This window comes from Coccinella septempunctata, chromosome 5 (assembly GCF_907165205.1).
Source record: "Coccinella septempunctata chromosome 5, icCocSept1.1, whole genome shotgun sequence".
In the NCBI taxonomy this organism is placed as follows: domain Eukaryota; kingdom Metazoa; phylum Arthropoda; class Insecta; order Coleoptera; family Coccinellidae; genus Coccinella; species Coccinella septempunctata.
The window spans coordinates 15,297,038-15,369,126 of record NC_058193.1 but is presented as its reverse complement, the minus strand read 5'-3'; the positions used below and the strand labels follow the sequence as shown (position 1 = coordinate 15,369,126).

General features: G+C 35.6%; 3 protein-coding genes across 3 annotated transcripts; 2 read left to right on the top strand and 1 right to left on the bottom strand.

The window, feature by feature from the left end:
* Positions 1-38,490: 38,490 nt before the first annotated feature.
* On the top strand, positions 38,491-42,762 carry LOC123314388. The gene is made up of 2 exons (XM_044899666.1): positions 38,491-38,689; positions 40,993-42,762. Exon 2 carries the CDS (start codon positions 41,237-41,239, stop codon positions 42,449-42,451), a length of 1,215 nt encoding a protein of 404 aa, XP_044755601.1. The 5' UTR covers positions 38,491-38,689; positions 40,993-41,236; the 3' UTR covers positions 42,452-42,762.
* Positions 42,763-44,557: 1,795 nt separating this feature from the next.
* Positions 44,558-47,401, bottom strand: LOC123314390. The gene is made up of 3 exons (XM_044899667.1): positions 47,298-47,401; positions 47,204-47,244; positions 44,558-45,047 (listed from the first exon to the last, which is right to left on the bottom strand). The coding sequence occupies exons 1-3, from the start codon at positions 47,323-47,325 to the stop codon at positions 44,739-44,741; spliced, it is 378 nt and encodes a 125-aa protein (XP_044755602.1). The 5' UTR covers positions 47,326-47,401; the 3' UTR covers positions 44,558-44,738.
* A 9,905-nt stretch (positions 47,402-57,306) lies between these two features.
* Positions 57,307-61,482, top strand: LOC123314033 (uncharacterized protein K02A2.6-like). The gene has a single exon (XM_044899146.1). It carries the CDS (start codon positions 57,307-57,309, stop codon positions 61,480-61,482), a length of 4,176 nt encoding a protein of 1,391 aa, XP_044755081.1.
* Positions 61,483-72,089: the final 10,607 nt, after the last annotated feature.

Below are 72,089 nucleotides of genomic sequence, written 5' to 3'. Positions count from 1 at the left end.
CACTCGTTGATCGATATATCAACGCAAAACAAAATAAAACTATAGAGTATCATTGGTCTTCCCTTGGTAGAACCAAAGATATTACACACCAAGATAGAGCATAGTGAGAGAGAAAACGTCCTCGAAATAAGATAGCTATATGTTTATATTCTGATCAAAACCAAAACAATAAACCACATACAGCGATTGGTTGAAAAGACTCGTGTTTTCCGAAGTTATCCGAAGTGATGATCAAAACCAAAACAATAAACCACATACATCGATTGGTTGAAAGAATCGTGTTTTCCGAAGCTATCCGAATGATGCTGAATTGTCAAGCAGCGTTGGCAATATTTTTGGAAAAGTATATAATCCCAGGTTTTCGCTTCCGTTCGAGAGGAAATATGACATAATTATTTCAATGTAAAATGTATCGGCTATTGAATAAATGATAATACTGACAATACTAATGCTTGATGAATTCAGGATATGTTCTAAGCCAAGTTACATAATGAAATTATGTTCATAAATTTAATATAAAAAAATAAGGAGATGACGAAGAAAGAAGTTTGGCAACGTTGTTTATTCAACAACCCACTTCGAATGGCCACATGTTTACATATTCTCGAATCTTGAATGATACAAACGTTATTGTTGGACGATTTACGTGAAAACGGTGTTAGACAATAACTAGAAACTGCAAAAATGGTGAATCGCTGTGTGGTGTGCAAAAAAATCAGCAGTAAAAGCAATGGAAATCCATGCACCGGTAAGTAAACAACAACAAACGATATTTTTCCATAGGCGTAACTTGGGATACCTAGCTTTTTTCATTAGTCTCGTACCAATTTCGTATTGTTTAATTCATCACTAAAGAATTTTTCCTCTCATTAGAATGCCTATTGATAGTGCTCGACAGAAATTATGGATGGACCAGTTAAAACTGAAAATTTCAGAATCTTCCAAATGGGTATATGTTTGCTCTGACCATTTCTGTGACGAAGATTTCATCCTTAAATTTGGAAAAAAATGTTTGAAAACGGAAGCTATTCCATCCAGGATTTCATTGCCTGATCCTTGGTGAGTGTTCTGAATATTTTGAATGTATGGAGTGAAATCAATCATTTAAATAATGTTACTATAATAAATCAAGGGATTACACAATTCTTATTGAAGAATCCTAATTTTTTATATTTTATTTCAGTTCAAGTAACACATTAGCGGCTTCAGACGAAAGGTATATGACCCAGGACCCATCAGATGTTGGTAAAGTTGGGGAGTCCTCAAAATTGATTGGTTCTGAATTATCAGAAACTTCAGATTTGTCTGCTACCGCAAGTGCTTCAGATTTATCTGCCACATTGACTGCTTCCGATTTATCTGCTACAGACATGTCTGTTGCTTTGGCCGCTTCAGATTTATCAGGCAAAGTGGATTCCTTAGAAGTATTTGATACTGAAAAATTTGCAGCACCACATACAAAAACGTGAGTGTATTGAATATTATTTTGAATGCATCAGGTGAAAACAATCATTTGAAAAGTGTTTGTCTTGCGATCATTTCCAACCATAATTTATGTTGATATGTTTTCATTTCAGTTCATGTTGCACATCGACTGCTTCAGATGGAAGGAGTGTGACTCTCAGATATTGGTAGAGTAGAGGAATTTCCAAAACTGAGTGGTCTGAACTATCTAAAACTTCAACAGCTTCAGATTTGTCTGCTACATGCAATGATTGCACCAGTCTGTTGATACCCCTCATCAAAGAAACTACGTGTATTTCCTTTATTTTCAAATTTGATAGTATCTGTCCATTGTCATGTTGTCACACTTTCAGAATCCTATTGTTTCGTTTATATATTCTATTTTCCAGATCTATATGTACTAAAAATGATGGATAATTTTTATCTTGTAATAGTGTGGTACTCACCACATTTTCAATTGTGCAAAATGGTTGAAAACAAAATAATACTTGATTCAAGTTCAGCAATGAATTCAGTAATCTAATAAAAGAATTATGCTTCCTAATTAGTCCCTCTTATTATAAATGTTGCATATAAATGTTGAGCTACAGGATTATTGTGATATGTTTTTATAAAGGAATTTTTTGTCAGTATTAAGTTTTCAATCATTTAATAAGAACATTCAATCATTTAAATTTTAAGTATAATTTTGATAGACGCATTAACTATTTTGAGAATTGTCTGAGTCTTGTTATTAATTTATGTCATTGTACTGTAATGTTTTTCTAGATGAAGTTGTATAATAATAATTAAGAATTGTTCTCATAAGATTTTGTTCATTTTTTCTATAGGAATATTTCTTCTATTCCTGTTCGACTACAAAAGCAAATTTTAATGAATTATTGCAATTAATTTCTAAATAAAATGTAGAAAACGAAATTTAAGGCTATATCACATATTATTTTCTACTGAAATACTAGCTATCAACATGAACGAATCTGTATTTTTGGAATTATTGAAAAAATAAATTTTTCCTCACATCAGTGGTTTACCATTTTTTTTTTGAAATCTAAATTTATCAAAAAATTTCCCTTGACACAGTAAGCGAACGGCCTAGTGCAAAACCTGAAATAACTTGATGTATGGGCAATGTTATGGATCATACTAAACAAATATTTATTTTTTGGAAGAAACCAATCTTAGTCAGGAAGTTTTTTCACGGAATATGAAGTTTGGATAGTCGACAATCATATGTGTGAATATTTCGTTTTGACTCTCGTTAAAACTTCGGAGATATATCGGCAAAACTTCGTGCTTCAGATTGGTAACCCGAATTGATATCCCAGGGTTGAATAGGAGCGGTCTGCAAGCAGTAAAAGAAATTTTTTTACGGAATATCATAACCATTTGGGCGAAAATTTCTTCTAAAACTTCGGAGTTATATCGAAAACAATTCGTGCCTCAGGTCATTTCAGTTCAATTTAACGAGAAATTATATCGAACAATTTTATTTTCCAAACGAATTGATGTAATTATCAAATTCATATACACCCATCATTACTATTCTTCACACCGCTATAATAAAAGATATTACATATTATTATTCACAACTTTTCAACTACGCCACTGGTTTCTGTTTACTATTGCCGCGTTTGTTTGTAAACATTCAGTGTTTACTTTGCGGACAAAACATTCCATGCATTCAGTATAGGGATGCTCCATCTTGGTGTGTAATATCTTTGGGTAGAACAAGGATAGAACGAAGCAAATGACATGGTGGCGCCGCCACGAAACTGATCCCATATCCCCAATTTTCTGAAATGTTGATGCTTGCAAAAAGTGACAAGTGCAGACACCAGTGTTTTAGACATCTTAGAAAAAAGTTCCTGATTATATAGGACAGTAATTACCTATCTCAATTGAATCTGCAGACATCCTGATATTGTGAAGGTTTGGTTTCATTCGCGTTCATTGTTTTTCACTGAATTTACAGCGGATACATCATAACGTTTATCTTCTGTTTGTTTCTTGAGTTCAGTTACAAAAATTATAGGTACATAATCATAATATGTGAACACCCCACACGAATACAGCCTATAGTCACTAATCTCATGAAGCCCACACACTATACGACTGACTGCATGACGTGCCCTCAAAAGGAGAATATGAGGACCCTGGTATCAAAGTCGGCAATCTCCACTTTTGGTAGAAATTGAGTTAAATACATAATATTTTTCAATTTTTCGCGCTACATCTGAACATATGGTTCGCCTGTGTCAAGAAAGGCTATATTCCATTAAAAAACCACTTTGAAAATTCGTCTGAGAATCAAACTTGGCAATCTCCAAGACTCGCTTAGAATCAAAGCCGGCAATGACCGTTCTGGCCAATCAGCACATGTGTGTCGTGACGTTCGTAATACATTTGAATTCCGAGCGTCAATTCCGTTCGTTTTTGCAAACCTTCAAAAGTGTACTTAGAAAAGGAAGAACCCTTCACATGTTTGAACCAGTCATCATAAAAAGTGGTCTGAAACAAGTCAATATGTTGAAAGTTAAAGATGTTGACAAACTTCTTGCAACACACTTTGGGGCTACGTGGAGATCAATTGAAGAACTGGATTTTTATGCAAAAATCTTTTCTAATGGAACTCTCGAGGAAGGGCAAGCAGGCCAGAAAGAAGAAAACGCATTGCCAGACATGGAAGAATCAGCAGCAGAAGGAGAAACCTGTAAATTTATCGGAGAAATACCCTCTGTATATGTATAATAAATATGTTATGTTAATAAAAATATTTTTGATTACATGTTTTCTTGGAATTATTTCAATATTGTTATTATTCTATTCGTGAATCTTTTTCAAAACACTTGATATTCAGATCCCAACTGATTTCAGTAGAAACTTTGGTATCAAATCCGGCAAAATCCAATAGTCAGTATCAAACACGGCATTCTCTATTAATTTTTTCTCATTTTTTCGAAAACGAAATAGAAATTAGGCATAATAACTTCATTATTCAATGGAGTTTAGTATTTTATTCCGTTAGAAACTACGCACGCAGTTAAATATGAAACAATATGGACGTAGCCGTTTTTTGCGCTTTACTCAAATAGGAACACGGTGGAGATTGCCGCCTTCGATATTAGGGTCCTCATATAAGACCGAGGGGTGAACCGGTCGTGAATTGTGGTGTACAGATTGTAGGAATTGTTTTGAATTGCCAGGAATTGTCATGAATTTAATTGAATTGCCAGGAATTGTCATGAATTGTCGTGAATTGCCAGGAATTGTTGAGAATTGTCGTGAATTGTCAGGAATTGTTGTGAATTGTCATAAATTTTCGCGAATTGTTTGGAATTGTTATGAATTGCAAAGCATTCTTTAAAATTATTTTGCATCCGCTGACATGTAATTTTTAATTGTGTAACTTTCTAGTCTTAGAAATGAGTAGCATCTATTCATTTATATGGGCATACCTAGTATACAGGGTCATTCTTTGTTAATCCCACCCAAAATCATACGAAAAACTACAGAAGATATTTTCACGCAATTCATTTTCAGTGGGTTATCCGAGATGTTGAAATCTGGAATATGTGAAATATACAGAATTAATGCGACAAAATTCAGGATGTGATGGCTCGTATGAAATTAAGATGGGTCTTTCTGTAACAAAATTTCATCAGCCCACCCCTTTGCGACATATCACTCCTAGAAGGTGGTGACCGAAATTAACTTTTTATTTTTTTCTGAAATTCCAGTAAAGCTAGAAACTTGGAATCCTGTATTTTTCGTGCACTCGCTTATGACTAAGCACGGGTAATTTTCAATATTCCTGTTACGGGTGTGAAATTAGCAACCCTACTTAATTTCATATCAAAACTTCTTTTCCCAAAAACAATAGCCAAAGAGAAAAACCATATTTAAAAATTTTTTCAATAAATTGAGTGGAAAACAGTAAAGAAGCAAAATGTGGAAGGTTTATAATAAATGCTAGAAATGATCGCCTCCAACCAAAATACACGAATGTAGTCTATGTGTTATGGAATACTGGTATTTTAGAAGAAAAATATAATCTGAATTTTAGTCACCACCTTTTGAGGGTGATATCTCGGAAAGGGATCGGCTGAGGAAATTTCATACAAGCATTATCCTCCTGATTTTTGTCGCATGAATTTTTAACACCCAATAAATTTCACATTTTTGGATCCGGCATCGAATTTTGATGGGATTACGATCATCACCTCACTTATATTTCGAAGTTTTCCAGGGACATTTGTGCTCTTGGAAAAATATTCTCTATTCGGGACGATCACAAAGATGATCAGAGCTACTTGCCCTTCCACGCTGGAAGAATGAAATTTTCAGTACCTATTATTGAAGTTATGTTGTACATCTTTCACTTCAGGTATTGACGGAAGAATTCTACAGGATATCCACAAAAACAATTTTATATAAAAACGTCGTTAAAAACTTAAAATGGGAACCCAAATTGAATTATGATTTTTACAATGAATAAAGAAGTTTACGGCATGCAGACAATTATTGAATTCTGAAAAAGTACAGGATTCGGACCCGCGACCCTCTTGATTAGCGGTCAAGTTCTCTTACCAACCGAGCTACCAGAGTTCACGGCCTCGTTCTGCGTTGACGGACCTATTCTGAACCAGAAACCATTTGTTAGTCTCCTTGCGAACGTTTCAATGCGTCGTCGATATTTAACGACATCTGCAGGGAATCAAGAGGGCCGCTAGTTCGAATCCTGTCCGGAGGTGTACTTTTTAAGAATTCAATAATTGCCTGCCTGCCGTTAACTTCTTTATTTATTATAACTCACAGTCATCAATTCCACTTCTTAATTTAAATTTCGTCTTAAGATTTTTACTCCTGAAAAACATCAAAAAATATCACATCAACTATATGCCTATAATTCATCGACAATTTACGACAATTAACAACATATCCTGTCAATTCACGACCATTCTCAACAATTCCTGGCAGTTCACTTCTCCAGCTGTTGTTGAAATCGATTGAAAACATGTCAATGTTGTTTCATTATATTCGCCAATCAAGCGTTGATTTTCCGATCTAGCTTCGTGAAACCCTCGGTGAAACCGGACCTTAGTCTGAATAAGTATAGTATGATGTGAAAAAACTTCGATATTGCATATTTGAGACTTACTCTGATATATGAATTGCCATGAATTGTATTGAATTGTGTTGAATTGCTATGAATTGTTTTGAATTTTCATGAATTGTCCGAGAATTGTCAGGAATTGCCATGAATTTTCTTGAATTGCGTGAATTGTTGGAATTGTCTGAATTGTTTTATATGGTATCATAGGAATTGCGTGAATTGTCTGAATTGTGGTGTACAACATTTTCATGACCGGTTCACCCCTCGTATAAGACCAATAACGCAATATACGAGGATATATTGAAAAATTATTAGCCTACTATAGAACCAAACAAAATTTCGATGTCAAAATATTTTAATACTCAACATATCCTCCTTTTAATTAGATACATTTATTACAGCTAACCTGCAACGTCTCTAGACCTAGATAACATGTTTCTTCTTGCTTTGCAAACCAGACCTCCACAGTTTTTATTACGTCCTCGTTGGAAGAAAATTTACGACCTTTTAAACTTTTTTTCAATTGAGAAGAGATATGATAGTCAGATGGAGCCAAATCTGGTGAATAAAGGGGGTGTTTTAGTAATTCAAACTCTAAATCACTAACTTTTTCCGTGGTAACATGAGATTTGTATGCAGGGGGCGTTGTCCTGCAATAACGAAACACCTTTGGATAGCTTTCCGCGTCTTTTGTCTTTAATTTTTTTCCCGTAGAATGGTCAGTAATGTCGAATAGTAAACTCCAGTTATTGTTATACACTTTTCCAAAAAATCAATCATGATTACTCCATGGTAATCTCAAAAACCTGAAGCAAGAACTTTTCCAGCACGAAACTTCTCAGATCTTGGAGAACCAGAGTGTCGCCATTCCAACGGTTGTTGCGTTGTTTCTGGATCGTAAAAATGTATCCAAGTCTCATCCATAGTAACAATTCGGTTTAAGAAGTCTAAATCGTTTTCAAATCGAGCACAGATCGAATGCGATGCTTCTACCCTTGCACGCTTTTGGTCAACATTCAAACATTTGCGGATCTATTTTGCAGCAATTTTTCTCATGTCCAAATTGACGTGAACTGTATGATGAACGCGTTCGTATGAAATATTCAGTGCTCAGATATCCGTTTTAGCCTAATTCGACGGTATAATAAAATCATGTCCTGAACTGCATAGATATTTTCGGGGACTGACACAGAAACTGGCCTGCTTACCTCTTAACCATTTTAAGGTTCTTGATGATGGCTCGATAATCCAATTTTTCGATTTTCACAATTTCGGTGGATATCTTCTTTCTCTTAATTTATTTCGTAACTCTGGTCTACTTTTTTGACCTCAAACTTCATACTGACACTACTAATGAGTGATTGTTCGTTGCTATGGTAACGCAATATTTTTTTATGCATGGAACTGGTCTAGGCTATCTAGATATCAATACATCCTCGTACACTACCAGTCAAACGCCTGTAGCCGTACGTACAGAACTGCAAATCCTTGCCTGATGATAGCGCACACTATAAGTTCAGAAACTGCAGGCGGAAAGTCGATTCACACAGTTTCCACCATTCTTCGTCGAAAACTTTACACAATCTGTCGTCAGTTAATTGTCTGTACGGCGTCCACACACCTTCAGTGCGCGCCAACTGCAGTTCAAGATCCTCAGATTAAATGATATTGCATTTCGAATAATCATTTGATTCGTGCCATTAACTGGGGCACGATTCTCGAACTTAATGGATATATGAAGAAAGGGCTAATACCGAAATCACGCGAATAGATTATTCACATACTTGTTTTCGTATGGTACTCAAATGTATAATTCTTTACTACCATACCAGTAAGTATAAATCCACTGAAAGCATATACTTTCTATTAAAGGAATACAATATGGTAACTCAGACGCACTACAATATATGCACATTTTGGTATTCAAAATCCTAAAACGAATATTCTAGAAATTACTGTAGCAACATGTAATATTCTCATCAACAAATGCAAAATTTATTGTTGGTTTCAACTGTACAGAGAATTTCCTCAACCTTAATAAATTACACTTCGTACAACTGATTCAATATATTGTGCATCAAGCCACATAAGGAATGGATATTTGGTGCATTCTATTCCTCTCTTTTTAATTGATGAAATAGAAAGTTTTGTATATTGTGATTTTCCTAAATTCTAAGATAAAAGAAGTTCTAAGTACTGTTACTGCACTACATTTCACTTTAGGAATCTCTATCAAGGCATATATCAAAATGATTTCAAAATGAAGTTGTATGAAAATTCTCGAAATTCAACTTGCTAGGTTGCTTTGGAAGGAGCAGATTCGTTATTTGGACATTGTAGGTGACATATCCAGTTAAATATCTAGTTCGTAACTAATTTGTTATTTACAAAAACCTGACCATTCTATATGGACAAGATACATAAGTCCTTAAATAATGACTCATTGTGAAAAATAGTGAAAACTGACACCTTCACAAGAAAGTGGTAAACTAAGGTTGGCTTAAAGGACCCACTATGATAACTTCACTAACGTCTAGTTTCATAATAAAATTCGAACGTCCAGTTTCATAATCAAATTTGAAATCACTAAGCTGAGCTTCCTTTACTGTAATTTTTAGTAGGATTAAAGGAAGCTTTAAAATTAAAGCGACTTTAGGTTTGAATATGAAATCGGTCGTTTGAGCTTAAAGCTTCCTTTAGTGTCATTTTTAGTAGGGTTGAAGGAAGCTTTAAAATTGAAGCGACTTGAGGTTTGATTATTTTTAGATAGAAAAAGATATCTTCTCCCGCAGAACACCATAATGTTCTACGTCCCTCGATATAAACAACCAACTGTCTACTTACTACTAATGAAGAAACGACTGGATTCTTTCTTAGGAAAATATAAGATTATTTCAGATTGTCAGTTCGGTTTCAGAGCAAATGGGTCAACCACAGCCGTCTATAGAGAAAGCCTGGAACACAATCTGACAACGCAGCAGATTGGCCAACTTGGTGGGCCGACTTTAGTTTAGTACGTAGCGCTGTATGCTTGCGTTTCCGAATCCTATAAACGTTATTAAATGGTTATTGAAATGTTTTTTGATGGAAAACTTGATAGAATATAGTATGATGCTCTACTTATTCAATAAATTCAATTCATAGCGGAGATAATATAATAGTTTGCACAAGAATTGAATTCGGAAAATATTCCTGAAATGATTTTCAAATCAAATGAAAGGATTTTCATTTTATTATAGGCAAATGATGGATTGGGACAACACTAAAATTTTAATGACAGAACCAGCCCAGGTGACCAGTAACATATCTGTTATGTTTTCTCGGGAGATCGAATGGGGAACTTTGTTATGTATTATTTTTCTGTAACCATTACGTGTCTGATACGATATTTGGGATGTACCTGTGCTGTATTTAAATTATATCCACATTTTGTAAATTTCATGTACCCGCTCCAAGATATCCACGTAACATATTTGTAACATTGTTCTTTATTTGCCATGTATCATTTTGAGATCATCGACAGAGCATGACACCATAAGCGTTTCAACTACCGTCGAGGGCGCTGTAAAACGTAAACAAATATGGAGGATTGTGAGAAATGCTATTGATACTGCTGTCGTTTCGATATTTATTTATTATCATTTAGACGTTTTGTCAGTTGAATAGTGGATTACTGAAAGTGAAGTGCAGATATTGAACGTTTGATAAGTTATTTGTGTGTCATAGTGATTTTCCAGTGAAATGGTGAATTACTGAAAAGAAAGTGCTGTGGATATCGAACTGTAGGTCAATAAATCATTTCTCGTATTTTCAAAGCAGTCCTATAAAACATAATAGGCTATGGTTTTATTATATCCAGCATATAAAGATTATATTTGAATAAATAATGCCTGTTTGATGTAAATTTCGATATAGGTTATTTTCTGACGTGTTGCATGTACCTCATTTGTAGAAATAAATGAATAAATCACATACCTATATTGAAAATTTTTTCTTCAGAAAGATATGAAATATGCATATAGTATTCTTATCTTTTTCATAACGCATAACATGGACAAAATTCTTCTAAAAACTTTTTGACCTAAGCCAAAAGATTAACGAACTGTTGATTATTCTTTTTATGGAATGCAGGAAAGTGCAAAGACCAGAAAAGCATGTCCTAATCTTTCTTTGGAGAACAATAATCATGAACCCAGCAGTTTGCATGATGTAATTTATTCTTTCTAGTTTTATTAACGTGTGCACTTATTTGGTAATCTGAAATTTATGAAAATATATTGTTTTTGAACATTAGTTCATTCGTTCACATACCTCACCGAACTGATGTGAGATTTTTTTGAATTTTATTTTCAAGAATGATTGATAAACACACACTATTTGAAAAATCAAAATTCGAGTTCATTATTATTGCAATAGTTTATATTAATTTCCATAATTTTTCATCTTTTTGTTGAAAGCGTTTTTAATAACAAATGAAACATAATAAACATAACACATGAAGGTAATATATATAGATCTCCCATGAAACAAATATTTGCATGATCCATGTTTGAACTATTTATGCTCCTTTCAGAAAGGAGATGTGTTCCTTGTTTGAGGCGGACATAGGAGCATAGCTGCTACATAAGAGTTCTGTATTTGTACTCTTAGTGTGATATATCTGTTATAAAACAAGGAGCGCGGGATACATTTCTGCTTCATAACTGTTATGAGATATGGTCACCTGGGAGACCATTTTAAACGAAAAATTAAAGAGTCTACGTGTATTCTATTAGATCAAGATAATAATTTGGCAAATTGTTCGGTAGGAATAGATCATATTTGGATCAATTTACTAAAGAAGGAACTGTCATCCGGTAATTTCAAAATTAAATGAAACAACGTTTCTGTGCAGTCTCTGTTTCTGTGTGTTGACAATTAATGTCAGACAAAAAGCGACAATTCAGAAGATTTTCAAAAGTAGATTTTTTCGTCTGATGAAGGAGTATGATATAGACTCCGAAACGTTACAAAGAATTATAATTTCAACGTTATTTATTTTGAGTTCATTGTCAGGCAACAATTTTTTCTAGTTAATTTGCTCCTGACAAATTAGTGCAAGAATTTACGCAGGAGCAAATCGTTGATTTCATTTTTAATTGATTTTGTTTCAGAGATTGGGAGTGAAAACCCTAAAAAGTTTATGAAGAAATGATATTTGTTTTTCAATTTATAGTTCAGCAAGAACCACGGGAGTGTAGGGGTTTCTCTTGCCATAAAATTGTGTGAACGAAGATATAAAACCGATCATGAAATACTTGAAGGAGCTAGTGAACGGGACATGTATATATAGGAATGTGAACATATTGCAGAAATGAATCGATATATTGGGTTGAACAAGTTCAATTGCACATTTTTCACAATCAACTCAATAAACTATCAACAATCAACTGAACAAAATATACTCAAACATAACATCATTTTTAAATACAATACAACATACTCAAACATAACATATTCTATTCTTAAGCATAACATTATATTCTCAAACATGAAATAATTATTAATTAGATCATCAAAATCTTATTTATCGGAATTTGAAAAAGCCTCGATTTCATCATTGTTCCTACTTAAAATTGTATTCCTTCTAGACTGTGGATCTGTTCTTTTTTTATAAACTGGTTTTGAAAGATAAGCTTGACAATTTGGAAACATTTTTGGAACCGCGTTTTCTGTTAATTTTGGACATCTTAATGATATGAGTTTGAATGAACCATCCGGCTGTAAATGCTTATCATGTCTGATTATATCGGACTCTTCAGAATGTTTTTCACAAACCCCACTATGAACGGTGGGAACGAAATTTTTTCGAGGGATATATTTGAGCCATAAAAGCTTTCTTTCTTCATTTTTGGGGAAACCAAAGCAACTCACATAACCGTCTTTCCGGGTTAAGAAATAATTACTTTTACAAGAAGGTACACAACATTTCTTGACCATGATTGAAAATGGCTTCTTCACGGAAGTTCATAAGGCTATGTGCTTACGGTTAAAAAGGTAATCCAATACAAAATGCACTATAACACTACTTACACTCTTCACTATAATGTATCACAAAAAGAAAAAACTGAAAAGCCACAAGATTTCACACTACTTGTTTCAAAAACTTCACGCCGACGCGGTGATTCACCAACTAAACTTACGAATTATAAGAGTCATGCTTATCAAGGACATGATAGAGTCGGCCCTACTGCGACGTTGCATTTTAATCGTGAACCAGGCTCTCCTTAAAGACGGCTATGGGTCAACGGAGGATGCTATTTTGTCATTAACAGAAGAGATCATATCTTCATTTAACTACTCAGAACCAAGCCTATGTGTTTTCATGGATCTGTCGAAGGCGTTCGATAGTGTCATGACCTGTTGTTGGAGTCGCTTGAGGATGTTGGAATAAGGGGCACTTGCTTTAGCTTCTTCGAGAGCTATCTGAAGGGAAGAGGGCAAATTTTGAGAGTTGGAGATGCTTGCAGTGCCATGAGGGAGGTTGAGTATGGGGTCCCAACGGGTGTGAATGCAGCAACGGTTTCCAGCAACGGTTTTTTCATTTTCGCTTTTACTATACAGAATGTAAAAATACCCGTTGTTCGGGGTTTTTTGATAAAAATGGGTTATTTAGAACATTATAAACACAGTCTATAGGGTGAAATAATAAATTATGCATCGAAAACTACCCCCACCAACCCCCCGAAATTGGACTATCTTGATACACAGTTTTTCTATGGAAATGGGTTGTAACCAACATACTGAACACGATCTGTAGGGTGAAATAATTTGTGCATCAAAAACTACCCCTCCTCCAACCCTCTGAAGTTGAACTAACTTGATAAAAGTAAAAGTGTGAAAAAAAACCGTTGCTCGGGGTCTTTGATAGAAATGGGTTGTTGTCATTATACTGAACACGACCCATAGGGTGAAATAATTTGTACTTCAAAAACTACCCCCTCCAACCCTCTGAAGTTGAACTAACTTGTTACAGTAAAAACTGTGAGAAAAATAACCGTTGCTCGGGGTTTTTTGATGCAAATGGGTTGTGACCATTATACTAAACACGACCTATAGAATGAAATGATTTGTGCATCAAAAACTACCCCCCTCCAACCCTCTGATGTTGAACTAACTTGATAGAGTAACAAGTGTAAAAAAACACGCTGCCCGGAGTTTTTTGATGGAAACGGGTTGTTACTAACATACTGAACACGATTCATAGGGTTAAATAATTTGTGCATCAAAAACTACCCCTCCTCCAACCCTCTGATGTTGAACTACCTTGAGACAGTGAAAAGAGTGAAAACACAACCTTTGCGCGGTGTTTTTTGATGGGAATGGGTTGTTACCAACATACTAAACACAATCTATAGGGTGAAATAATTTGTGCATCAAAAAGTACCCCTCCTCCAAACCTCTGAAGTTGAACTAACTTAATACAGTATAAAGTGTAAAAAATATCCGTTGCTCGGTGTTTTTTTGATGGAAATTGGTTGTTACCAACGCACTGAACACGATCTATAGGGTGAAATAATTTGTGCATCAACTTCATAGGGTTGGAGGAGGGGTAGTTTTTGATGCACAAATTATTTCACCCTATAGATCGTGTTCAGTATAATGATAACAACCCATTTCCATCAAAAAACACCGAGCAAAGGTTGTTTTTTCACACTTTTTACTGTATCAAGATACTTCAACATCAGAGGGTTGGAGGGGGGTAGTTTTTGATGCACAAATTATTTCACCCTATAGATCGTGTTCAGTATGTTGGTAGCAACCCATTTTTATAAAAAAACTCTGAGCAACGGTTTTATTCCCACTTTTTACTGCACAAGATAGTTCAACATCAGATGGTTGGAGGAGGGGTAGTTTTTGATTCACAAATTATTTCATCCTATAGGTAGTGTTCAGTATAACGGTTACAACTCATTTCCATCAAAAAACCTCGAGCAACGGTTTTTTTTTTTCACACCTTTTACTGCATCAAGGTAGTTCAACATCAGAGGGTTGGAGGAGGGGTGGTTTTTGGATGCACAAATTATTTCACCCTATGGGTCGTGTTCAGTATAATGGCAACAACATATTACCATCAAAAAACCCCGAGTAACGTTTTTTTTTCACACTTTTTACTGAATCAAGTTAGTTTCAACTTCAGAGGTTTGGAGGAGGGTTAGTTTTTGATGCACAAAGGAGGAGGGTTAGTTTTTGATGCACAAATTATTTCACCCTATCAGTTCAGTATGTTAGTAACAACCCATTTTCATTAAAAAACCCCGAGCAACGGTTTCTTTTTCACACTTTTTACTGTATCAAGTTAGTTCAATTTCAGAGGGTTGAAGGAGGGGTAGTTTTTGATGCACAAATTATTTCACCCTATCAGTTCAGTATGTTAGTAACAAACCATTTTCATCAAAAAACCCCGGGCAGCGGTTTTTTTTTTCACTTGTTACTGCATCAAGATAGTTCAACATCAGAGGGTTGGAGGAGGGGTAGTTTTTGATGCACAAATTATTTCACCCTATGGGTCGTGTTCAGTATAATGGCAACAACCCATTTTCATCAAAAAACCCCGAGCAACGGTTTTTTTTACACTTGTTACTGCATCAAGATAGTTCAACATCAGAGGGCTGGAGGAGGGGTAGTTTTTGATGCACAAATTATTTCACTTTATGGGTCGTGTTCAAAAAAACCTCGAGCAACGGTTTTTTTTTCACACTTTTTACTGTATCAAGTTAGTTCAATTTCAGAGGGTTGGAGGAGGGGCAGTTTTTGATGCACAAATTATTTCACCCTACAGATCGTGTTCAGTATGTTGGTAACAACCCATTTCCATAGAAAAACTGTGTATCAAGATAGTTCGATTTCGGGGGGTTGGTGGGGGTAGTTTTTGATGCACAAATTATTTCACCCTATAGACTGTGTTTATAATGTTCTAAATAACCCATTTGTATAAAAAACCCCGAACAACGGGTATTTTTACATTCTGTATAGTAAAAGCGAATATGAAAAAATCGTTGCTGGAAACCGTTTCTGCCGTCACACCCGTGGGGTCCCACATTGTTCCTTTTTGGGACCAACACTCTTGAATATATATATTGAAGGCTTGTTCTCATTGGGGAGTGTAGGAAAGATCATCGCCTTTGCGGACGATACAGCATTTTTTATAGAGCCGAAAGCTGGAAAGTTGAGGAAGACTTGAAAACTATAGTCAAGTGGTTTGACAAAAAAATACTGAGTATAAACATAGAAAAAACTCTATATTTACCCTTCAGCTGTAATTCTGCTGGTGCACCACCGTTTGACGAGATCACCGTGAATACTGGAAAAAAAAACAACTCCATTCGTCCCAGGACGGAAGTCAATTATTTGGGCGTAATTATTAGAAGGTATTTGAGGTGGGACGTCCATATTCAGCATTTAGTTAAAAGGCTTAGTTCGGTTCTGTACAAATTAAGAGTGATCAGAAATTTTCTACCCCTTCCACACCTGAGAACCTTGTATCATGCTCTTGTTGTAAGCCATCTAAGATACTCGGTGACGACATGGGGGGCAGCATCGACATCGCATCTCCATCCTCTGGAGGTGATCCAAAGGAGGTTCCTCAAGATCATTTATAAAAAATCTTCCAGATATCCAACAGAGGCACTTCATTCCGAGGCACAGGTACTCAGTATTCGAGGGTTGTTTTACCTACAGTCCTGCGTTAGATACCACAAAGCATCGAACAGGGCTTCACTACCTACACACGAATATGATACACGGCAAAAATGTTTACAGGTTATACCTCTGATGAAGAAGACCATCACCCAGAAAAGTTATAGATATCTGGCACCAATGTTTTATAATGGAATACCAGAAGAGATTAAAAGCATACGCCCCTTGTATCGATTCAAGAAACACCTGAAAGAGTTTATACTGACCAGCCTGCACTTGATGCCAAACCCCCACCGAGTGTGGGAGTAAAGAGGTCCAATAATATTGTGCTATGCACTTGTTGTGAATGCATTTTAATTTTTTGTTGTAATTTTGTTCTAATTTTTGTACTCTCATGGGAATTCATTTCCCTATTGGTAACCACCCTTCAAGTTAAAACTCTTTGTATATATAATTAATGTAAAAATAAAGGGTATATTTATTATTATTATTATTATTATTGTCTAGTTACAAAAAATTGCATCCGCTGGCTTATAGCTGATTTGGAATTCGCAATGATGAAAAACTATGATACATCGAAAATTTTGACACAATATAGTTATCTTTAGCCTCATCCATTTCTCTCAACAAAAACTTGAGAATAGATCCAATTTCCGACACCCCATAACTGAACAGGGGAGCATATTCGATCTCACAACAATATGATCAATTTTTCGGACGGACTAACTCCCTTCCTTTTTGTCACATTTTCAGTAAACATCCTGTAGACCTGTTAGATTAGATCAACAAGTGACAGACCGCTCGTCCTGAAAAATGTGGTCCTCACCCAATCGTCGTTCCTTGTAATCGTGTGTGTCCATAAAAGCGGCTACACATTGCCCAACTCGGTCGGGACGACCAGATTGGGCGTTGCGTACAGACGGCACGACCGCCGTCCAACTTGGTCAGTTGAATTTCACGATCGCTAGAGTATACATCGTTCGGATCAATGGTGACGGAAATTTTTGAAGCAGCGAATACCTCTCCAGTCGACATCTGAATACAGAATGAGTTCGTTTCCACCCGACAGCGCTCTACACGATCCAACTTGGTCGGTCGGTCGTGCGGTTGGATGGCTAGGCCGTACCACAAGACCCGACAAATCCTCTGTCGGCGGTCATAGCTACACACGGACCGATTTCACATCCAACCCAACCAAGTCGGTTTGTCGGCCGGACCGAGTTGGGCAGTGCGTAGCCGCTATAATAGTTGGGGAGCCGACGATGCAAAATCGGGATTTACTCGAGATTTGAAGATTATATGGTAGAAAGAAAAAAAAAGTTCTATGATGTATGCACTTTCAGAGGTGGGAAAAACGTCTACAGGCTTGCAAATATGTAAAAAAATATCGTCAGATATACATCTCGAGCTTGTCAGATCAAGATATTGTATATACCCTATGTGTCACTGATAATAAATTCATGTTAAACTGACAGTTTGTGTGGTGGGAGTATCCGTTGAAAATGGTAAAAAAAAATGTTTTCGACCGTGTCAGATTTTTAGAGGATATGTTAATTGGATCCAAAGGAAGCTACTTTTCAAGAAACTGACAATTCGGACGTGCCGCAAGGTCACAGCGGTCTATTGAGAATAGACGTTACTTGTACACACTCTAGCTTAGAAAATGTTATGCTCTACAACTTCTATAATGAATGCGAAAACAATTTGAAGCCCAAAAGAGATAATTAAAAAACTGATTTTTTTGACCTTTATGGCCAATTTTTATTGTTTCGGCTTTTTTATTCATTTATTTATTTTATTTATTTATCAATTTAGGATACAAACAAGATGAATCCCACAACAGTACCCACAAATGCATCACATGAAACCTTAAGTAAACAAAACGGTGTTCAGAATACAAGTCCAAAAAAAAAACAAAAACAACATAACTCTCAGTATAAACAGTTAAACGGTTTTAAAGATACCCTTATTGTAACTCAGTTTAATAATATTTCGTAATGTTCTTCTAAATCTGAACAAACTCATTGCAAACACATCAAAGCTTCCACAGTACGTATTAAACTCAATACACATTCTAAAAAGGTGAATTTCTACCGAGATTTGTACTATAAGGTGGTATTGCAAGGAGCTGCCTATTTCTAGTATTTCTTGGAGGGACATGATATGAGACCATTGATATCAATTCAGAGGAATCATAGAAACCATTCAATATTTTGAAAAGAAAAATTAAATCATTATTAAGTCTATTTATTTCCAATAATCGTATATTATATTTAATTCGGAGCTCCCCCATTCCCTGGTTCACGTAAACTTTTGTGATTTTATAATTTAGAAATCTGATAAATTTATTTCGAAGTCTCTCGAGCCTGATTTTATGTATATAATTATATTTTTTACGATGAAAATTCCGTTTTTAAAAACACAAACTTTATTTTGGAAATTTACAACGATGACTAGAGACTACTCTATGTAATGAGACAAGCAAAGTAACTGATTGACTTCTGAATTAATTCTCCTCTTGCATCCTGAATGAATTGATATTTATAACATTGGGTTATCTTAAAAGAGATAAGGATGCAGCTGCACTATTGCGTAATATTAATATTGTATGGCTATATGTAGATTCAAATAGGAAACAAACAAAAGTCTAATTTAAGTTAATAGGGGTTAGGATTATGTAATTCCTCCCCACCTTGGATAAAGGTATCTCCCAAAGGAGTAGCTTTACAATTAAAATGATTATTAAAATATTTAAAGGCTAAAAATGCAATTATTGCTAAAATTATCAATATTAAAATTATTAAAAATGTATGATTATTATTTTGGAAGTTCCATCCTTCCAACTCTTCTAAATGGATATCTGGGATTTCTTCATCCTCTGTAGCATCATCTTCTCTCTTGGAGTATTTGTGTTTAGGTACCATCTTGGGTAAAACGATGAATTTTTCTTCACTAATAACTGCAGTTGGGGAAATTTCTTTTTGACCATTACTGACGACACAACTTGTGCGTATAATAGCGATTGATGGAACAAAATGCCATTTTGTTTGATGAGGGCAATCTTCTTTAATTTTTGTATTTTCCACGGAGAGGATATTTCCATCTTCTAATAACTTGAGGTTTGACGTAGGAACCATTTTTCGTCTTGTACAATTTTCGAAGTGGGTTTTCAAAATATTTTCCATACATATTGGAGGCTTGGATAATGAGACTTGATCGCAGAGGAAATCATCTTCGACTGGATGACATTCACTTGTTGACCATTTTAATGTCTCCTCTTGTGAGAGCAAATAAGGATAGGTAAAGGGAAGGGTAAGATTGTTTTGAGGCAAATAGTAAAATTTATGTAAATCAAAACTATCTTCATAAATTGTTGTAATTGATATCAGAAAAAGTAAGATCTTGTCTTTGAAAATAACTTTTGTATGACACAATTGATAGTAATCTTTTATGTGATGCATTGGAATAATAGTGACATTTTTGACTAATTCTACGAATTTTGTATACGGTGTAGAATAGATTCATGTAAGAGATGTAATCTGGCAAAACTAACTGCTGTTTGAATTTCATCTAATGTATTCTTTATGTCTTTGATTTCAAATGTCATGAGATGCATTTGTTTAACATCCCTCAATGCTGGCACAATTTGCAGTAATTTAAGATTATCATTCAATTTTCTAAATTTCTCATTATATTTATCCTTAAGGTCATTTACAATAGTCGCGATCTGTTTTTGATTCTTCATGAGTGTCTTGTCATTTTTCTCTATTCTATTGAAATAAGTTCTATAAAGTTCTTCATCATCAGAATCTAATGTTCCAAATAGTATTTTTGAAATCTTGCCACCAATGTTAATTAATCCTCTTTTAATTCTAGTTTTTTCATTTAGAAGTTCCCCGAACGTATTAGTATTAATTTCATTAGAATGTTATAAATACTCGTAATTAGCTATTGCTGCAAAACCCAACTGTTGATGCTTCAGTGCTTCAATTTCTACTTGATATTTAAAAATTATATCTTGTATCTTTTTTAAATCAATATGATAGATTAATTGCAAATTCTTTCTTTGTACGTAAGCCTTACCTAGCAAAATAGGCAAAATATTATTTTCTATTGGAATTATTTCAAAGGGATTGATCAAAATTATCATTTCGCATAATATAAGAAGGAAGCTCGTTTTCAGGAGCATTATGTCTGAAACAAAATAAACTATTTTTTCTTTCGTTGTTTAAGAATTCTTTTATGATAAATATGCTTATTCTTTTTATCTTGAATACGATGTGAATCAATTTCTCGAGCATCTATCTTTTTAAATACCGGATCTAGTTTTCTGGTGATAGGATTTTTAATATAAGTGGGATTATCATTTAATGGATGGTCTTCTTCGGCGGACCTTTTTGATTTATGTTTTCCAAACGATTAATACTTTTATGCTTTATTTTTTTCTAACTCTTTCGAAATATCATTGAGATTTTCCACATAATTTTCAACATAATCTTGTATTTGTTCATTATGAGTTTTTTCAATGGGTAATGAATAATTTAAATCGGCTTTGATTATTTGCATTGGAGTCATTTCTAGACTCGAATGATTGGAATTGTTATAACTTAATAAAGCAAGAGCTAATTTATTTTGAAAAGTAGAATTTTTATCATCTATAGTACGTAATTGCTCAATTATTGTTGAATGAAATCTCTCCACAATTGCATTAGAATTTGGATTGTAATTTGTGATATAATGAATTTCGATTCTATGTACTTTACAAAAATCTTGAACGACACTATTTTTGAATTCTAATCCGTTGACACACGTGATTTTAGAGGGTACACCATAGTGACTAAAATACATTATTAATTTGTCAATTACTTCCGTTCCTGTTTTCTGAATTAGAGGATAACATTGTCCTAATCTTGAAAATGAATCTATTATACTCAAACAATAGGTTTGACCAAATCTTATGGTATCACAATAAACATGTGTAAAGGGTTTCGATCCTATAGGGTTAGGTTTGAATTGAAGTTATTATTATTATTATTAACCATACAATTAGAGTTGAGGTAAATACCTATAAACTCAAATAAGCTTACATATAAAAAATTCAACGTACACTTCCCCAAAATAAAGATAAACTAGTGAATGAATATAAAAAAAATATATATCGAATCATTTCAAATGTGAGTAACACACACAGGACACAAAAATTCGGCACCAACACAGCGAACATTTCTTCACCATTAAAGTTGTCTCAGTCTGTCTAGTCCATTTTTGAAGCTATTGGTGGTAGAGCTATTGACCACGGAACTTGGAAGTCTATTCCAGGATGAGAACACTCTGTTGGGTAGGAACATCTGCCTTGGAATGGTCCGGAAATTCTCCTTCCTCAATTTAAAATCGTGACCTCGAAGATTATTGATGTTTTTACAGAATATGGCTTCCACCTGAGGACCAAAATTTCCATGCATGCACTTGTATGTGAATATCAGGTCACCTCTAGTGCGTCTATCCGCAAATGTTGTCATGTTGTTCAGACGAAGGCGGGTCTCATAATCAGGTCGGACGATTCCATATGGAATTCTGGTATTCCATCTCTGGATGGACTCGAGAGAATTTATCTCTCCAACAAGGGCAGTCCACCATACTGGACCAGCGTATTCCATGATAGGGCGTATGTAAGACTGATATATCAGTTTACAAACTGATCTGTCAGAGCCTCGAAAGGATCTCTGAACCAAGTAGGTAAGTTGACGGGCCTTAGCTGTAATTGAAGCAACATGGGTGGACCAGCTCAGATCGCTAGTTATGGTCAAGCCCAAATCACATTGACTAGTGACAGGAGAGATACAATAATCGTCAATTACATAGGACAGTCGCGGATTATTTCTGCCCATATGCAGCACATGACATTTGTCTAGGTTTAGTGGAAGCAACCATTCCCGACACCAAGCGGACAGTTTGTCAAGATCCCGCTGGAGAGTTGTAGGGTTGAGAAGGGGAAAATTATAAATCTTGGTATCGTCCGCATACATAGAACATGTCGACAAAAAACAACCAGGGAGATCAGAAGTATATAGGAGGAACAGAATGGGACCGAGAACCGATCCCTGAGGGACACCACTCAGAACATGCCACTCAGAAGATGAGTAAACATCACCAACCCTTACTCTAAAAGTTCTATTGGTCAAAAACGCACGAATCCACTCAAGAAGACCTCCTCTCAGCCCCAGATGGTCCAGCTTATGAAGTAGACGTTTATGTGGGACACGGTCAAATGCTCTAGAAAAATCTAGATAGATCACATCAACTGGAACGTTCTCATCCCATGCCCTAGTCCAATCATTGAGACAACAGATAAGGTTAGTGAGGGCTGAACGGTGCGGTAAGAATCCGTGTTGTTGGTTGGGAAAAATCTTCTGAGCTGAGCAGAAATCAATCACCTGGTCACAAACTATTCTCTCCAAGACCCTAGACAAGACCGACAGAAGACTTATAGGTCTATAATTCCGTGGAGACAGCTTATCACCCTTCTTGTAAATGGGGGTTACAGAGGCGGATAACCAATCGGAGGGTAAAGTGCAGCTGGAGAGAGATTTCCTAAATATAAGAAAGACCGGAAACGCCAAGACTTTAGAACAATTCCTCAGCAAACGCGGCGAAAAACCGTCTCGGCCAGGGGAACTATCCACCTTCACCCCAGAAAGATATTCCATCACCAAGTGCTCAGACAGACTAACAGTATCCATATAATTACTCGCTCGAGCAGATGTAAGAGTAGGTAAGCTCCCTGAAGGCTCAGGGGTGAACACTTCAGCAAATGTATCGGCCAGAACGTCAGCTGTTTCACGTGGACTGCTGCAGACGTCACCAGACGGCTTCCTCACAATCGGAAAACTGACCTTTGAGTTCATAGTGGTTCTCAAGTACTTAAAAAACTGCTTTCTGTTAGATTTGGTCGCTAACTTTCTCTCAAAATTAGTTTTGGCGGAATGAATAGTAGAAGAAACAAAATTTGAGAAATCCCTGTGGATCCTGTAGTCAGTATCTTTTCGACTGCGTAAATATCTCTGCCAAAGGGACCTTTTGCGTCTCAGAAGTTTCATAATTTGATCGTTTATCCATGGTTTTGTCGGAATGTAAGTAGATGTGACCTCCCTGGTACCAGCAGATATGGCTTTGTTCAACTCAGCCTCGAATAACTTCCACATCTCATCAATCGTCAGATCAGGCGATAAAAGAGAGCTCCAGTCAACTGATGAGAGAGTTTCCGATATGCGTTCGTAGTCGACAATCTTCCTGACTCTTTCTTGCGGAGACTGTAATGAAGCAGGTAGTTGTAACTGGAGTTCGGTAAGTAAAACGTCATGATCCGACCTGCCAAAAGGTGGGAAATGTTCAACATCAGATATCAAGTTTCTGTCAGACACAAAAAACAGGTCAAGCAACGAAGAAGTCTGGCCATGTCTGTGTCTAGTAGGCTCATTCACCACCTGTTGGAGACCCGTGGATGTAACAAGTTCAGCGTAGGGATAAGAGGGGGACCTCACTGACGGAAGATTTATAAGCGGCCAATTTAAGTCTGGACAGTTGAAGTCTCCTGCAATGAAGACATCAGAAGATGATTCAGATATCTCCCTGAGATACCGAACCACATCGACATCATCAGAACAAGAGCGAGGTCTATAAATGCACCCAACCACAATCGAAAATTGGGAATTAGATATTGTTATGAAAATGTTATCGATATTTGGCCAATCTTGGTGAGATACGTCAATCTTGAACTCGTGAAACAGACTATCGTGCACATACGCACAAACACCACGATAACCCACTGCAGCTCCACTATCATGACGGAACAATGAGTAGTTCGATATAGAATAAGTAGAGTCTGGAACAGAAGGATGCAGCCAGCTTTCAGTAATCAAAACTAAGTATGGCTTATGTGCCTCAACAAAGGAAAGAAGTTCTAAAAATTTAGATCCAAGGGACATTATGTTTGTATACATTAAAGGCCAGACATTTAAGGTTTGATGTTTTTTGAGACCTCTTTAGCGGGTACGGTGTTCACTACTTTTGGACTTCCGCTGACATACTTGATGGTCAAATCTGTTTCGCCCGACGCTTGTCTCCTCGCCAGTTCCTCTCGCGCCATCCTCAACTCATCCGCCTGTTTCCTCGTTTTATCATCAATAATTTTTATACCTCGATATTCCCGATGTCCAAGAAGCAGAGATTTGTTCCTGAGCAGAGACTTGGCGACAACAGAGCTGGAGAAGGAAACCTTAACCCAACGTGGACGAGCGTTATCCTTACCAGGTAGGCGAGTGATACCCGTTATGAAATTGCTGGATGATGGACGGACATGATCAACAACGGCATTTACCAAACTAGCATCTGAACCTACGTCAGGACTCTCGGGGACATTGGTCAAAATAATATTCTGCGATTTCTCCACCCTGTCAAGAACCTCAGACATATCAACACCCAGCTCAGAAAGTTTGACACCTTGCAGATCGGCTACCTTACCAGCCACGGACGCTATCTCTACAGACATGGATGATTGGCCACGTTCAAGAGCTGAAATATCACCCTTACACGTAGCAATACTCAATTGATGTTCAGCTAGAATTTCTGAATGTTCTTGGATCTTGGCAGAACAACACGCCACCTGAGAAATCAGGTCATCCTGTCTTCTCTCAATCCGCTCCATGGTAGCTGTTATCCCACGAATATGTTCCATAAGGAGCTCAAAGTGTTTCAACGTTGTATAGGAGTTCTTTCGTATTTACTCTTTTGACATATTTCGCATGAGTTAATATAATTTCGTACATCTTCATTCATATTAGGCCAATAATATTTTCGTCTTAAACTAATTAATTTTTCGCTTACACCACGATGTCTAGTTTTAGTTTCATGATATTGTTGGATTCGTAAAATTTGTTCTTCTTTATCTTCAACATCTTCAACAAATATTTTAGAAATTTTAAATTTAATAGTTTTATAATCAAATTTATCTTGTAGGATTCTAATAAGGGATTCTTCTAACTCTTCGGATTGAAAATATATCGTGTAAGGTTTTTCAGGACGAACATATTCTTTAATGAATTTAAATAAATCATTATCAATTGAATTTATCAAAACACGAAATCTTATTTTATCTCCAAATAACTTCGTTTTGGTAACGTTATAATTATATGCTATTTTAAATATTATTTGCAAAGGATATGCATTTAAACATCGTTCCGTATATGGTAACTCTAAAATTGGATTTTCTACGTTACTATGGACAGTAAAATCATCATTTTCATTATTATTATCTTGATTCAAATTATTTTCAATATTATCTTCATTATTATCATCATTATTATAATTTTCATTCAAGTGAGTTCGTTCATTATCATAATTTTCATTATTAATATTCTGATTCGGATTATTAGTATTTTTATCATGAGCATTCAAGAGCTCTAAACATTCATCTAATTCCTCTTCTTAAAATCAATATTTTTATTATTTACTTCCTTTTTCTTTTTACTTCGAATATTATATATCATTATGTTTATATTTGAATGCATAAAAATGAATTGTATCATTTTGAGAATTATAGACCATTCCAATTGGTCTAGACCGCACGCAATTCGTGGTAACGCTAAAGATTTCTCATTATTATTTTCACATAATTTCCGTAAATCTATTAACGCTTTAAAAACTGTTTCATACTTCGGTTTTTCATAATAAAATTCTTTCGTAATTAAATAGTAAATATTTCTATTATCTCGGTTAATAAAAGCGACTTCTCCTGTTGACTTATTTTGCGATTTTAATTCATTGATTCCTTCATATTTTTGTTTAAACGTTGAAGCAATACCTTTATTCATGTGAAAATCTTTTGATACACAATGGGCTAACGCGTATTTCTTAGGGGCTTTAAATAAATTACCTTCTTTTTCTTGAACATTAAAATTTTCTTCAATTTCTTTCTTATCGTAAAGTTTCAAAAATTCTTCGTAATTCAAATGATCAGTTGAATTCAAAACAATTCTACTAAGGGCATCGGCATTATTATTTGAACCTTTTTTATATTTAATTTCATAATCATATTCTTCTAATTTAATACGCCATCGCATTAAGCGTGAATTTGGTTCCTTTAAAGAGAATAACCATGTCAAAGGTTTATGATCCGTGTATATCGTAAATTTTCTTCCGTATAGATAGGGTCTAAAATGCTTACATGACCAAACTATTGCGAGGAGTTCTTTTTCAATTGTACTATATCTCGTTTCTGCAGGGTTCAATGTTCTACTTGCATAAGCTATTGGTAGGTCATTCGGAGGATTACCTTGAGATAAAATACTTCCAATTGCAAAACCTAATGCGTCGGTACTAAGCACAAAGGGCTCATTGAAATTCGGATATCGCAATATAGGGTGATTCAATAAATTTCTTTTACAAACTTCAAAGGCTTCAATATATTTCGGATCTATAATATTAATTTTTGCGTCTTTCTTTAAACATGCCTTAATGGTTTCGTAATTTTCGCGAAATTAGGAATGAATTTTCTATAATAACCAACTAAACCAAGAAATGACTTAATTTCTTTTTGTGTTTTAGGAATAGGGAAATGCTTAACCGCTTTTAATTTATTTGGATTGGGTTTAATTCCTTCAGGGGTAATAATATGTCCTAAAAATTCAATTTCATTTTTGAAAAAATGACATTTGTCTAATTGTATTTTCAAATTATCTTTCTTTAAAGCTTCAAGAATAGTATGAATGTCAGCTAAGTGTTGTTCGGGTGTATCAGAAAATATAATAACATCATCCATGTAAATATAGCATATTTTTCCAATATATTTATTTTTTCAAAACGTCATTCATTAATCGCTGAAAAGATGCCGGAGCATTTTTTAAACCGAAAGGCATTCTTAGAAATTCATAGTGACCATCTTCAACAGTAAAAGCTGTTTTTTCAATTGAATCTTCATCAACTTCTATTTGATGAAATCCGGACGCTAAATCAAGCACGGTAAAATATTTTTTATTTCCTAATTTGTCCAATATGCTTTCAATTTGAGGTAGAGGATAATTATCATCAATTGTTTTATCGTTTAATTTTCTATAATCAATTGCCATACGCCATTTTGTTTTACCTGATAAATCTTGTTTCTTTGGAACAATAACAACTGGAAAAGACCATGGGGAAATACTCGGTCGAATAATCTTTTTATCTAACATGTCTTTAATTTGACTTTTCACTTCTTCGCGATGAATTTCAGGTTATCTATAAATTTTACAATGGACTGGAACATCATCAGTCGTACGAATTTTATGTTTTACTCTGTTTGAAAAATTAAGGGGTTGACCTGGGAGTTGAAGTACTTCTTCATTTGTTTGAAGTATTTTCATTAATTGACTATTTAATTTCGGTTCTAAATGACTTAAATCAATTGGAATCTCCGTTTGATTTTGACAAACTTGTTGGTAGTAAAAAGGTATTCGACAATTATCATTAAAAATAATTTGATTTTTGAAATCTAAGTTAGGGCCGTATTTATTCAAGAAATCTGCACCAATTAAACCATCATAATTTTTATGAAATTTATACAAAATAAAAGGATGAAAATCATCTGTTCTAAATTCTGAAAATAATGGTAGTAAAACTTTTTCATCAGAAGTTTGCTTTCTAAAACAAGCAGTTAATGTAGTCGATTCTTTGAAAATATTTTTAGGGAAATTATTGTACGCAAATTTTGGATCTATTAAACAAACTGAACATCCGCTATCAATTAATAATTTACAGTTTGGATTTGAAAATTCAATATAAGGTAATTGATTAGAGTGATCTAATGAATTATTTAGGTCAATGGCTCTTCTTGGGGCGTTTCGTGAAAATTTTCATTACTAGGATAACGACCAGGATCTTTAGAAGTAGATTGTACAGGGTGGGCAAATTTCGATGTTTTAGCACTACAGCTTTTAAACCAGACGAGATAGACAAAATCTGATACCCCATTTTCGGTCTCTTTTTCTGAGAAACTAACAAGAGTAGTAGTCATTTTTGGCCACCTTCTTTTGTTTTCGAGTTATAAGCGAAAATTGGAAAAATGGCGATTTCGAAATAAATTTATATCTCCGCTGATACTAATGATAGAGCTCTGAAATTGAAACATTATACAGGCACTTTTTTAAGTAGAATCCAGTGGCGTGCTTGCCTTTTTAGCAGGATATTTAATTACGAAGCTATGATTCAAAGTAATGTTTTTTTAAATGGGAACACCAGATTTCGGTGCAATTTTTTGAAAGCTTAATTTTTACTGATTTCAAAAATATATAACATCATATGGTTTGTATTAATATAAATAATAAAAAATGGTCAAAAACCTATTTTCTCAATGTTTCTATGGTTTCAACTTTTGATGAGAATAGAAAAATGAAGCATCTTATGATTACCACAGTCTCCTTCTATTAGTCCTTTCATTTCTATGCTTCTTACTCAATTTCTCCAAGATTCAAATTTTGTGAAAATTGGTAAAAAAGACAGAAAGAATGACATTGCCGGAAGGAGATTGCTCTTGTTATAGGAAGCTCTATTTTTCTGTGCCCGTCAAGAGTTGAAACCATAGAAATATTGAGATAAAAGGGTTTTTGACCATTTTCTATTGTTTATATTGATACAAACCATATGATGTTATATATTTTTGAAATCAGTAAAAATTAAGCTTTCAAAAAATTGCACCGAAATCTGGTGTTCCCATTTAAAAAAACATAACTTTGGGTCATAGCTTCGTAATTGAAAATCCTGCTAAAAAGGCAAGCACGCCACTGGATTCTACTCAAAAAAGTGCCTGTATAATGTTTCAATTTCGGAGCTCTATCGTCAATATTAGCGGAGATATAAATTTATTTCGAAATCGCCACTTTTCCAATTTTCGCTTATAACTCAAAAACAAAAGAAGGTGGCCAGAAATGACTACCACTCTTGTTAGTTTCTCAGAAAGAGAGACCGAGAATGGGGTATCAGATTTTGTCTATCTCACTAAAAGCTGTAGTGCTAAAACATCGAAATTTGCCCACCCTGTACATGCGTTAATTCTTCAAACGTAAAATTAGGTTTTGGATTCTCATTTACGAATCTTCTTTGAGGATTTATATCATACTAGCTGACCCGGCAAACGTTGTTTTGCCATATAAATAATTTCCATGTTGTATCATAAAAAAATAGAAATTAAAAATTTTGTCTAAAAAATAAAAAAAAAATTTAGGGGTGGACTACCCCTAACATTTAGGGGGATGAAAAATAGATGTCGGCCGATTCTCATAGATAGCTGACCCGGCAAACGTTGTTTTGCCATATAAATAATTTCCTAATGATTAAATTACTAAAATGGCTATTAAAAAATAAGGGTTGATCGTAGAAGGTTGAAAATTGAGGATTGTATGTATTTTTGTATGTTGTATCATGAAAAAATAGAAATTGAAAATTTCGTCTAAAAAATACAAAAAAAAATTTAGGGGTGGACTACCCCTAACATTTAGGGGGATAAAAATAGATGTTGGCCGATTCTCATAGATAGCTGACCCGGCAAACGTTGTTTTGCCATATAAATAATTTCCTAATGATTAAATTACTAAAATGGCTATTAAAAAATAAGGGTTGATCGTTGAAGGGTGAAAATTGAGGATTGTATGTATTTTTGTATGTTGTATCATAAAAAAATAGAAATTAAAAATTTTGTCTAAAAAATACAAAAAAAAATTTAGGGGTGGACTACCCCTAACATTTAGGGGGATGAAAAATAGATGTTGGCCGATTCTCATAGATACCGGATAAGCACAAAAAATTTCATCAAAATCGGTCAAGCCGTTTCGGAGGAGTATGGTAACGAAAACTATGACACGAGAATTTTATATATTAGATTGTGAAGAATAATTTGGACGTTTTTGAGGATAATTTCTACTTTGAATAGACATTCTTTCTGGAGGACTATTATTTCGATAGTTAGGATTTGGTTTAAAAACATTTTGATTATCATTCTTATTATATCGATTTCCAAATACTTGCTGATTTGTCGGATAATTATATTTCACTGGACGTTGATTGAAGTGTATCGGTTGCGAAGGAAATTGCGCATTTCTTTGATTATTTTGATTAAAATTATTAAAATTATTAGCAGGACGATTGTAATTATTTGCTGGGCGATTGTAATTATTTGCTGGTCGATTAAAATGTGTAAAATTCATTTTTTGATTATTTTGGTTAAAATTATTAGAAAAGTTATTCTTATGAATCTGTTGAGGCTTATTCCGTCTGCTTCTATCGAGTAATTCGTACTGTTCTAAATTAGAAATATAATCTTTCACAGCATTAACAGTATCATCAAAGCTATAGTCATTATGCATAATTAAATGCGTTCTTAATTCGGAGGGTGAATTTGAAATTAACACTGTTTTGCAAATTTTTAGAATATTCGTTTTATACAGTAATTTTTCTGGATCAGTCATTGGATCTGCATCAATTCGATAATTAATTCGTATTTTTAAAGCAATTATACGTTCTATAAAATTCAATAAATCTTTATGTGGCTTTTTATTTAAAAATTGTAACTGGTGGATTAATACGTCTAGGTTGATAAGATCTCCAAATTTAGTATAGAGAAATTGTTTGAGAAGTTCCCAATTATTAGGAATATCGGAAGTTAATACTTCAGCACGAGCTCTATCAATTAATTTCGATTTTACAACAGCAAAGCAATAATTTTCAACAATTTGGTTCTCATTAGCGAACATCATTAAATAATCTTCAGCATTTTGAATAAACGAATGCAACTCATTTTCTATACCTGAAAATTGAGGTAGTAGCATGCCAAAATTTTCTGCAATAGACAAATCTATTCTTTCCGTAGCCATTTTAAATTTATTTACTTTTTTATTCTTTTTGAAGGAAAAATGCTTAATTGAAGTAATCTTGAGATTTCGTTATTTTAAATAATTATTCAATATTAAAAATTCACGTTATAATCGGTTTTTGAAAGAAACCTAGAAAAAACTCTTTGAAATCGGTTTTAATGAAGAAAAACCTAGGAAAAACTTTGATAATCGGTTTTTAGAAGAAACCTAGAAAAAACTTCGTTACCGGTTTTACGCTCAAAACTGGGAAAAAGAATGATAACTTTGGGCCAGGTTATTAGACTGGGGGAAAAAATTCAGGACTTGCTCACCACGTTGTATTCCTTAAAGTTGTCTTTCGAAGTCGTCGAAGGGCGCTACTCAATCAATCGGACTCCTACGGGGTTTCACCTTGTTCTTTGGTTGTGCTGGACAGTTGAAACTGACAATTCGTGGACGCTCTGGATTCTCGGCTTTCAGGCACAATTCCAGGTTTTCTGCTTTTCACACAAATCGGCACAATCCCAGACCTCGTCGCCAATTATATTTTTTACGATGAAAATTCCGTTTTTAAAAACACAAACTTTATTTTGGAAATTTACAACGATGACTAGAGACTACTCTATGTAATGAGACAAGCAAAGTAACTGATTGACTTCTGAATTAATTCTCCTCTTGCATCCTGAATGAATTGATATTTATAACATTGGGTTATCTTAAAAGAGATAAGGATGCAGCTGCACTATTGCGTAATATTAATATTGTATGGCTATATGTAGATTCAAATAGGAAACAAATAAAAGTCTAATTTAAGTTAATAGGGGTTAGGATTATGTAATTATATTATATTGTGGGCTCCAAATAACACTGGCAAAGTTCAGCCTACTATAAATAAGTGATTAAAAAATCGATTTTATGGCCGACTCATCATTAAAATTTTTACATGTCCTGCAGAGAAAACCGAGTAATTTGCTACAGGAATCAATTAAATAATCTATATGTAGATTAGTAGATTGAAAGACATCTTTGAGTCAAATATCACGCCTAAGTCTCTCACTCTAGTCTCACGGTTAAGTATAAAGTCGTTCAAATGATAATCGAAGTGCAAAGGTTCAGTGCTTTGAGAGAATGAAATACACATACACTTTCTAATATTGAGCTCCAACATATTGGTCCGACAATAGTCAGTGAATTCATCGAGATCTTGTTGAATTCTTATGCAGTCAAGGATTGTCGCAACCTTCATAAATACCTTCAAATCGTCCGCATACAGAAGAATATGACAAAATTTAAAGCAGGATTTCAAATCGTTTATGAAAAGAATAAACAATAATGGGCCAAGATTAGAGCCCTGGGGAACTCCAGATGTTACCACGAATGGCGCGGATTTATAACCGCTAACCGTAACCAACTGAGACCTGTTATATAGATATGAAGAAAACCATCTCAGAAGATCCCCATGAATACCGATCCTGTCAAGTTTAGTCATCAAAAGGTTATGATCAATTCTGTCAAACGCTTTGGTGAAATCCGTGTATATCGAATCAACCTGGGTTCGTTCGTCCAATGCCGAAGCAACATACTGTGAGTATACGACCAGATTCGTTTCGATTGAGCGTTTTGAGAAAAAGCCATGCTGACAATCAATAATTGAGGCTTTCAAAACACCGAACAATGCATCGTGAACCATACCCTCAAAAACCTTGCAAAAAATTGACAACTTACTAATACCGCGATAGTTATCGACTAAACTTCTACTGCCAGAGTTCTTATAAATTGGAACCAACAATCCAAACTTCCAGATGTCCGGAAAAGTGCCGGACTCATCGGAATTATTGAATAAAATTGAACTAGTTTTTAACGAAACTAGAAGGATATCCGTCAAATCCCGCACCCTTATGTACATTTATAGAATTAATCTTCTCCAGTACATTACCTGCTGTAAAAGAAATACAGTCCAATACAATGTTGTTGGTATATTGCTCAGATATGTGACGGACCTGCTGATAGGGTTTGAATACACTTCTGAAGTAGGAAGCAAATAGACTACAAATACCCTCACCAGTATCAGCAGATTCATCAGTAGAATACATTTTATTTGGTATACTTCCATCTTTTCTGTTATCTCTTATATAATTCCAAAATTTTTTCGGACAATCTCTTAGTCCAATTTAAATATGTTCAATATAATTTTTAAAATCTTCAAAAATACTGATCTTACTTAATTTTCTAAATTCCCTGAATTTCTCGAAGTAATAGGGTAGTTGAAATTTCTTCCATTTTTTATGCGATAAATTTTTTTGTTTTATATATTTAATAGTTGACTTGGAGAAATACTTAGGAAACCTTTTGTTTTTTATTGTAATTTTTGGTACAAATAAATCAGAACCTTCGGCAAGAACATCGTAAAATATTGAGACAGCCTCATTGACAGGTTTGTTCATCAATATGGAATCCCAGTCATAGTTTGAAAAAAAATTTTTAGTTCAACGTAATTTGCCTTCTTGAAATTGCGAAATATGGAGAACTCATCACGAAGTGCAACATTACCGGGAAATCGCATATAAAATTAAATTGGTGGATGATAGGAGTCGGAAGTTACCAAAGCAATGTCGCATTCATTTAAACCCGTAATTTCAACTTTCGTAGAAAACACCAAATCGAGAATTCTGTCGTCCTTGTTCTTTATGAAGTTATGTTGAGAGAACTCAGCAAATGCCAAAAGATCTATCAAAGGTGAGTTTGTGTTATCGACATTTGTTGGAATGAAAAATTAACCACACTCACTGGAAGTCCACTCAATGTGCGGAAAATTGAAGTCACCGTATATAAGCATTGCTTCACCTGACAGATGATCAAAATTGCTCTGCAGTTTAGTGGTGAAGCACATTCTGGCCGAGTTGTCCCCTGGTGGTAGATAGACACAGCAGATGTGTATTTTCCAACCATGATGATGGTCGAATATGGTGACCCACAAATCCTCAGCATCACTTTGAAGATGTGGCTGATGAGTAACCGAAATGCTATTCCGCACTGAAACTGTCACATTATATTTTTTTCGTTATTCTTGAATCATTAGCTTCAAATCAAGAAAAACAGCCACTGCGCTCGAGAATGTACATGCGACATTTTTTTCCAACTTTTGCTTCTTCCCACAAATTTGAATTGCCAGATTAAGAGAATAAATACTTTTCAACATGTAGTAAATCTATCTATATCTTAATCTGACACGCTCGAGTATGTACAATGATTGTTTTTTTGTACTATTCTGACAGGCTGCCCTAGACAATTCCTCCTATATGAAGGTCTAATTTTTAGTAGAGGTACTCTACAGGGTCCAGAGTACCTCTCCTTTTATTAATCTGACACGCTCGAGTAACTCCCGAATTTCTCTCTTGGGCTCCCCAACTATAACACAAAGTAGGCCAGGATATCTACCTTTTCGGGTTGATTTACCTCGAAAAACCATAATGAACCATAATGGAATCAACTAACTTGATCCAAGTAAGCCAATGGTGCCAAAGGTAGTCGAATCTTTACTACCCATCCCATGATCGGTGCTAACCTCGCCAGAAATCTCCATTTTCTCGGGCATGTTTTGGTCGTTTCCGACCTAGCTACATCGTTTAGAGTGTTGCCCCCGGTACGTGTTTATTCGACTTATGTTTGGTTTCATTTGCGGTCATCAAACGCAGCGATTTTGATGAAGAGAGCATATTCCAAATCCTCCTCATCACCCGATTTTCCTCCCTTCCCTATTTCAACAACACATTTGTTCTACCAGACATTCAACTACTGCATATTTCGATAAATTGCAGCATTATCCGCTCCGAAATTTTGTATTGTCTTCGTAAATCGTAGATATAATATTCACAACGCAATATATGGTGAGTCACTCGGAAATCTCATTTGTTGCTTTTTGAGTATGTTCAAAAATCGTGTACATGAATGCCATTTTCTTCTCATTCTCGACCTTACTACCAGTCAAAGTTGGAGTTATTTGGGCTAACCAGCTTCGAAGATCGGCGTACCAGAGACCAGAGGTGACATTTTGGTGGCTTTCAGAGCCATGCATGGATTTTTCGGCATTGATCTTCGGCACTTATTCTATCTGAATCTGAATGGTCTTCGTGGGTACAACAAGTTGGCCGAGGAACCATTTAGGCTTCATATCGAATGAACTGTCTGCCCAAGAAAGTTTTTGCTATTTGAAATCGTCCTCCAGCTGATGTGGTGAATGTGTCTACCATCAACGGCTTCAAGAACTACTCAGATTACTGTTTCTACGACAGCGCTTCTGCTCGGTGTTCCTATTCAATTTAGTGACAGTTTTTTTTATATAGATAATTGGGACACTGGCGGAATTATTTCTGTGTTCATTGGTTTTTACCTCCACCCTTATTGAAGTTTGATTATAATAATGAAAATCCTATGTGGGGAACAACATATATTTTATCTGTTTTTTGCGATATGAAAGTGTAAAATGGCAACCGTGAGAATTTGGAAATCATGTCACGATAATGTTTCGTTTTCCATTTCAAGAGTATTGGAAAAAGTTAACAAAATATAAGCATCTTGCATAGTTTTGATGTATTTCATATTGCATAGTACTAGGTGAAGATGAAAAGAGAGGCTCTTTCTATACGCAATGATGGTTATAGGTAGTGACAGATTTTCAGCAAACAAACCTTACATGCACAAAAATTTTACTTCATTTGGAAAACTTCATTTATTTTTGCATTACCTGATATTGTTGCTATGTACTGCAATCTCTTCTCAGATTTTCCGAAATAAGCTTTGTTCATGGGTATGACTTCATTATCTCTCTCCATTTTTTCACGCACGAACAAGTTTGAGGCAATCAAATGAAGCAGGAATGGAATGTCCACTTTCCAGAAGAAAATCGAGACTGCTCATATAGAAAAGATCTATGATAATTAAGATTTACCTTATCAATTCGCATATTGCTTCATTGCAGTATTTGATCCTTCAAATTATCCTCTTATCATGAGATCGATAAATATTTGTATAGGGAACACGTATCTATGTGCTTTTCCATTGTTAAGAATACTATTCGGGATACAATATACCTACCCATACTCACACTTTCAAGATTGTGCATTATGATATAGAGAAATAAACTGCCCGACAGATGATAAAGATCATTGCATTCTTCAAAGAAGGGAACACGGAAGATTTTGAATTTCAATGATATTTTGAAACGAAACAGCTTTTCTGACAAAAAAAAAACTGCCTTAAATTTTATAAAACTTTATTTAATGTGTGTTAATTTTTGTTATCTAATGATTTGTGGAAAACCTGGGCTTTTCTATTTCAACATCCGAACGGTAGTATAATTCAATATTCAACAAGGGTTTGGATCTTTTACGAAATCGCGTATTTTCCGTATGATCTTGATTTTTTCAATTAGGAGACAGAGGAGAGTTGTGAAATAGTAAATTTCTTGAAACCTAAAACTGCTAATCGCTTATCTACAAGGCACTTTTGTTGTTTGTGGGTCTAACACAATACTCGATGGCAGTTAACGAAAAGCGCTCGTCAGTTTACGACATTTTTATAAGAAAAATCGTGAAAGTTAGTTTTTCATCAAAATTTTGATTGCGTGTATACCGTTTAGTATTTTGTTTTCATTTTTGTTATATTATTTTTCATTTTTGCAGTCATCCTTAGCGTAATTTAGTTTTTTTTTACATGTCATTTTGAAATCACGAGTTGCTGTTGTGGCTGGTTCATGATTTTCTCTAGCTAAGTGAAGGCAGCTTAATACAACACTCCTATAATAGTCTATTTTTCTGGCGAAGTTTTTTTATTTGGCTTGTGGTGCGATATCACATAAAAAATGGCCATAGTTTTTGCTCTAGGAACCAACTAAATAGACGTATGAGTACATGACTAAATCTACTGTGTTTAGTGGCACACTTATTGAGAATGAAACTGCTGCATTAAAAGCTGGTAAAAAAAGGTGGCAAGAAGTTGCTGTGACAAGCAACGAGGTTTCTATTTTCGAATAATTATTACTCAGAAACCTTAATGATCTCATTAATTCTGAACATAGATTGAGCTACATTGACTGTTATAACTGATCGGCGTAGGTATGGTAGTTGAATTGAAAATGATCATTACTCTCCCCGGTCTCCTACACTCAACGATTAGAGTTATGAGTCTTCTGGTTCATCGCGAAGCTAGTTGTCATCACGTTCAATAATTTTCTTCAATTTTTCAGGAATCGAACGGTGATTTTTTCAGTGTGTATTCCATTTTTATACGATCAAACGATTGTATGTGGAATGCTTTGGGGTTGGGATGAGATACAATTGCAAGTGGAAAATTTTTTCAATGTTAGCCAAAATGTGATATGTCTTCTCACGGTACACTGCCAAGTATTCGTCAAGGAACTGCTGAAATGCCTCAAGAGATTTTTTTTAACTCTTTCAGTCGAAAGGCAGACTTTCAGCATTTCCAAAATAGCAAGTAAATATTCTCGAGATACCACAGGAACCTCAAATTCTTCAGGCGCAGTCAGAAGAAGTCTACATGATGTCAATGTAATCTACACTGGCGAGTTGGATAGCAATATGTGCTCTGTATAGAAAGTCCACAAGTATGTGTGGGAATACTACCACTCATACGAAAAAACCGCCGCCCTTTTCAGGAAGTCCATCTTTTTCGACAATTCCCAATTATGGTTTCGGACGGAGTTTGTTTCGACATTATTACTTCTAAGAACCATGAACTCTTGGAAATATGTTGACAAAGTAATCAAAGAAGTAGCCCAACAAATACATGCAGCTATTGGCAAAAATTTCTTTCTTCTGGATGATAATGCAGGGCCACATAGATCCCACCAGGCGATTTCGAGTACAGTAGATTAATCGACATGTAGTATATCCTCAAAGATCGAACACGTTTGGGACCAATTACAAATAGCCTCTGATCCCAACCGGCCACAGCTGGAATGTTTCAAAAACACTGAATCCTTTGCCACAACTTCGGCACCAAATTTTCTCAATAACTTTGTGGAAAGCGTGCAAAGAAGATGCCAAACAATTGATGCACTTGGAGGTTAAACTCTTTATTGGGGTTTAATAGAACTGTGAAGTTCAAAATCTTCACAATTTTGTTTTTTTTTTAATTTTCATTCCTTTGCAACTGTTGCTTTTGTTTCACTCCTTATAGGTTATTTCGTTGGAATATCATAATTTAAACGTGAAATTAAAATTGGGGTTTTTCTGAAAAGAAAACAGAAATTACTATCCCCATTTTTTTTATGAGCAGTTTACATTACCTTCATATCGTGCGTACAAAATATTCGTGGAAAGGTAGACTATTGAACTTTGGATGTTGATAGTTTGTGCTTGAACTTATAGTTTTTTTACTCTTTTATCATCTGATTGAACCTTATTTTTCAGATTTGATGAAAACTATTGAGAATTTCAATATAGATTGCAGCCACATGTTGATAACAATTCGAATAAGGTAAATAGTTTGTAGAGTATACTGACAGCTGTCTATAGATCCCCTCATACGTGTGTGCAGTGTAAGTGTCCATACCAGATCAGTTGTTTCGCTTCTATATCTTCATACAGCGTTCCTTCCACTCCCATTTCCACTCCCCATCTTTTGTTACTCCCAACGATCTTCTGACAACATTCATTTCAACTGCTTCCAGTCTTTTCTTGTTTTCCTCTGTTATCCTCCAAGTTTCTGCTCCATACAATAGGTTACTTTTTATCATTGTATTATATATATTCAGTTTCCGTCTTTTACCAATGAACGTGCTCCAAAGTATGCTATTCAAGCAACCTATGATCTTTTTTTGCTTGATTTATTCTGTGTCTGATCTCTTTGTTATCGCTTCCACTTGAGTCAAACAGTACACCGTTCTGTATCAACGTTTGGTTGATGTTAGTTTCTTGTAATGTTTCCCAGAGTTTCTTCAGAGGTATGTTGTCATAGGCTTTCTTTAGGTCGATTTACATTATGTGGACTTCTTGATTAGTGTTTAGTTTCTTTTCAATAATCTGCTTAAAAACAAAATACATTGTCTGTGCATGATCTGCCGGCTCTGAATCCTGATGGTTCTTCTTCTTCTTTTTCACTGAATTCGTTTTCAATGAGGTCTCGTAGAATTCTACCATATATCCTGCTAAATGTGCTGGTCACTGATATACCTCTGTAGTTTGTGCATTTGTTTTTATCCCCTTTCTTGTATATCGACGAAATATATGCTGTCTTCCACTCTTTGGGCACCCGGTGTCCGCTCAAGCATTTATTTATGAAATTTGTCACAGCCTGGAAAAGTTTGTGTGTTCCACATTTGATCAGCTCTTCAGGTATTCCTCCGGGACCAGGGGATTTGCCGTTCGTCATCATGGGCACTGCTTGCCTAACTGTTCCAACATCTACAGAAATTTTTTCACCTTCAATGTCCATGTGTGGTGTACTTGGCGTTAGATATTCTTGTCTTGTCTCTGTTAATAGGTCTTTGTAATGTGCAACCCAGTTGTTCATGGGAATTGTGTCAATGTGTGCAGTGTTTTTGCTCGGACTTTTCAGCGCATTGATGAAACGCCAAAACTGTTGCTTTGCTTCCACCCACAAAAGAGTCAATCTCTTTGCATTTTCTATCCCATATATTTCTTTTTGCATCATTAACTCTTCTTCTTGTTATTCTGTTCGCCTCCAGATGTGATTCTCTATCGTCTTGTTCTTTCGTTGTCAACCATTTTCAGCTTTGTTTTTCAGATTTACCAGACCTTCTATTTCATCATACCACCATAATGATTTGCTATTACGGTTTGAGATTTCACCCAATATTTCAGAGGCTGATGTCTGTGAAGCTTCTTTTATCCGTTGGTACATGTCTTCTGTGTCGAGGTCATCATTAACTGTCAAACGCTCATCTAACCTTGTTTGGTATCTTTGCTTCGTGTCATAATCCTGAAGGTTACTCAGATTCCAACGTTTGAAGTTGATTCCATCTGATCTATTGATGTTTTCAATTTGAGCATGATTTGCTTGGGGTTTATCGTGGTGCCAAGGAAAGAATATTTTTGCTTTTACAAAGTAGTGGTCAGAATCGCATAATATCCCTCTATAAACCCTTACATCATTAACCTGAAGGCCAGTGTACTGCCGTATTATGATGTAATCAATGATTGATTTCAAGTTCTTCGCGTGTTGTTCCGTTGTCGTTGCATCTGTCTTCCCCAAATGGTCCAACTATAGGATCGTCATTTCTGTTACCTGCCCTACCATTGAAATCTCCCATAAGGATTATTTCCTTGTTCCTTTCCACACTCTGTATTACAGAATTCAATTTGTTTAGGTCTCTCATGTTTCGGGACTCCGCTGAAGATATGTACATAATTTCCGACTTTCTCTGTGTTCTGTCGCTTCTTCTTGGTTTCGGTGAGATCCACTATACCTATATTATGTTTTTCTAATTCAGCTGCGATGTACTCTGAAAATTGATCGTTATGATGATTCAATAAATTGTCAAATATGTAATACAAGTTACCATGTCAAGTGCCTAAATATGTCTATAGACGCCTTTAATGAAATTCGTGCAAGTGTCAACAATAAATGGAATTGTGAGGCATGTCAGCAGGGCACTGAAAATGAACCCGAAAACATCGATCAGTATGTCCAAATAACAGATCATCCCTATTCAGGGTCTGATTTCTCAGCACTCAAGAATGAAATAGTCACTGAGATTACCTCTATTTTTGTTACCGAAATCGATTTGTTGAAAACAATAATTACAAACCAGAGTAAACAAATTGAAGAACTAGTAAAAGAAATTCTAATCATGAAGTCTGATTAGAAGCTTATCAACAGGATAGCACGGGCCACAATCTCCGAAAGTCAACCAGACCGGGATTCCGTCGATTACTCATCCTCTACTGCTACGGTGCCTATCGAGACTTTCCGCATCTGTGACTCGATCACATGCGTCCCAATTCCGTCGAACGATATATGCGAAAATTCTAATTCGAATGAAAACCGGGAGAAATCCACTGGATCAACTGATTGGACGCTTGTGACTTCAAAGAAGAAAACGAAAAAGCCCATTGAAAAATCAATGGGGAAATCAGAGTTACCGATTCGTTCTACTAATGAAAAACAGCCAAAACTTAGAAGAGTAAACAGACCTTTGGTTGGTACTCAGAAAACGAGTAGTCTTCATGTGGTTCCGAAGAAGCAACTTTCACACATACATGTGTCAAGACTGAGCCCTGAAACTACTGAGTTGGAACTAAAGAACTTCATTCAACAATATACACAGGATGTCTCTTGTGAAAAACTCAACTCCCAGCGACCGGACGTATATTCTTCGTTGAAGATAACGCTTCCCAGGGACTTACATGAAACAGTAATGGATCCTGCATTCTGGCCCGAGGGCGTGGCTGTGACTAATTTTTTCATGAAGCGCCGTCAACCTACCATGAAAAGGAATTTGAAGATAATCCAGCTCAATGTGCAGGGTATAAACGATAAATTTAATTACTTAGATGTCATTATAAGTATTGAAAACCCGGATATCTTGAGTATAGCCGAAGTTTGGTCATCCCCAGATCAAGTGTCTTTTTTAGCAATAAACGGTTATTATATAGCTGCTTCATATTGTAGATCATTGCATCAACGTGGTGGTACAGCCATTTATGTCAAGTCGGATTATTTAGCCGAAAATATTAAGCAGATTGAAGGGTTCTCTTTCGAACTGCAGTGCGAACTTTGTGCTATAAATCTCAAAGTATCCACTAAAAATGTTTCCATTATAAGTGTCTACAGGCCTCCTGGGGCTAATACCGAGTTTTTTGTTGATTCATTATCATGCGCGCTTGACTGTTGTTTTGCTAGATCCGATCTGATTTTCGTATGTGGTAATTTCAATATCAATTATTTCGCTCCCCACAATTATCTTGATTATTTGCTGTTGAGGTACAATCTTAAAATAACTTCCACGGAACCAACGAGAATTTTCACGGATAGGAACGGCAAGACTAGTTCTAGTAAAATCGATTACATCTTGACGAATGCTAGTACCGATTTTTTGTCTGTCGGGGTATTTGAGAGTAATATAGCTGATCACAAAGCCATACGACTAATATTTAATTATAATACAGATGTCGAAACCACTAAACCTGTCCTGAGATCATTTCGACTATTGAAGAACGAGAATCTTCAAATCCTGTCTGAGATGGCTGCCTCAACTTGCTTTGATAGTGTTTATTCCTTCACGGATGTTGATGGTGCATTCGAAGAGTTTCTCAATATTTTTTACTTCCTTGGTTGATTCTGCATGCCCGGTTGTGCAGAGAGCATCTGTGAGATCGAAAACTCAAAGGTGGGTCACTAGAGAGGTTAGAAAGGTGAGTTCTGATCTAAAGAATCTTCATTGGTTACATCAGAATTTGAAGTCTCCGGAATCAAGGAACTTCTATATTGCGGCAAAGAAGTGCTTTAAGCAGCTGCTTAGGTCCAGTAAGGTAGATTTCTTCAACAGAATTTTGGATTCATCAACGAATAGGTCGAGAACGGTTTGGAATTTGGTAAGGACTGAAACGAGCCAGAACTCCGCTACTCAGGAGATAAATTTGAGCGATATTGGTGGGGGAAAGTTCCTTTGAATTGGACAGCCCATGAACCGGATGCTACAGGTTTCTACTACACTCGATAGTAATTTAGCATCCTTTACGTAAATCCCATTTTCGCAATATCGATGGAGATCTCTTGGAAAATGGCTGACCCTGTGGTTCGCGCCTTGTTGGGAATATGGGATTTACGATGCTAAATTACTATCGAGTGTAGTAGAAATCTGTAGCGTCCGGTTCATGGGCTGTCCAATTCAAAGGAACTCTCCCCTACAATTATATCCGATCCCCAGACAGTGGCTGATATGTTTGGTGGGTATTTTTCCAGTATTGGCCGTATTAGTGTATTGAGGAACATTACGGTAGTGCGAGATAGTTCTCTTGTACAACCCAAGTTATGACAGATAAGAACTTCTTCTTTTACCCTGTGACAGATCAGGAAATTTCAGATATACTAATGCAAATCAAGAAGGGAAATAGTAGCGGTCATGATATGATTTCTGTGAGAATGTTGAAAACTTTGGCGGATGAAATATCTGAACCTTTTGCTCACCTCATTAATAAAGCAGTTACTGCAGGTACATATCCGGCTCTACTCAAAATATCAAAGGTTACTCCAATATATAAAAAAGATTCCAGGGAGAATTTTGCCAACTATCGGCCAATATCGATAACCAGTTCACTATCGAAAGTCTTTGAGAAGGTGATACATAAGCGGATGATCAAATTTTTAGATAAATTTTCTTTGATTTCTAGTCAGCAACATGGCTTTCGTGTGGGCAAGTCGACAGAGTCCGCAACAGGTGACTTCGTTGAATACGTTTACGGGTGCCTAGATGCTGGAGTTCCGGTCGCTGGGCTATTGTTTGATGAGTCTCGAGCTTTCGATTGTCTCGACTTCAGTTTCATCCTCAGTAAACTGTATAATATTGGCTTTCGAGGTGTTTTCTTGGATTGGGTGTCGGACTATCTGAGGGATCGATTGCTGTTTGTTCAAGTGGGCCATCATAAATCGAGACGGTATCCAATAGAAATGGGTGTGCCACAGGGATCTGTGCTGGGTCCGCTGCTGTTCATCCTGTTCGTTATTGATCTGCCGGAGTACTTAACAACTTACTCTAATCTTTTGTTGGCTGTTCGGATCATTTTATTCGCGGACGATACGTCATTTCTTGTGTCAGCACAAAATATCTCGGAACTTAGGAGAATTTGCGAAATCCTTGTTGGTTCTTTCCTGGAGTGGTGCCACCAAAATTCAATAATATTGAATGTCAACAAGACCTATTTGATCTTTTTTCAAAATAGGAGCTCGGTGTGTGAATTTGAACTGACTCTTCTTACTGGTAACATCAAAGCATCAGATCACGTGAGGTTTTTGGGCATTTTAATCGATAAACAATTGAATTGGCAGAAACAAGCAAATTCTGTCTGTAAAAACTAAGCAGCGCATTTTATGCACTTAAAAAACTGAAAAATATTCTACCCAGACAATCACTGTTAGTTGTTTATTATTCACTGGCGTATTCCCATATGAGCTATAATTCAGTTTTATGGGGAAGTTCATCATTAGCGGAAGATGTTTTCATTGCGCAGAAGAAACTGATACGCCTTATATTCGATTTGGACCTCCGGGAGTCCTGTAGACCCAAGTTCATAAAATACAAAATATTGAGTTTTCCCTGTATCTTTATGTTGAATACTCTATTATTTGTTAAGAAGAACTTTGACAATCTGAAAAAATGCTGTGAGTTCCATGAACATGACACAAGACACAAGAACACTCTTGAATAACCACAATAATTCACAGGACTTCAAAATTCCAAAAATCACCACTGTATAAGGGCATTAAACTTTTTAATCACTTGACTGACAGATTCAAGGCCTTACCTTATAATGTTTTCAAAAAGGAAGTTAAGAAGTTTCTGTTGATCAACTGCTTTTATAGTCTTAGAGAATTTTTGGATTGTAAACGTAATCAATTTTCTAATTTCACATAAGTTCAATAGCTATTCTAATTTTATATAAGTCTATATTGTTATTGTAAAACTGTATGACCTGTCCCATACAATGGTTGTTTGTCTGAGGGGATGTAATAAACTTATTCTTATTCTTATTCATTAGTCCGCTTATTCTTTGGGTGTTCCATGTTCCAAAATTCGTTGTCCTTTTCCGTTGCTTGTGTCGTTGTCCGTGATATCCATCATTTCCGAGGCTTGGATTTGGCTTTTTAGTATGTATGTAGTAGATATGATATTTTTCCGGATGACAGGGAACCAGCCTGACATTCCAATCCCCAACCTGGAGGACCAGAGACATTCTGTTAGGGTTACCATACCTTAGCTGGTTAGTTTCAGTTATTTTGAGGCGCCGAAAATTCGCCTTCCACACTATCTCCTTTGCAACCTTACGCCTTATACGTCAGATTCCCAGGGGACACGCGACATACAGCATATGCCTTCGAGGAAGTGACATTAGGGTTTGTTGGCAGAGCTGAGTTCAATTCCTTGAATTTCCCTGACTTTTTCGCCAGGAAACAGTGAGCATTACTTCAAGTTTTATTGTTACATTGATACCAGCTTTCAGTGCAACCTTGAAGACCCTTTACCAACCTTTTGCCCTTTGGAAAGTAAATGCCAGGTAAAAACACATTTGCTGATTGGACATATAAATATCAATTTGTTGGGAGACGATGAGTTAATTAGTAATTACTAAAACATATTGTATGTATTGGATTTATGTCCGTTATAAATAAAGTTACTAGACCTGCATGAAAAACTAGACCATATATTCCTCAAAGACGACAATCTCGAAAATCGATTACTACACATAGCACGATTATGCTTACTTTAAATCCAGGTGATAAAACCGTAGTACACAAAAAGAAGGATAAGAAAGTGAGGAAATAAAATATATTGAATTAAGAAAACAAGGTCGGCAATGTATGAACTAGAAAATGTTGATAGTATGATACTCTCATTTATTGAAAAACTAACAGAACACATGGATAACAACACAAATTGCATGAAGCTCAGAAAACAAAGAGGTGGCCCGAAAAAAATGGATTACTCTTTCTCTACGGAAAGTGATCAAAAATAAAGAATAACCTCTATATACAATTAAAAACAATCCAAATTATACAAACTTGAAATCTGAATACAACATAAATATGAACTTCAAAAACTTAAAAATAATTCATAAAAAATTATCTACCATGGATAGTGAACGCCATTCAAAGTGAGTCGAAAGCTGTGTGGGAATGCATGAAAGGCAGAAATAAAAAATATAAAATATAGGAGAGCTCATATTCAGGTGGAAAAGGAAATGGCAAGTATATTCAACAGGAGGAAAAGGAAATGGCAAGAATATTCAACAAGCATTTTAGTACTTTAGGAAAATTTTACGCCAATAAAATGGATTTTCCAAACGAATTAAAAAAAGCTGTCGTTCCTCAATGTAATTCCTTCAACTTGACCCCAGTTGACCATGTGAAAATACAGGACGTTATAGGTCACCTGAGAACTGGAAAGGATGCAGGTAACGAATAATTCACTTTGACAGAAAGTGAATTGAAAATATCAGCAATTTTGGCATATTTGAAAAATAGCTGTTTTGAGACCGGATGCTTTCCTGATACATTTTGTAACGTGGTTACCTCGGAGAAAACTTATCTCGAGCGCCAGCTATTTTTTTCACTAGGAAGAATAGCAAATCTACCAGAGTAGCTGCTAGTCGGAGACAGAGTTCGCTGTTATCTAGGGTGGTAGCGATAACGAAGTAGTCAAAATCAAATTATGTAAAAGTTTATTCACACCTTGATTATATGTACAAGGGAGATATGTGTAGGTATGAAATATGAGCGAATCTAAAAGCGAACATACATTCGGGAAATTCTATCCAGTCGCGAGTACTTTACAAAGTTTATACCGGGTACAGTGAAAAATCAAAGGTTCAATAAAATGCGCCAACCAGAACTGACGGAATGAATACTAAGGACTTGCTATACGGTATCGGGATGTAATTGTATTTCTCCAGAAATGAAACACAACCAGAGCGGGTCTATTCGAGACTTCTATTCGCTACCCCAAGGGCTATAACGCACCATGACTGATAGCGAAGAAAAGGTCTATTTTTAGCGCAACTACGGGATTTCACTGACGACGAGCGGTATCTCTTATTCTCTGCCCCAAGGGCTATAACGCGCCATGACTGATCGAAAAGAAGAGATTTCGTATTCAACACTTATGACGCGGACAGGAGGGTTGACGGGACTTTCCCTTCAGTACCCCAAGGGCTTCCGCACCATGACTGATAGCGAAGGGAAAAGTCAGACTCACGAAACAGGTTAAAGAACGATAAAATATAACAGAAAGCGATACAGTACAGCAGTGTGAAAGTCAAAGAAGTAACCGGTGTAGGTCTAACAAAGAAACTGAACGGTAAAGACGGGGACCTACCTCCTTTATTTCAGGCACTCGCGGAAATCGAAGGAAAAAAACTAAAAATCAATTCTTAATATCACTGATGCTAGCAACACACAATTATTCTTACACGTCGAATCGCAGAAAGTACGGAGCATAAAACTAACTGAAGTAAAAGAGCAGTAAAAACGAATGAAGTAACAGAATCAAAAGTAGAAGTCATCACGTGAAAGACTGAAGTAAAAGAGCAAAAGTGACCGTCGCGAGGGAAAATTTGCTTTTATAGGAAATCCCCCACGCGTTAAAAATCTGAAAATTCCAGAATGCGACAAGAATGAAAAACGGCGTCAGCTCCGGTTTATCGCATATCAACATCAGAAAAACGTCGAAATCTTCTACGGCATGCAAGAACAAACAACGTTGAACACAGATAAACAGATAAACATTTACTCTGCCTATCGGAATGAACGTACTGAATATTTGAGAATTAAATATTTTCAAAGGCGGAAATATGAAAAAGAAAGGAATGCACTAAAATGAACTCCAATTTTCCTCAGAAAACTGGGATTCATTACAATTCAAATCAGGTATAATTAAGCCAATCTACAAGAGTGGTGACCGTTCCCAGATCACGGACTATAGGCCCATCTCACTGATATTGAATCTGGCGAAAATAGTTGAAAAGTTCATGAAAACACGTTTGGTAAAATATTTAAAAAAATATCATGGTATTGATGAGAAACTATATGGATTCAGTCTACTTAAGATGCGATAAGGGAAAAAATTCCCACATCTATGTTTATTGACCTATGTAAGGCATTCGATTCTGTAGGCCATAATCGTCTGCTGAAGAAGACCACCAGGTTGTAGAAAATGGGTAGACGGGAAGCCAAGAAGAGTGACTTGGGGTTCCACAGGGCACTGTATTGGGTCCTGTCTTGTTCCTAGTTTACAAAAACAGCCTACTAAAAATCAAGGAATCTGACCAAGCAATTTGTTTCACAGATGATGGAGAAGGAGATGGGAGGAATTGAAAGAAAAGGTTACACTAAAGTTTAGCGAAACGCTAAAATGGTTCAGACGCAATAAGCTCACCCTAAACACTGATAAGACAAAATAAATGGTCTTCGGATCCAGCACATCAAGTTTTCCCAATATGGGAGAACTTGCGTTTGATAAAATGAGACTTACATAGCTGAAACAAAAAACATTAATTATCTAGGAATATCGATTGATCCACAATAAAGATGGGATAAACATATCAAAAATTTTGTAAACAAGATACGAGGTCTTCTGTTCAAGTTCAGGTACTTACGCAAGCATATAGCCTCGATAAAATATTTGAAAATATTTTATCAAGCCCTGATCGATTCCCAAATCAGCTACGGGATAGTTGGATGGGTGGTGCTTACCACTGCCATGTAAAGCCCCTAGAGATTATTCAGAAATGGTTATTAAAAATAATATATCAAAAGAAAGGCACCTTTTACAGCCAGCGGTTGTTCGAGATCTCGGAAGTACAAAATGTTAGAGAGTTATATTTTCTCAAAATTCTCATGTATTTTCTCAAAGAAAATACATGTAAGTACTTTTCATCATGAACATATAAACAGAGGAAGAGATGCTACATACTTACCACCTTCATATAAAAAAAAGTAAAAAAAGTAAGATAGAGAAGCGTAGCTCTAGCTAGCGATTACTAAGCACCTTGTGAAAGTATTTCGATTTTGCGAAAACTATTGTAAATAAGAATTTTTGTTATATAAAATCTGATTACGATCGAAAAAACACCCCTTCTATTTATTCGAAACGATTAGTTTTTCGTTTCACTCTACAGCAGTTCCAGTATTTCCTAAGTATAGGAAAATAATTGTTTCACGAATGGAAATATGAATTTCACGAATGCCTAAAAGAGGCGAAGAGGGCTACATAATATTTCAAAAATTTTTTTCCCTAAGTCCGACTTTTAGGTAGGAATATTATTCAGTTCCGAACTGTCACAGGGTGTTCTGTGACGCCATGAACCATTTCAAAAAAAATAGGTTACTTTTCCAACGAATATTCATATACATAAGCTGTATTCGGGTTCGCATTTCGGACAGTCCGAGAATTGTTCTAGAACTGCGCAGAACTGTTGCGCACTAGTATCCAATCCTCTGCGCAGTTATTATTATGACTTTAGCCTTGCGGCTTTCACACTCCTCTCCAGAGTAAAATTCACTTATCTCAGATATCAGAAGGATTAAGCTCTGTTGGAGCCCTTTCCAGGTTTTCGGGCTCGTGGTGGTGGTCGAGTCCGGGTCGCTCCTCGCCTCCCTGCTGTAGGTTGGATTCCTGCTCCACCCGCACTTCCTGTCGGAGCAGACGGTGTTCCTCTGCATTCCCCATGTACTTGCGTACAGTTCTCGCCGTTCCGAGCAGTACTCTATAGATATTTTCGTCCAACTGAAGTTTCCTCAAGTTCTGTAGTAGTGTCTTCGGTATCAGGCCTGTAGATGAGATGACAATAGGGATGGTCTTGATATCTTTCAGCTTACACTGTCTTCTGGTTTGTTCCTCGAGATCTCTGTATTTTGAAATTTTTTCAGTGTGCCTATCTAGAAGATTGTTATTATTTGGAATTGCCACGTCGATGATTAGTGCTCTGTCCTCATCCTTATTGAGCAATATGAGGTCTGGTCTATTATGGGTTATTTTCCGGTCTGTGAGAACCGTGCGATCCCAATAGAGCTTGTGATATTCATTTTTCAACACAGCACCGGATGGTAATTGTAATAAGGAACCTTTTTCGAACTTAGAAGTTGGTGTTTTAGTGCCAATTCTTGGTGAAGAATCTTGGCAACAGCATCATGTCTATTTTTGTACTCCGTGCTCGCGAACTTCTGACATCCCCCAGTGATGTGCTGGATAGTTTCATGTGCCGCACAGCCATAATGACAGCTATCGTCCGCCACTGAGGCATCCTTGGCAATATATTTCATATAATTTCTTGTTGGAATCACCTATCCTGGATGGCGAGCATGAAGCCCTCTGTCTCAGGAAACAACCTTCCGGAAGTCAACCAGTAGTTCGACGCAGATATGTCGACGTAATCATGGTTGACCTCGTTCTGGTGCCTTCCATGCAAAGGTTTGCCAATCAGTTTCTGCATTTTACTTTCTGCAGAGTGTCCGACGGTTTCCAAGTGATCCTGTTGAAGCTTTAACGGTGTTGAACTATCAGCAACACAAACTACTCGATAGAGTTCTGACGAAGCAGCCTTGCTCAGGAAATATTTTCGAAGTCCTTCAATTTCCTGGGACATATGGTTGGACAAATCAACAATTCCTCTACCCTCAAGATGTCGTGGCAGCTCTGTCCCTTCTATTGAGCTTTTGGGGTGATGTTTATTGTGTTTAGTCAGCATTGTCGTCCTTATTTCTCTCTGTAGAGCTGCTAAATCGGTCGTCCAAGAGATGATACCAAATGAATAGCTCAGCGCCGAGCAAGCGTAGGTGTTTATCGCTTTTACCAGATTCTTGCTGTTAAGACCAGTTCTCATTATCCTTCTCAATCTTCGGGTGAACTCCTCCGTTAATTCTTTCTTCATCTGGGTCTCATTGATTTTTCTTGTCTGTTTTATGCCTAGATACTTGTATGTGTCTCCTTCCTTTGATGCTTTAATTTCTGCACCTTCCTTGAGTTTGAACGTACCATCTTCTATTTTTCCTCTCGTTATGTTCAGCAGTCGACATTTTCCTAGTCCAAACTTCATTTTGATGTCTTCCGAAAATCCTTCCACCATTTTCAGCATCTGTTGCATTTGTTTTTTGGTAGATGCGATGAGTTTCAAATCGTCCATGCAAAGGAGATGATTCAGTTTCATCAATGTTCTACTGCCGCTCTTGATGGAAAATCCGTAGTCCGTAGAATTCAATCTATGAGACAAGGGATTCAGGGCCATGCAGAACCACAGAGGGCTCAGCGAGTCTCCTTGGAAAATTCCGCGTCTTATTGGAATAGGTCCTATTGTAATGGAGCCATCTGCTACTTTCATTTCTCAACTCGAGTATTACCAGCAACAATCATGTCAACAGTATCAACGAATTTCCCCCACATCATCTCGATGTCGTACAGAGGTCCAAGAAATGATTCCCAGTCAATCTTCCTCAGTTCGTCGGAAAAACCCTCAAAATACAGCCTACGAATAGTCTTGTGTTGATGACTGTTGGGTGTTGAGGAGCGAAACTGAATGTTATAGTGACATGATCAGACTTGCCAAATGGCGGAAGATATATTAGATCTGAAGTGATGTGAGCATCAGAAACGAAGACCAAATCGAGTAAAGAAGGAATTTGTACGAATTTGTACCTGGTGGGTCTATCAACGATCTGATGCAGGCCGGAACTTGATGCAAGCTCGGCATATGGGTAGGATGGTGATGACAGAGGGGTAACTGCATAAGTGGCCATTTCAGGTTAGTACAATTGGAGTCACCCATAATTAAGGTATTTTTGTTGTCTAGAACCATTCTCAGACTGTCCGAAATTCGAACCCGAATACAGCTATAAAACTGAATGCTCACTGCTCACATATTATTTATGATAAATTGATGATTATGTATTTTTAAAATATTATAGTTGGCGCTTCTGCGCTTTTGAAGAATTGCAAAACCATATTTTTGATGAAGCATGAAGTTAGCAAAAATTTTTAGAATTTTCAATTTTCTTCAGGCCATCAATTAGGACCCAATTCGATCATTTGCAGTTCCGTAACATAAGTAATTGTTAGTTAATCACGATTATCTTCATTTTAAATATCTCGACACTTATGAAAACCATTGAATGCCGAGTGCTCCGGCATAGATTTTAAACTGGCTCCCTGGACACCGTTTGTAGCTGCTTTTCAAAGCAAGCGCAGTTAGGTCGTAAATCACATGCGTCAAGATTGTGGTAGTTTTTATTCAATGGAGAGAAAGACGACAAGTTTGCAGGTGGTCATCTGAAGATATTCAAATGCCCTATTTTCCCTTTCGATTCTCTCTGGATTTGGATATTGAAAAATGGGAATTCGGTTTTCACAAAATGCGAATTAGTTTCATGCTTTTTCTTTCACCTCTTAGCAATCATATTAAAAACAGAATTGAATTATAATTACATTTCTCCATAATACTGATTAAAAATTATGATATGTATTATTTACGTAGCTCGAACAAAAAGAAGCCCTGTATGAAAGATAATCTGAGGTTGAATATTTTTTTCTGTAAGTTATTCCTACAGTTATTCATGTTCAATTAGAACCACTGATGGTTGGTTTATACATCGTTACTAAGTACTAAAAAAATAATCAGTCTGATGAGTGGAAGGTGATCATGTGAATAGCATCTGACAATAAATTTTTTCCTTTCTCAATTCTTAATAACGCTGCATAAACCCTACACCCTAAATGAGATGATTTCTAGAGAAAAAAGAATGTCAGCTGTGGCCTGCCGCCTTGCAAAAATGAAAAGACTCGTGGAAAAATATATATTTGAATAATTTCAACAATGTTGGTGTTAACTAAAGACATAATATTTCCATTAGGTTACATTAGAATTAGGAAAATTTTTTTTCAGTAGGTTTAAAAAAAGTCCCTAAAATATTTCCATTAGCTTTCAATAAAACAAGGTTTTCGAAATGAATATCGCTTAATGCATGACGGCATTTACAATTGATGCGAACGAAAACATTCTTTCTACGGGTGCACTCGAAGGTACGAAGGTATTGTATTTCAAGAATAATTTCATTATAGTTGGAAATTCTTCTATAACAGTCAGATCGGTTCTCTGATCTTCAAGTATCTCAATATGTCTAAACTAGAAACATCAATTTATTGGAGCAAGGACTGCGAGAGCTGTGTAGTATTTTGAGATCTCTCTTAAGAAATGATTCCCTGAGGTTCGAAATCGAAGCAATACTCATTTCAGATGATTTCTTCTCTTGAACCTTAACCATCGTAGGCATAGCAGTGGTATCATTTTCTTGATATAATCAAGATTCCTTGACGAGTCATTAGCAATCGCGCCCCGTACCAACGGAGTTTGAATTGAGGAATCGAGAATGTTGCTTATCATCATCTTCATTCTTCACATTCTTCACAGAATTTGGCAGTAATATCTCAGATACTGAATTTCATTTTCTCTAAATGTTGTCTCAATATCTAATTTTTGCATTGAAACATTGAGTTTTTCAGATTGCCTCAAAATTTGTTGGATAGACTCAAATAATGAATTCCATCGAATTGCGAATTTGGCAGTAATATCTCAGATACTGAATTTCATTTTCTCTAAATGTTGTCTCAATATCTAATTTTTGCATTGAAACATTGAGTTTTTCAGATTGCCTCAAAATTTGTTGGATAGACTCAAATAATGAATTCCATCGAATTGCACCAGGGCAACTCAAATAATTACCCAAATGTTCCTCAATCTGCTCAGCAGATTTTGGGCAAGACCTTTTTTCCTGCAATATATCATCATTACAGATGTATGCTTGTCTCTCCAGATTGCATTAGAATCAATGGCCCTCTTGACGTCAGATACTGGAATTAGATTCAGTGTATGACTACCACATCTTTCATGATTAGTTCTAATCGTAGTTGATTAGGAGAATCGGTTGGTTATTCATCCTAAGTATCTTCATCTTCCTTTTCTATTGAGATGAGCTGTGGTTCATTGTTTTCCTCGTCATTGCTTTCATCACTGAGAGAATTTTTCGTCTTCTATCATCTCGTCTTCATTTTCACCTGCCAATTTCAGACCAAATTCTTGAAAAGCTTCTATGAGATTGGAACCGTTATCAGTTGATGTAGCCAGAGGGAGATTAAATTTCGACAAAGCCCTAGGCAAGCACATCATCGGCGCCCCTTTAGCAGACATATAATTTATACGAATTTTCACTAACAGGTGCTTGAGGAGTTAGCATGCTACTAAAATTTTCATGTATTGTAACGAAACTTGGTTTTCACGATGAAAACCAGGTCTCGTTTTAGATATCCGTTTCCTTAAATTTTCTGGAGGAAACAATGCAACCCTGCATGATGAAAACTTCAGTTCTAATTTAGATATTCCCTAGAATATCAGTTCATTTTAGATATAATTGAATAGTTAAATTCAATGCGTTTAATTGATATTTCCATCAGTAATTTGCCGTAATTGTTCAAAACAAAGAAATAGTGTCATTCGGCGTTGTTTTTCCGTCCACAAAAACACCGTTAATTTGATTAATTCAGGATGAAACAACGTGTAATGCAGATAACAACCGTTTCTTTGTATGGATAAAGATAGACCGCCACCGAGAATATTTCTTTCGGGGAGAAAATTCTAGAAGACCGTATTTTTTAATGCAATTTCATGTTGACCGCATACATGTTGAAAGATTAATAAATATAATTACCGTACCACCGGACGAGCATTCATTCTGGTTTATCATCTCTCGTTGTTCATTATTGAATCCTTCTTGCTACTGTCTATTCTGAATTGCACTTCAATAGCATTCATGTTGGAAATTTTTTTACAATTTAGTTACCGAAACAACCTATACCTACATGTGACAGTGAGTGTATCATTTTTATTAAAGAAGTTAAGCTAATTCGAATCCAACGTCAAGAACTATTTACTTCAAAACTAATTACTGAGAAATGCCTCATATAGGTGGTGATTATATTATTATGTTACTTGATACTCTACTATATTGAAATTTTGGTCACTGCAATATTATTTTATTAGGAATAATAAGGTACTTACTATTAGACGAGACTTAATGAAATATGAGATAAAAGTGGAGGAGGCAAGAGGACAAAACAGACAAGGGAAGCCTTGATGCCTTTTCGGCAGTTCTGACTGTGTGTGTATTGTGAAATTAGGTTGTGTAAACATGAATTATTGAAGAATTTTAGGAAAATTCATAATCATAATGCGAACAAAAAATTCGAAAAACACTGAAAATTCACAAAACAACAAAAATTTTACAAATAATAATGCTTTTTTGTACTACAAACAAATGAACAAAGCCATTTATGATTATTATATGTACAACAAATGATAACTGCTTGAGAAATTAAAAATTTCTCTGTCTACATTTTTGTCTTGCAAAATTGTCAATAACACCGTCATAATCTAGGGATAGCAATAACTTTGATTCTATGTTGAGTATCGCTAAAGAATTCAGTCTATTTTCTGTCATAGTTGAGCGAAGATAGTTTTTTATCCTTTTTAAGCAGGAAAAACTCCGCTCACCACTGCAGTTACTGACTACCGTTGATGAGCAGATTCGCAAGGCTATGTCGATATTGAGAAAGATCGCTACAAGTTCTTTATTTCTTAGAAGCTGTAGATTGCGTTCGTAGCTCGTGGCAGTTCCCCTTCTTGAGCTATTGTTGTTGAAAAAGAACATAAATGGGCACATTCATCAACAAAACATTTTTCCAAATCATCAGCATACATTTTGAACTTCTTCAGTGTTTAGATTGATCAAGGTGCTTGAAAACGAAAATTTATTGTTGAAATTGCTGTATGCTTCTCGTCGCTTTTGAAGTTCAACCACAAGTCTGTCTGAAACTACTGAACATTTCCCGAGCAGATAACGAAGAGGGTACATCTTCAGTTCATCTGCTATTAGTTTTGTTTTCCTAATCCGTTTTATATTCTTTTCGAATTCTTCGACCAAAAAAATTTCTAGAGCTTGCAGTTCATACTTGTTAAAATTTTCTTTTCCTGCTGCAATGATGTGGATTAGACTGTCATACATTTGAATAACTGTAGAGACGTCGATATCAACGGCCTGTCATGTCTTACAGTAATACTTACTGACAAACATTATTTTTTGATATAACCTTGCGCCACTAGGCACGTGCCTACTTTGCCTTGTGGATAATCCGCCTCTGGTTGTAGCAATTATTTTCTTATTTGTCAATCGGAATGTAATATAAATTTCGTCGAGTTGTTCGGCTATTCTATAGTACATATGGGTACCGCTGAATCTTTTGCACGCAAGAGAATCTGACGTTCTCTCAAGGTTCTGGCCAAACCAGTGGCCAGGTAACTCCAAAATAATTTTTTTTTTTGATCATATATCTGTGGTGGTACAGACGTACTCCACTTCCTCTAATTCGAATTTTATGAGCTGAAGTTGCTCCTTGTTCATTTCATTGATTTTTTGAACCGCCCTTTTTCTTGAGATCAGTGATAAGTCCAATCCTTGAAAAATTCCAGTAAAATACTCGTCTGAAATATTCACTGGTGACGTTGAATGAACTATAAATCTGAGGATCCTGCGATAAAATTCATCTTGGTTTACATTTTTGGTATTACGAAAACTGTTCGGTATATTTTGCTGCAATTTCTTTTTTTTATTTTTATCATTATTATTTGCGTCGCTGATCATCCATTTGGGGTGTTACATTTGCTTGAACACAAATGTGCCTTATATTGCTCTGAGAATCCAGGGTAAAATTTTTTGTGTGGTACAAAAAATTGGTGAAATTTCGGAATACACAACCCTACATTGCGTTTTCAAATACTCGTTTTCAGTAACTTTCAAGATGTTGAAAAATTTACCATCCTGGTAAATATATTTTGCTTTCAAATCTGTAAACTACCCAGTAGTACTTTGTATGGATAGACCTGATGAATTTGTTTCATGTGCAGGAATTTTTGAGCTGATACTGCTGATATCACTAGTACTAAAATCGTTGTCCAAATGGCTACTCATAAACTTCAAATTTCTCACTCCATACTACTAAACCTGTAGCATATTCCGCAATTTCTTTCTTAATGTATTCTTTATCAACCCCAGTGTTGTCAAATTCATCTTCAACAATTCTCGAGTCCCCTTTTTCTCCTTCACACTGGTACTTCTCTATTCTATTTGTATTTTCTATTATGGATTTTGATAACCTGGTCGAATCATCTGAAATAATTCAACAATTAATGAATAATGCTGAGTACTTTAATAGGAGCTAGGACAGGTAGTGAAGAACAAGACTGCTGAACTAAATGCCGACGTTTCGTCCGTATATTCGAACTTTTTCAAGACTACAAATACAATAGAGATATAAGAAATTCATCAGTACAATCCAGTAAGAACAATAAAAATGACAGCTAACAACAACGATAAAAGAAAATGAGTGAAATGGAAAACTTGCAGGCTCAAACACAGGCTATATTATTAGCTTTAAAAACACAAAGCCAAGCGTTGGAACAGCTTCTGATATCTTCTAGTAATTCCAGTAACGAAATAAACCCAGCAGCATCAGTAAGCCATGCAACAATTCATTTCGAATCTTACGATGAGGAAAAAGAATCATTCAAGTATTACAAAGAACGACTAGAAAATTTCTTCGAGCTGAAGAATTTACATGGTAATACACCAGAAATACAATTATGTAAAGCAAGGGTGCTCATAAACGCACTTGGAGTAAAATATTACCAGTTGCTATCAAGTTTAACTGCTCCTGACCTACCATCATCTCAGCCATATCATAAGCTGATAACCTTATTGGAGAAACACTTATGTCCACGTTCAAACATTCATACCGAAAGACACAAGTTCCTTTCAAGAACACAGAAGGAAGATGAAACTGTTTCGCAGTACATTGCAGCATTAAAAGACTTGTCAAGGACATCAGACTGGATTTGTCAAGATCAGAAATGTAAAAAGCCTATTTCTTCAATACTACAAGCACAGTTTATTAGAGGATTACAGGATGTTGAAATTCGGGAACAAATACTACAACAAGGAGATGATATTACTTTTGAAAGAGCTGTGGAAATTGCACTTGCCATAGAAGCAGCGAAAAGACAGAATAAAATTTACAACACAACTGTCTCTGATATTCATCAAGTGAAGGACAAACAAACGATTCATTTGAAGAACCGAGGGAAGAAAAAGGATCAAAAATCAAACAGAAATTTTAAACCGGACAAAAATAAACTTATAGAAGATCTTGGGCTCAAAGACTTGTGTCTATGCTGTGGAAAAGGGAACCACCGTGCAGCAGAATGTCGTTCAAAAGACAAATTAAAATGCAGCAGCTGTGGAAAGAAAGGCCATATACAAAAAGTTTGCATATCATCAAAATCAGCAAACAATAAAGCAGTTAAATTCATAGAGGAAGATGGAGAACAATCTGTTATTTATGAAATAAACCAAATAACATCAAGTAGAAATCAACCCTTTATTGTTGCAGTGAAAATTTTCAAGAAGAACCAAACTTTTGAGATAGATACAGGAAGTCAAATGACTATTATGTCAAAATCTGATTTTGATGGATTGAATCATGGAGCAAGAATGAGACCAACATCGATCCAGTTCCGAACATATACACAAGAGATATTCAGACCATTGGGAGTGGTAAAAGTACCTATTAAGTATAATAACATTAAAACATATGGAAATTTATACGTGGTTGAAAAAGAATCACCTCCAATACTAGGCCGAGAATGGATACATAAACTGGGCATCAATTTACAAGGTTCGTCAAACATACAAAGACAGAACGAAGGTGCTGGTATGTACAATATTGAATTATTGAATGCTGATATATTTAAGAAATATAGTGATATTTTCGAGCCAATTGTGGGAATGATTCCCAATGTAGAGTGTAACTTACATCTGAAAGAAGATGCAAAACCTATATATTGCAAACCTAGACCAGTGCCATATGCTCTTTACAATAAAACAAAAGAAGAAATAGACTCACTTGTCTGTCAGGGTATTCTAGAAAAAACTGAACAGTCTGAGTGGGGAACACCTTTGGTAATTGTACCTAAACCAAATAAATCCATTAGAATATGCGCTGATTATAAAGTCACAGTAAATTCACAATTACACGATGCAAGATACCCAATTCCTCGTATAGAAGATATATTTAGTAAACAGAGAAATGGAAAATATTTTTGTGTTTTAGATTTACACAAGGCTTATTTACATTTAGCACTTGATAGTGATAGTCAGAAAATAGCTACAATCTCTACACCTTGGGGTACCTATCTTGTGAAAAGACTTTTTATGGGAATAAAGACAGCACCAAATCTCTTCCATAAGGCTATGGACCAAATACTACATGATCTGGATGGAACAGTTGCCTACTTTGATGATTTATTAATAACAGGTAACACAATTGAAGAATGTTATGACAGACTTACTAAATGTCTTGATCGTTTACGAGCACATAACTTACATGTTAATAAAGATAAATGTAAATTCTTTGCTACTTCAATTAAATATCTGGGACATAAAATTAGTGCTCAAGGGCTTGAAAAATGTCCTGAAAAAGTAGACGCTATATTGAAAGCACCTCCACCAAAAAACATAGATGAAGCTAGATCATTTGTTGGCTTAGCACTTTATTATTCTCGATTTATTCCAAATGCTTCTTCAATTCTGTATCCAATAAATCAACTTCTAAAGAAAGATACACAGTTTAAATGGACAAATGCCTGTGAAAGGTCTTTCCAGATGATAAAAAAGGAAATTTCCAGTGAGAAAGTTTTAATATCTTACAACCCAGATCTTCCACTTATATTAGCTACAGATGCCAGTCCACACGGACTTGCTGCTGTTCTATCACACATCATAGATGGAGAAGAACGACCAATTTACTATGCTTCTAGATCACTGACAAGAAGCGAAGCATCTTATAGTCAATTAGATCGGGAAGCTACAGCTGTATATTGGGCATTCAAACGATTTTATCACTATCTTTATGGGAGAAAATTTACCCTTATCATAGACAACAAGCCGCTTGAAAGAATATTTCATCCGAACAAGGCATTGCCTATTATGTCCGCACACAGACTCATCAGGTATGCTGAGTTTATTAGTGGGTTTGATTACGAAATACAACATAGGGCTTCAAAAGAACATGCTAATGTTGATTATTTTTCAAGAAACCCTGTCCCACTAGATACAGAGTTGATTAACTTTTTGGAAGACTCTTATCAGGTGAACCAGTTGACAATTTCAGTGATCACAGAATCACCTACTATAACGTATAACAAAATTGTGCAAGAAACTGAACAGGATGCAGAACTCAGAAACCTTAAGAATAAACTGATCAATGGCGAAATACAGAATCCAGAATTTACTGTACATTCAGGCATCGTCATGAGAGGAACTCGAGTTTACGTTCCAGAAAAATTACGGCCAACAATTTTGAAGGAATTACATGCAACACACATAGGTGTAGTAAAAATGAAAGGAATAGCCAGATCTCTATGCTATTGGCCAGGAATTGATGCCGAAATCGAAGCTCTTGTTAAAGCATGCCGCAGTTGTGCAGAAGTAAAGAAAAGTCCAGAAAAAGCACCGCTACATACGTGGCAAGAACCAGAACTACCATGGCAGCGGATACATGCAGACTATGCTGGTCCATTTAAAGAACACTATTTCTTTGTTGTGGTCGATGCAAAAACGAAATGGGTTGAAATTTCCATATCTACTAGAGCACCAACCTCAAAATCAACTATCCTGGCTCTAGATGAAATTTTTTCTAGAAATGGATTACCACATGACTTAGTAACAGATAATGCCACCAATTTTAAATCCCAAGAATTTATCAATTTTTGCAGAACAAATGGCATACAACAGAAATTTTCTGCACCAAATCACCCAGCAACGAATGGACTTGCTGAACGCACTATACAAACCATGAAGCAAAAACTTAAAGCTATGAGTGAAGAACCAGGAACTCTAAGAGAGAAATTAAATGCATTTCTTTTCAAGTATAGGAGTACACCTTTAAATAATGGAAAAACACCAGCTGAACTTTACATGAATAGGAAACTACGAACTCGACTTCATTTGATTCAACCTCCTATTGATAATACAGATACACAAGAAACGTTTCCAGTTAGAAAATTTTATCCAGGAAGTAGAGTTCAAGCTCGAAATTATTCCGGTCCTGAAATGTGGAAATTTGGAACAGTTATAAAGAAATTAGGAAGATTGCATTATCTCATAAAACTTGACCATGGGTATATACTTAAGAGACATATCAATCAGTTAAGGGAAACTGAAGTTTTTGATACAACACCTCCAGGAATGGGAAAATCATGGAATTTCACACCGAAATCAGAAAAAACTAGTACATTCTCGAATCTTCATAAACCAGAAGACATGCAAGGTCAAGAACATGTTACTTCAGATGAAGTATTTGAAGAAACGCAGAATAATAGTAGCATTGAAGAGCATTCCCCAGGAAGTCATAGGGACTCTAATGCAGGAGAGGCATCCAGTATGCAACCTTTGCGTCGTTCGCGACGGGAAAGAAAACCTATTGATCGTTTGAATTTGTGAAAATTATTTTTTTTTAGTGACGGAGAATTGTTATATATTGTTCTATGTTAGGTTGTTCTATGTTCTATTCTAGGTTAGGCCATCCGCCATTCTGGCCATCCGCCATTCTGAAAAAGTTAGTCATCACGATTATTGTAAAAGCGTACATTATTAAATAAGTACAAGAAAGTGTTCTATTTCATCTTTATATTAATTACCTACAACATACACAACAATTAGATACCAAAAAAATTATGTAATATAGATGAAAACATCGTACATAAAATAATAAATACCGAACAATAAATATGATGACTAGACAATAATTCATTCAATATACAAAAACAACAAACTAAAATTGGGTAAAAAACTGTGGATCAAGTAAAAAAATACTTCAAGTTTTCTTATATATCAGGCCTTAGTCACAACATTGCTCATTCAATAAAACAAAAATCTAAAGCCCGTTTGTAACAGCAGAGAATTCCTGGAGAATTATCTACCAAATTTTGGTAAGAAAACGGCAGAGTTTATTTTGTATGCAACTGAACAGAGAATTCTACCGAAAAAAAGTAAATTATTCTGAATAATAAAAATTATGTAGAAAAAAAAATTGTTTTAATCTACATTTACTGAGGTTTCCGATCAACTCCTTTGAATGATTTCAATGAGGGGTGATAATGCAGTAACCTAAGATTAATATGAGTTAAAATATCTATCCTTTATCACAAACTGGCCCTGTGATTGGAAAAATTGTTCAAAACTCGACAATTTTAGGTATTATCATAAAGTTCTGATTATCTTAGAAACGGTACAATGTCGCTGAACTAATGTTGGTGTAATTCGATAGTATTTGGTCTACTTTATCGTGGTATGGCGTTTGATTCACTAGTTTTGGAACACCCTGTATGTATATGTCATATTACGATGAAAAATTACCAACATTCAACAATATTTGTATGCCTTGTATATTGTATGTCATTATATATAATGAAAAGTCATACCTACTTATTTCAGTGATTGATATGGGCTGTATTCGGGTTCGAATTTCGGACAATCCGAGAGTTGTTCTAGAACTGCGCAGAACTGTTACGCCCTAGTATCGAATCCTCTGCGCAATTCTAGAACCATTCTCGGACTGTCCGAAATTCGAAAACGAATGCAGCTATAGAAATCAGGAAAATAAGTTGATAAGCCCTAGCGTTAAGCCTGCCTTGCATTAGTCTCTGAGAAAACAATAAGTTGATTTTGATTTTCCAAAGAGAATTCTGAGTCGCTGGAGCTTTTACGGGAAACACTTTTTCGATTTCTCGTACACTTTCATGATCAAAATGATCATAATAATATGGCGTGTATCTATTTTTTGGACGTTTTAGGTTTTAGGCCTTCCATATGAATTCATCATGACTAGCTACTAGCTCGTATTAATGGAGCGACAATTCTTTGAATTGTTGTCTCTATTCTTGATGAACGCAATGTATCTGCAATATTAGGAAGTGTTTTTTACATTTTATCGATGATGTATACCCGAAATTCATGATCGGCTTTGAAGATTCTCAGAACAAACTGGATTAAACGATTAGAGTACCTATATCAGTTAATCGAACTTATGAATTTTCGCCGATCCTAAAATTCAAGTGGTTACGAAATTTTCCCCACTTGGTTGCTGAACAAAGCTTTATATTGAGAAGTATAGACAGAAACATTGAAACCCTTTAGTAACCATAATCAGAAGCAATATTTCAAATAATGGATGTTACGAAATATCATATTGTAAAGAAATTCTTCATTCGGAAAAACAACTCTCACCTTTTTTTTGCTTGCAGATTCTTCTAATTCACCAGCTTTATGAATTTCAATTACATACTGAATTCTGTAGAACTATTAATTGTTTCACAGCAGTGTATTTCCTTGGTACGAATGGCTTTACTAGCTTCAGCATATTTATCAGCCTTATCAATATTGGTATACGCCATTCCTCTTTCTCCGTGTAGGGGTGGAATTTTAGTCTTTTCTCCTCGTAGGCTTTTTTGCATTCTCCATGCAGAATGATCAATTCTATTCAGTTCTTAAACCCTTTGTTCCATCTGCTTGTTCTTAGATCTTTCAGGGCATTTTTCAGAACTTTGCTATGGCGGTTGAGGTTTCTTCTATTCAGATCATTTTTATTCATCCGATACATTCTTCTGAGTCTTCGATTTTCTCGTATAAGATCTTTTACTTCTTTATGCGTATCGCCATGAGGAAGACTTGGTGCTGGTTTCTTCACTCTCCTCGTGCTTTTTTCGTAAGCGTTTAATACAATCTCTTCTAGTTTATCAACCGCACATTCCAGATCCTCTGGAGTACTTATTGTTGGGATTACAATCACAGAGACGAATTTGAAGAGAGTTATGACAAATATATAGGAATGTTTAAACAATATGCCTTAATCCGCAGTGAATTAAGTCGACCAAACCAAAACGGCTGATGATGGCATTATTCCTGGAATAATATATCCTTACCAAAAGTTAAACTTGATATTTTCAAAGTAGATTATAAACATCAATTTGGAATTCAAATCTACATTTTCAATAATAGCTCATAAAAAAAAAATATTCCACATATGCAAAAATTTCAATTCCTTAGATATATATATATATAATGGCTTTCACTTTCAAATTATTTCTGAAAAATTGGATAAGTCCACCTATAGAGGTTAGAAAGAGTGCAAAACTTCTAAAGAATTACCAACATTGGATGAATTGTTCGATTATTTGAAATTGAGGATTGATACTCAAAATTTAAAAGTTGTCAATATAACCAAATTCAAGATAACGTAAAAAGGCCTTTTTTTGTGAACTCACAATCAAAAAAGTTATTCAATTTCTGCAAGAAACAAAATCATCTTATGTATTAGTGTAGTTATTTTCTGAAATTCAATATATGAACAAAAATTTACACAGTAAAAGAGCTCAATCTATGTAAGAATTGTTTTTGTCCAGGACATTATCTTACTCAATGTATCCTACGTCCTTGTAGAAAATGAGATCTGAAACATAATTCTCTAATTCATATAGATACTGAACGAAACAAAAAGAACCAAGGTCAATTTGCCTATTTTGAACGAGGTCCTTCCACAATGAATTTCTTGAACAAACATTTCAATGATCGAACAATGCATTCACAAGTTTCATTATCCACGGTAGTATTAATCAAGGAGATATATCTATATGTATATCTCCTTGGTATTAATGGCGAAAAATGAGTTAGGTAATTCAGACATTTGTAGAGCCCTGTTAGATTCAGGGGCACAAACAAATCTAATCACTGAACAATGTAGTAAAAATCTCAATATTCCATTTGTCGAGTCCAGAATCACATCTTTTCGATCTGTTACATCAATACCGTTCCTTTATTACGATCAGGGCAAAATGAGTAGGTAATATTTTGAGCGCTCCAATATTCTGTTTCCGATGATCCAGAGTTTTATCCATAGACCTATTAAACACAAGGACGCGCCCTTCCAGTAAGTTTCAATAGCCATGAGTGCGGCCAACATGAGTAAAGAGAGAGATGGAGCTACTATGGGCAAGAAGACGTCCCTTAGAACGCTTTCGCACTTAGGCGCATACGATTTATTTCGATTTCTTCTGAATTTAGGGATAATTAGATTAAAGAATTACTTGAAAATACTTGAATAATTGATTATGGAGTTAATTCTCAAAATTTTGATGATTATTCTCTACCTATACAGAAGAATTTCTTGATGCGCTCCGCGCTAAAAGCCCGTTGTTTGGTTGATTATAATACTATAACTGAAATAAAGAATGTAAGAGTATGAGATTAAGGAGAGTGAATTCCCCAATAAGAATTAATAAATGACACTTTTGTTGCCAATAACCATTTTTAATTCAACTTTGGATTCTTGAATCTTTTGGTTTTTTTCCCAATGGTTAAAATAATAATGAAAAATTGTAAGTATGAAATTCTTCTGCGTTATTGCGCTACTTGTCAGGATTAGTTTTCATTATCTTTCTAGTGTTCCAAATATTGAGAGAGCAAAGCCATGAAACCTGAGAACATTGAACTCTAAAAGAAGTTCACTGCCTAAGAATGACTCCCCAAAATTATCCTTCAATCAATATTACTTTTAATAATAATCAGTCATTCAGAAGAACTTTTTTCACTATAAAATATTCGCCACATAAAATGATAAAACCAAAATCCATTGATTGCTTTACATCATACTAAAATATATTGATGAACAGGTTAAAAAAAAGACATTTATCAATTGGAAACTGATTTATTCTTTACAAAAGATTTGCAAGAAAAACTAACATTTCATTTAAAAGGTACATTTATTGATGTTTAAAATGGATAAGTTTCATAAACTGTGAACGAATGCGTACAACTTTTTCAGTAGGATTAGAATTTATGTGATGTATCCTTATGGTAAAATATGATTTGAGTATTAATTGAATCAATTGCAACAAATGACCGTTTAATCTAATCTTGATCTATGCAATGTTCTGCTAAATCCCTAAACACTTTATTCAAGTCCAACTTTCTAACAGACAGTAGGATTAAATAAAGAACTATGTTTTTAGGCCGCGAAAAATCTTTTACCGATCTTATAATGGATTCGGCCACCTGGCAAATTTTAATGACATGTTTAGATGCCTTTGTGAGGCCCCCCCTGTTTTTTTTTAATTAATAACCCGGAAGAACAAGAGTCTGATCTAATGCTATTTAAGCATACATCACAATTTATGTATTTGTTCAAGTTTTTCACAACAAATCCCGCGATATATTTAATTATATCACTTAAATAAAGGGAATTTTGAATGAATTTCAATTTTTCTATGTTATCAAACGAAATTTCAGGAACTTCATCATAAAGAGAATCTATCATATTCAGAGATTTGCTGTAAGTGGACGAGATATTCAAAATACTGCTTTCATCTTGAGCTATACAATTAGCAGTATCTGGCGATTTGATTTCTACATGAATGAGCAACCTTTTATAAGCAGCGCCGAACTGTCTGGCAGTTGGGTTATTGTTGAAACCTTCCCGCGCTCTTATAGCCGAAAAAAACATTTCTAAATGGTCTTGGCTGAGCTTGTATGTTAATAGGAATTCTAATTGTTGTTTTTGTAAAATAACCTCATGAAATAAATTTTCAACACTTTTTAAACTTATTATTAAACCTAAAAATCCTGTTTTTCTATTAGAATTAATTAGTAATAAACCTGTTTTGTCCCTTAAACTGGATAGATAATGATTTGATTAGGAAATGAATTCTTTTAAGAACTCTTTGTTATTTTTAGTAAGAGCTTTTTTATGAGGCACTTTTCCCATTAAATTCCTAATATTCAGGATGTCGAAGCTATTATTCATATTCCTGCAAAACATTGAAGTCGCACCACTGTTTCGAAATTCAGGAATATCCATATCTTTCAAATATTACAGCGCATCTGCAACACTTGCACTCAAAGTTTGCACTGCAAGTTTAACTCTCATCTTCTCCTTGTGAAAATCCAAGTGTCTCTGACGAATTTTAGTTGCAGGATGTAAACCAGATTCACTTTGGATTTTGACAAGTTCTTTGAGGTAATTCCATTTTATTTCATCCCCTTCATCCTTGTTGTATATACATTCCCAATCACCTATTGTGTTTCGGCAGAGTTTTATCATATGACAAGGATCAAGAATAATGTGCACTTTATCGTTAGAGGAAGGGTGAATAAAATATGGTTCGATATCTGGAAACTGCAATTTAGCTCCTAGACAACCGTCAAAAGTTAAACTATTGAGTTTAATCCCGGTGTCAAATAAGAGGTTTAAACAAATTTTCACCAAATTTGCTTTTTCTTATGCAGTTAAAGTTTCTATGAGGAAGTGGCCAACAGGAATCTTCCATCTGGAATTTAGCGCCACCAACATGAAAACTAATACACTTTTAGCTTTTGGCAAGCTGTCGTTATTCCTCATTCCCTTTCCATAATTTACGTGCCATTCCATTCAATAAATTTCCTAATGGCCATTTAATCCATTAGGAGACCACATATAAGGGATTTTCCTTTCTGCTTTTCCACTTTACTTTTATTAGACACAGCACGAATAGCTTCACCTGTAAATCCTGGATAGCCATCCACTGATTGATACCACTTTGTTAATGTTCGAGGATGTGGCAAGCAAGCTTTCCCAAAAGTAGATCTTATAATTGTAAGCAGAAGCAGAATAGAAGTGCACTGTTAGAGCAAATGTTCTCAATTCTGGGGGAACTTTTTTACCCATACTACCTAACTTCAGCTGCCTGAAAATCAATTGCTTCTCAGCATTGACTAAAACTATAAAAATGGAAATGGGGTTGGATAAGTACGCTGTTATACACATGAAGAGGGGGAAAGTAACAGTAGGAGAGGCAATGAGAGTTCAGGATCATCTCACCATTCAAACGCTGGGCCCAGAGGAAACTTATAAATACCTGGGAATCCAGCAAGGTCTAGAAATAAGGACCAATGAAGTCAAAAACACCTTCAAGGACAAATTCATAGGCAGACTAAAGAAGGTACTACAGAGCAAACTGAACTCCAAAGCAATGTTCACGTCAATAAGCACGTGGGTTGTACCGTGTTAAGCATACTCGTTCGGAATAATAAAATGGTCAACAACTGAACTGAGAGCCATCGACACCCAAGTAAGGGGTCTCTTAACTAGGTATGGAATGCATCATCCAAACGCCTCGGCCAATAGACTATACATACCTAGAAAAGATGGAGGAAGGGGGCTACAAAACATTGAAACTACGCACCACAACACCGTTAATGAGATGGAGAATATTTCATTTCAGATCAAGAAACTTACCTTTCTTCAAAGCGCTATCTGAAGAAGAGGACAATGTAACAGCACTAAACCTGTCATCTAGCAATGATCCAATTGCGCCTCCCAACATCCAAGAGCTATCAGAGATATGGCATGGCCGAGCACTCCATGGAAGGTAGCCAACAGCCCTGAAAAATAAGAAAATTGATAGAGAGAAATCACTTGCATACCTAAAGGCTGGTTACCTGTTCCCGGAAACAGAAGGCAGACTAACGGCCATACAGGATCAGGTCATACCCACCAGAGCATACCTGAAAAATATAATAGGGAAAAATTTAACCACCGATAGATGCCGCAAATTCTCACAATCACTTGAGACAATACAACATGTCACGTCGTCCTGTCCAATTCTAGCACCAAGAGAATACACGGACCGCCACAATTCCATGGCAAAGGCATACCATCAAGCCATCGCCAAAAAATATGGACTACTCGGAACGACCCAACCAATCCATAAATACTCACCAAAAGAGATCCTGGAGAATGAGGAGGTGAAGCTGTACTGGGACCAACCACTCATAACAGACAGGTCCATTCCACACAATCGTCCCGACATTGTGCTCTTCGAGAAGAGACTGAAGCAGGTAATAATAGCTGACGTTACCATTCCAGCGGATGACAATGTTGAGAGAGCGTACACAGAGAAAATTTTAAAATATCACGACCTGGCCTTCGGAACTAAAAGAAATAAATAGACTTACCTGCACAAGAATCCTTCCTCTCATCATAACAACCAATGGTCTTGTCGAAACACATCTGGTGGAGAATACTTTGAACGGCCTCGATGAGAGCATAATAAGCGATGCGCAAAAGGAGGTTATCCTGTGGACTACACGTATCGTACGTAGATTCCTCACGAGCAACTGAGATATGTGTTGGTCAAGATGACCCGGTATCCTCAAACCTAACCCTAGAATGGTGATTTAAAAAAAAAAAAAAAACTCATTCTTATTCCTGTTTGAAACTTGTTTGGGATCTCATTCGACTTTTTCAGATGTGAGGTGTTACATACTGTATAATCAAGAATATTGTTGCCATTATTGTGAATGTCATTGTTTTATTTGAAATTGCTGATGTCTGTTTTTGATTCTTGAAAATATTGTTCATTTGTTATTTTCAAACGGGTTGTATTGTTCAATTTACTGAGTGATGCTATTGTTCATAAATAAATAAAGCTGTTTACAAAAAAATTTTCAAACGGGTTGTATTGTTCAATGTACTGAGTAATGCTCTTGTTCATAAATAAATGAAGCTGTTTACAAAAAAAATCACATTCAGCAGAAACGCTGCATCAGAGGATAATTTCAGTTGCTCCTGTAAGTTTTCAATGACCATATTTAAATTCACTATTTTTTCGTTCCGACGGAGCAACTTGCCTCGTAAATATTTATTTTTTTCCTATACTTAATGGGTGCATCCTGAGTGCTCCAATATTTGCGACGTTTGGCTGGAGAATCCAAATCTTCTTCTTTGAAATCACCCAAAAATGTGTTCCTTCTTCTCATATAACAAGATAATCAGGACCAATTCACATTGGATGGGTATAGCTGAGTGAGACAAGAACCAGTCAATAAGTTGAGTACAGCTTGGCAGATTTTGATGTTCACATCAACCAGCTAGGTCAGGACAACTCAGTCGAAAGGCCAATTCTCATTGGGCTATTGCATGTTCAAACAAGGGAGAAAACAAAAGCTAGTGTTGAATAAAACTGCTAGCAACAAGCAAGGATTGGTGCACTGGGACATCAAGCTGTTAGGCATGGAATCATTGCGAACTATATAGTTAAATGAAGCTTGCATGCATGAGTTACTATGCACATGCATTAATTACTATTCCACTTACCCCCAGTTTCACAAAGCTTGATCAGGGAATCAACAATTGATCAGCGAATAAAAGTCAATTTGTTTTCAATCGATAATTTAGTTATGAACATTCACGGTATTATTGGCACATCTAATGATAATTTATAATATGAAGGTCCATTCAATGATTCTCGATTTCTACTTCTTCTATATATTGAAAAACGAAAAGGTTTCAGCGATTTCATTTTGAAAATCGAGTGACTGTCAAATCGTTGATCAGACAATCAAAGTTTTGTGAAACCCGCTCAAACAAGCTATAGAGCTATGTCTTGATCATAACAACAAATATATGTTTGTCCTTTTACGGAAGGAGAAATCTACATTACTGGTCTTGCAAGGAAAATTCCTCATTTTGAACCATTCCAAGGGAAAAGCATGAGCTGGGGAGCTTCTCCACAATTCTTCAGTTCTTTGAAAGAAGGACGTCTAGTAAACAGAAAGTTCTTAGAGTTCTTAACTGAACAGCATAGATGTCACTAAACGGGTATTACCAATATATGAGGACTTCTTGTACTTACACAACAGCAATAGTTTGATGGAATGGAAAATGTTTTTTTCCCTCCTTTGGAATAGGCTATATACTTATTTGCTTGGAAAACTTTTTGCTTTTGATGTATGTAGCTTAAATACCTACCTAAAAAATTCAGAATATTACCTTTTTCTTGACATTTCTATGTTGTTGGAAGTAGGAGCCATTATATCAGATTCAGCAGAATGTTCAGAGTCAGCTCTGACTTGAGGTTCCTGGGGTACTTCAACTTTCCTTTCTATTGCAGAGTATGTAACATCTGGAATAATATAAATTGCTATGAAAGGAATAAATTATAATTCCATATCTAGCAACCGGCAGTTGGATTTTTCCTCTGTTCTCCTAGTTGATTTTTTGACCATCAAATGCACAGGAAAATTGAAAAGTGATGGTACAGAATCTTTTTTTAGTACTAAATTCCCGTGAACATTGGTCTCATAATCTGTGTCAAGAAAATGTTTACCACATATCACTGCTGTGGCACTTGGGATGAAGTCCTTTCTTCTTAACGCGATAATCCACTTTTTCCGCGTGATCTCGTTTTTCGGAAATCTATATGAAATCAGATTTGAAATACATTAATTGAAATAACGTTAATATAATTGAAATCTGATAGGCCGAAGGTTATATTCGTTGCTTTACCGATGGAATTTCATTTTCTCTCCTTTCTTAACTCTTGTCGTACAATAAATTGCACTACAAGATGACACCATTATCACTTCTATAATATAAATACGAACAACCAACACACAATCAAATTTTTCGATGAGAAAACTGAAATATTTTATAAACACAAACGCAAACGCTATACAAACGAATGTTTTGCCCATACTACAGTGACTTCATATACCACAGTGGCGACAATAGGCGTCCGCTTTTTGATTGGTTGGACCGTTTTCGACCTTAAATGGCGGACAATGTTTACATTTGTGACAGTTTGCGTGATTCTGTGCCTGTAACGTGCTATTCGAGTCGTTCGAAAGTGTTTTGCTTGGACGAAAAATCGTCTTGATCAAATTTGAAATAAAATATCTTGTGAATGACTGGATTGTGTTCTTTCGCATTTCTGAACAATAAACTATGTTGGTAATTTGCCAAGAATCTCTTAGTTGTTCATTCATACACTGTGTATTTCATTCATGCACTGTGTATTTCGACCGTTGTTCATATTCATTTATTCATCTAAGAAAGGCTTAAAAAGAGCAAGGTGAGTGTGAAAACAAACATCATATATACAAGGTGTCCGGGGAATAACTGTACATGCTCTCACCAGAGATAGAGTTCGACTAGCTGGTTACGGATTGACCATAAAAAATTAATTTCTGGACTTCCATAGAAAGCTACAGGGTGATTTTTCAACTTCATGGAAATA

Bases quoted from the DNA above. Each gene is read 5' to 3' on its own strand.
- LOC123314388 (XM_044899666.1), top strand. From the start codon at position 41,237: ATGGGGAAATCAGAGTTACCGATTCGTTCTACTAATGAAAAACAGCCA.
- LOC123314390 (XM_044899667.1), bottom strand. From the start codon at position 47,325: ATGCTCCGTACTTTCTGCGATTCGACGT. The intron at 47,245-47,297 runs GTAAGAATAATT...ATTGATTTTTAG, and splicing joins TACTTTCTGCGATTCGACGT to TTTTTTTCCTTCGATTTCCG. The intron at 45,048-47,203 runs GTAGGTCCCCGT...CTGGTCCTCCAG, and splicing joins GAGTGCCTGAAATAAAGGAG to GTTGGGGATTGGAATGTCAG.
- LOC123314033 (XM_044899146.1), top strand. From the start codon at position 57,307: ATGAGTGAAATGGAAAACTTGCAGGCTCAAACACAGGCTATATTATTA.